The sequence below is a fragment of the Camelus ferus genome, chromosome 6 (assembly GCF_009834535.1).
Source record: "Camelus ferus isolate YT-003-E chromosome 6, BCGSAC_Cfer_1.0, whole genome shotgun sequence".
NCBI classification, from domain to species: Eukaryota; Metazoa; Chordata; class Mammalia; order Artiodactyla; family Camelidae; genus Camelus; species Camelus ferus.
The window spans coordinates 4,355,927-4,416,620 of record NC_045701.1 but is presented as its reverse complement, the minus strand read 5'-3'; the positions used below and the strand labels follow the sequence as shown (position 1 = coordinate 4,416,620).

At 41.9% G+C, this 60,694-nt stretch overlaps 2 protein-coding genes across 3 annotated transcripts; one reads left to right on the top strand and one right to left on the bottom strand.

Annotated features, from left to right (window-relative positions):
• Positions 1-7,947: 7,947 nt before the first annotated feature.
• Positions 7,948-19,724, bottom strand: CIAO2A (cytosolic iron-sulfur assembly component 2A). Its single transcript, XM_006183988.3, has 5 exons — positions 19,406-19,724; positions 15,500-15,664; positions 10,981-11,030; positions 9,102-9,147; positions 7,948-8,395 (listed from the first exon to the last, which is right to left on the bottom strand). The coding sequence occupies exons 1-5, from the start codon at positions 19,527-19,529 to the stop codon at positions 8,298-8,300; spliced, it is 483 nt and encodes a 160-aa protein (XP_006184050.1). The 5' UTR covers positions 19,530-19,724; the 3' UTR covers positions 7,948-8,297.
• Positions 19,725-21,458: 1,734 nt separating this feature from the next.
• Positions 21,459-58,254, top strand: SNX1 (sorting nexin 1). 2 transcript variants are annotated; one of them, XM_032480973.1, is made up of 15 exons: positions 21,459-21,654; positions 32,968-33,079; positions 37,050-37,177; positions 37,709-37,775; positions 41,353-41,396; positions 43,083-43,224; positions 43,816-43,894; positions 44,367-44,442; positions 46,231-46,344; positions 46,545-46,638; positions 47,734-47,939; positions 50,383-50,526; positions 51,118-51,198; positions 51,683-51,754; positions 57,714-58,254. In XM_032480973.1, exons 1-15 carry the CDS (start codon positions 21,496-21,498, stop codon positions 57,939-57,941), a joined length of 1,746 nt encoding a protein of 581 aa, XP_032336864.1. In that variant the 5' UTR covers positions 21,459-21,495; the 3' UTR covers positions 57,942-58,254. The 2 variants fall into 2 exon arrangements, with proteins under 2 accessions (XP_032336864.1, XP_032336865.1); XM_032480974.1 differs by lacking the exon at positions 57,714-58,254 and adding an exon at positions 52,382-52,825 and having other exon boundaries at positions 21,461-21,654.
• The last annotated feature ends 2,440 nt before the right edge of the window (positions 58,255-60,694 follow it).

Here is a 60,694-nt window from a genome sequence, read left to right as displayed (position 1 = left end):
AAGAAAGAAAGAAGAAAACGAAAGAAGAAAGAAAGAAAGAAAGAAAGAAAGAAAGAAAGAAAGAAAGGAAGGAAGGAAGGAAGGAAGGAGGAAGAAGGAAGGAAGGAAGGGAAGGAAGGAAGGAAGGAAGGAAGGAAGGAAGGGAAGGAAAGGTACTTCCTCCATCCTTCCCATTCCTTAGACTTCCCCTCCCTCCCTCCTTCCTCCCCTCTTCCCTCCCCTTCCTTCCTTCCTTCCTTCCTTCCTTCCCTTCCTCCTCCTCCTCCCACTCCCTCCCGCCCTCCCTCTCTCCCTCCCTCCCCTCCCTCCCTTCCCTCCCTCCCTCCCCGCCCTCCCTCGAATCCTTCAACCTTAAGGAAAAAATAACAACTCAACTAATAAGCTTTGCTAAAGGATAATAATCAATTTTAACTCTGCAGGAATTGACGATTTAGCAACTGTGAACCAAACTCAGGATTAATCACTCCTGTGGTTGTTAATGATGTGAATGAAACCCTGGAAGCCCCCCAAAACCAGGATCCCATGTGTCTTCTAGTAGGTGAAAATTTAAAACCAGAAGGTACCTTAGAGATTATCTAACACCTTCATTTACTAGAAGGAGAAAGGAAGCCAAAAGAGGGTAGTGACTTTTACCCAAGTTCACAGTTGTCTGGGGCAGAGGCAGGGTTAAAGTTCAGGCCTCCTGACCTTGGGTCCAGTGGACATCCCTCTTGGTAAATACCAAAGACCGAAGCCCTTGGTAAAGCTGAATCTCCTCATTATGACCTAGCTGAGCCTGAAATAATTCAACAAGAAAACACGATACCCTGCTCTGTGGGGCATAAAGGAAGCATCTAAGAAGATAGGAAATAGAAAACACATTCATGGTAACCAAGGATATGAACAGTGTACTGCAGGACTAGCTCCCAGGAGTTCGGATAAAATCAAAGGAAACTTCCCCAAATACATTTTATTTTATTTATCTCCCAGCTTAAAAAATTTATTTAAAAATGGATTTACAAAGGACACAGATACCGTAAGTTTTTTTTTGCATGTGTGTGTTTTAAATAACTCTTGTTAAGAGTTGTCATAGTATTAAAAAGGAACATCTTCATTGCAAATAAACTTTTTTTAAGGCTTTTTTAAGGCAGAGATAACTACTCTTAAATTTTTAATGTATTTCCCTCTATCCATATTTATATGTAAATACACGCTTTTGTTTTTAATTGGGATCACTTAGCATATATTTGTCTTGTATTTTGCTTTTCTCTCTTAATCTTGAGACTTCTCCTGTGTAATTAAAGAGTCTTGAAAACATTACGATTCCATTAAATGCGTGTAATATAAGTTATTTCACACTTCACATACTGTTAAACATTAAGTTGTACATTTTTCGTTATGAGAAATAACACCGTGATCATAAGGTTCATAAAGTAGGATTTGAAAAAATGGTCATAGATGAGATGGATTATTCAACAAGTTGTGTCAAGACAATAATTAGCCCTTGGATAAAACTGAGTTGGCTCTAGTCCTCACTGGACACCAGCAGAGATTCCAAATGGCTCAGAGATTGAAATGTTAACACATTAAATCGTAAAAATATTAAAGGGAAACATAAGAGAAGTGTGTTAGAGTCTTGGAGAGGTGAAGACTTTTCCAAGTATAACAAAAGAATTCAGGACACATAAAATTAAGGTTTGATAAATGCAATCACATAAAAATAAGAACAAATTTCATGGCAATAAAAAAAAAGAGGAAAGCCAAAAACAAATGACAAACTGGGGGATAAAAAACTTGCAACACACTCACAAAGGGCTATTTTCTCTCTGATACATAGAGATCTACACATCATTAAGAAAAAGACTAGTAAGAAAAATGGACAAATGATATGAACAAATAGTTCACAGAAAAGGAAATACAAATGTCTCTAACTCATATAAAAATGATGCTCACACAACATTGTAAAGTGTACTTCAATAAAAATGTATTAAAGGAAAAAAATGTTCAACCTCACTCATAACAAGAGAAATACTAACTAAAACTCCAGTGAGGTAAATTTTTCACATATCAGTTTAACAAAAACCCGAAAGTTTGATAAGGCTGCAGTGAAATGGGCACTTTGACACATTGATGGTACGAGCATAAATTAGGACAATCTATAGACAGCAGGTGGGCACTATCTAACTAAGTATAAACACACAGGACCTTTACCCAACAACCCCATTTTAAGGGACTTACCCTAGAGATCCACCTGTACATAAGAGGTAAAGATAAGGTTACCCACTGCAGCATTGTTTGTAATAAAAATAATGGCAAAAAACCTAAATGCCCATGAATAGGAGGCTTATTAAATAAAATATGATATATACAATGGAACACTGTGACACTACAAAATAGTGAAAAAGCTCCATGTAGATTATTACGGAAATATCTCAAAATACATTGTTAAGTAAAAAAAATGATAAAGTAAGGCATAGAACAGTGGAATCTGGCATAATATATGGTAAAATTTGTGCAAAAAGGGTATGTGTGTATATATATTACATATATATATATATGCATACATACATATTTGTATTGGATTTTACAGGCATAAAAACTCTCTGGAGCAATAATTAAGAAACTGTCACCCATGAAACTTACTGGGGAAGGGTGAGAACTGGGTGGATAGGGTTGAGAAAGAATATTTTTACTATACATCTTTCTATACTTTTTGATGTTTGAACCACTTGAACGTAATTATTATTCATTCAATAACTGAATTAAATAATCTTTAAATACATCCATGCAACCAAAAAACTGGGAAGCATACTTGCAGTATGTATGACAGAAACTGCTAATATTCATACTGTATAGATTTTTTCTAATGAACATCTTAGAAAAATAAACAAAGGATATAAACAGATGATTTTTTAAAAAATACCAGTAGAAATATTTTTTCAGTGTTTAATCTCAGCAAACAAATGCAAATACAAAATAGACAGCATTTTATTTTTATTTTTATTTTTTAAACACTTTTTTTATTGAGTTATAGTCATTTTACAATGTTGTGTCAAATATAGACAGCATTTTAAAATCGTCCACCTTGAGCAAAGGTTTTTTTAAAATAATAATAATACCCAGTATTAATTAGTGCAGTACAGGGACACAAACCCCCATTCTTGGTGTGATATCAATGGGTTCAATTTCTTCAAAAGGCAGTTCAGTAATCAATATGTGTCAAAAGCCTCAAAATTACTCATTTTTGGTAAAGTAATTCCACATCCAAGAAAGACTTCTGTAATAATCACCCCTGGTCAGAACAAAGGCGCAGACTACAATGCACCCAGTGTGGTGCAGCTGGGTCAGAGAGGTGGTGAGTGTGCCCTGAGGGGGTCCCTAGGCGGGTCCCTGGCTGGTGCTGAGAACACCGGGGCAGCTAACCTCAGGGCTCTTCGTGAAGTCTTGACCAACTGGAGACCTGGAAGCCCATGCTCTGCTGCCATCTAGTGCTTTCCAGGCAACTGCACCCAGCCGGAGAGGAAAGCTGTCACCTCCATCAAGTAACACCAAGGGGCTCTCTCTTCTATTTTTATTTAACAAACATAATAAAGCATTTACCATGTACTAAGCATTGTGCTCAACACAAGCATTCCCTCATAATCCTTATAAAAGTCCTATGAAATGGGTACTTTTATCAGCCTCAGAGAGGTTAGGTAACTTGCCCAAGGTCACACAGCTACTAAATGGCTAAGTTCAGCATTAGAACAAGGTGGCATGCTAGCACCAGGGTCTGTGTTCTGAACCATCGCCTTTGAGGGTCAAAGGTCTGTGTGATACTAATAGTACTCAGAGAGAATCTCACAGCCACACAGCAACGCCACCCTCCCCCTGCCCCTAGCCTTAGCAGGGACTGAGCTCACCTCTGCCCTATAGGACGTCTATCGTGAGTCAAAGACAACCACAGACCCAGGCGAGATCCAGCGGGTTTCTTTTTTTTTAATTTTTCTGTAAAACAGTTCATATATTTAAAAAGATATAAAAGGTAACATAACAGATATTCAGCACCCAACTGCTGCTTAAAAAATTGACGGTTTCCAGTGGTGCTGCATTAGTGATAAGGTTCATCGCTCACAGTTCACTGGCTTGTTTTCTGTCACTGTATTAACACATGAGAGACACCAACAGGGCCATGAATGTGATGCCACTGTTAGAGCAATCCTTTCCCTTCCTAATAGATCGTCCTCCCTCAATTACAGTTCACTGTATCTCACTGGAGACATCTGCAGTTTGGGTCACACAGCAGTTGCTTCACAGTGGAGCCAAGAAAGCTTCTGATTATTTGTTCTTGTCTAAGTAGATAGTGGCTCCCAACCAAGGCTATGAACCTGGAACTCTGGGGAGTCCTTGAAGGAAGGGGGAGCCCAAGGGCTCAGCTAGCATGATTTAGAGACCAGAGTTACTGACTCCTTAGCAGATCCATGAAAGATCTGGAGGTACTTGCCAAGTTTTACATGAGTGCCTTTTCCCATATCTTTTATACGATTTTTAAAGAGGTCTGAAACCTTCCAAAAAATTTAAGAATCATCCCTACAGATGAAGAGTTGGCAAATAATCCACAGGCCAGATCCAGCCCGATGCTTGCTTTTGTACAACCTACCTGCTGAGGATGGTTTTCATATATTTTAAGTGGCTGGAAAAAAATCAAAAGAATAGTATTTCATGACATATGAAAATTATAAGAAATTTAAATTTGGGTCAATAAATAAGATTTTATTGGAACACAGCTATACTCATTCATTTAATAGTGTCACGGCTGCTTTTGTGGCACAAAAGCAGAGTTGAACAATTGCAACAGAGAGGCAATGCCTAAAAATTTACCATCTGGCCCTTTTCTGAAAAAATTTGCTGACCCTGCCAGAGATGGGAGTAGAAAACACATCTTGTGAATTTATGTACCTCTGTTTTTCACTGGTATGTAGGTGCTGTCATGGTTGATAAAGTACAGATTCATTTCAATATTAACACAGTGGACATTAGTCATTGGACTACGTTAGTTCTCTTGATGTGTTTGGGGAATTCCTACCATATGAGTCTTGTTGGGAGAGAGTCAGCCTCCTCAGACAGAAGGCCAGATACTCCTTTCTCCCACCTCCCTGCAGCCAGGGCATGGACACGGGACTTGGAATCAGCCCATTAGAGACCTCATCTAAGATTTTGAAGCTGGAGTGGGTCACACAAAGCTGGCAGTAGCAAAGACAGCAGTTACAACTTCCAAGAGCAGCGGGGCCAGAAGGATGGGAGTGCCTGAAGCAGTGGCCCATTTCTGGTTGGACTTTCGGTGGTCTTCCTCACCAGACAGTCTCTAACGAATGGTTTTGGTTGTCCTGGTTCTGGCCAGGACAAGCTCAGACACTAGATGAGACAGCCTGCATCACTCACTTCCTGCAGGAGAGAGAGGCTAAAGGCAGAGGTTGGTAAGTATGAACTCCAGGATGACAGACAGCGGATGATCCAGCTTTGTATCTTCAGCATCTAAGGCAGAGCCTGGTACTTAAAATGTGCTTACTGTTGGTGAGAGCACCAGTAAGTGCATGAGCTGCTGAGAGCATACACTAGGGATCTCTGACTTCAATTGACGGCAGCTACATGAAATTGTCAATGAGAGCTTCCCACATCAGGGTCTGGTGAGAAGTGTATAGAAAGAGAGCTTTATTCTTTAAGCCCTAGATGAGGCTTCCTGGGTTTCCCATACCATCAAGGCTCCAGTGATGAGAAATGGCCAGAACTTGGGAATCAGTGTGCATTTGACCCTGTTCTGTGAGCCCTAGAGCCCCCCTGATGATGATTGTCATATCTTTTAGAAGCAGACGGCTGGTCAAAGAGCATGTGTGTGTGCATCTATGTGCACTGAGGGGGAGAATATGGAGCAGGGTGTACACCAGGCAGTCTTAGCTCTTGCCCTGGCCCTGGATCGCAGACTTCCATGAAGCGAGAAACTTAGTGTTGGTCCTAAGGACCGTCTCTGGTGGATTTGCAATTTAGAAATTTTTACAAAGATGAGTAAAAATCATCAATATTTTATTACTTCTGGATCTATTTACATATGCTGGATGATGGATTTTTAAAGATCTGGAAAGAGAGGAGCCAATGAGAAGTTTCATAGCAAAAGATCAGGAATCGACAGTGACATTTCCACAAAGCTGGTGAGCCAACGGCACAAAGTCAGTGGTTTCCCTGGCAGAATTTTTAATAATCTCAAGAGGAGGACCACGGGATGAAACTGTGCTGAGACATTCCCACAGTGCAGAGCCTTAGCAAAAGCCAAGATGGTTTTAGCAAGACTTGATCTTAGCCAAAAGGCCAAGAAGCAATTAGCAAGACTTCTATAACCAGTACATTGTGTAAGAACTGGGTTTATTTTTGTCCCCCACTATCCCTTGGAACTTTGTTGAGAAGGTATGATCGTCCTCTGCCCATGGGTGAAGATTTGGGCAGACACAAGATTTTTGTCAGATTAAGTCTTCCTGTCACTTTTATTTATTTTTAAAACATTTAAAAATTTTTATCATGTTTATTTTTAAATTATTTTACTTTTTGCTTAGTTCCTGTCACTTTTAATTATACAGTCTCATTGCACTGAATTATCTAGTCAAATGTGACCCCAGAGCATGGTCCATGAGAAACATTCGTGTATACCTTGCCTCCAGGGCTCTGTCATCAAAGTACCTAGCCTTGCCTTTCTCTCACCCTCCAGACTTTCTGGGCGGGAGTCAGGCCCCAGCCCTCAGCCCATTTCTGCTTGATTTCTCAGACCTGAGTCAGGCACCACTTTTCTGGGTCTCCCAACTGCAGAGAACACATTTCCAAACTCTCTTGAGCTGTCCCCTTGAAATTCCTCTCAGCGATAGCGGTAGCAGGTGTCACTTCCTCACCCTTCTGCCAAAATGGGGGTTGGAACTCAGCATAGTAACAGCTTTATCCAAAGAAATCTCTTCATCAATCTTATTACCAAATCCTCTCTGTTCTCTCAAAACTTATATTCTTGAAGTGGATAAAGGGGTTCAAGAGCCATGGAACAAGTTCTCATAGTTTCCTCTTAGAACCCTCAATTAAATTTGAAACAGAAGAGTTCCACTCTAATAACTTGTGTATTAGTTACCTACTGCTGCATAACAAAATACCGTAAAACTTAGTGGTGTAAACAAGAAACATTTATTATCGTTCACAGCTTCTCTGGGTCAGGAATTCAGGAGTTCTGGCTCGGGGTGTGTGTGGTTCCAGTCAAGATGTCAGCCTGACTGAGGCTGGAGGATGGCTTCCAACATGGTCCACTTATATGGTTTGCAATTGGTGCTCGTTGGCGGTGGAAGGCCTCCATTCCTCTCCATGTGGAAGTCTCCATGGGGCTGCTTGAGTGTTCTCATGACATAGCAGCCGGATTCTCACAGAATGAGCTACTCAAGAGGTCAAGGTGAAAGCAGCAGTATCTTTTATGATCTAGCCTCAGAAGCTACACACTGTCACTTCTAATTCTTTATTAGTCATGGCAACCAGCTCTGGTTCCATATGGATGCAACTATTCAAGGGCATGAATACCAGGAATCAAGGACCGTGGGGGCTGTTTTGGAGGCTTCCTACCACAACCTACTACGCTTCAAATGACCCTTATCCCTAAAACAAACTTGAACAAAGTCCAAGTAAAGAAGGAGACCAGAAATTTAGATTGGTTTAATCAAAATTTCTTTGGTGACTTCTTGATCTTCAAAATTACATATGTCATCTGGCCTCTCCACATTTGTTCCTTATCTATAAATGGGTCCAGGACTCTTCTTGAAGGAAGGTAGGACCTAGGCCTGATCTTAAGGGTTCTTTTTAGTTCTCCTGTCTCTGTTTCTACATAATAATCGGAAAATAAAGCTTTGGAAATATCTTTTAGTACTGACATTTACACTGAAATTTACAATTCAATAAAAACATTTCAAGGTGTGTATAAGAATCATCTCTGTTTTATTTATTTTACAGAGTAATGATTGAAAGTGAACACATTTGGGCACGGTAAATACTTGACATGAAAATTAGTTGTATCAGGATGGGCATCAGAAAAATAGCAACTCATCTTACACATAATAACTAGAAAATATTTTTCTCTCTGATCATTTAAGCGTTACAAATCCTGAGAATGTTATACACTGAACAAACTAGGTACTACCTTGTAATTAAATCTTGCTTGGAAATCATCCTTTAAAAAAAAAATGCTTTGAGGTACAAATCACCTTTACAAAGAGTTTAACCAAATATATCAAATGATTACAGTTCAGTGGCTCTTGAAACAGTGATTAGTCAGGTTCAAGGACACACTGTTCCACGATTTCCCGTAAATTGGGGTTCTCCATTGCAGCTGCCACTCGCTCTTTGTCATTTATCTGCTTGTTGACTGCAAAACACACAGGCAAAAGTTAGCAGAACTGTGTCAATATACAGCAACAGACAGTATTTTTTATCAGCCTGTTAAAACAGAATTTAACTCCTTGAGAACTTAAAGCTGGTTTTCACTAATTATCCATAAGTTCTGAAAGGGAGACTTAAAGAGAAAAAAAAAACCCAATGATTCCACTTTTGCTTTTCCTGAACCCCACCTCTGCTATTTCTAAATGGCTGCTGCCTTATTTCTCCCTGTTGGCCAGAGATCCTTTATACAAAAAGGGTCCTCTTCCCCCATTTTAATACATTAACCCAGAAAGACAACACCTCTGCCAAGATTCCCTAAAGCTTTACTCGCTAGATCTTTGATTTCAATTTCAAGTACACAGCTCTCTGTCCTGCCACCAAAGAAAAGAATCAAGGTCTCTTTAGAGCTTGTAAGTCGAGGCTCCTGGAGCTGGATATTCTTTACAGATGTGTAGCCACTGGCCTAAACCAGTCAGTATCCACAGGGCCTAACTCTAGTTCACCCAGAGCCCCACTGAAAAAATTTCGTCCTTGATATGCCCAGGTTTCCCCACCTCAAGGAAGAACTAATAACTGATTTTGTAACTTTTTTGCAAATGACTCAGTAGATACTCGGCTGGCAGAATGACCTGGCATCCAAGATACAGTACTATCTGAAGCTGTTTTCTAATAATGGTTCAAAATTCACTTACTGTCTTCCTCAGTTGAGTGAGTTCCTTCAGAAATGTAGATTTCCAACTAGGAAAAAGTAAATTGAAAGCAAAACATTCAGAGCATTCTAAGATGATGGGTGAGTAGGAATGAACAACGGACTCAAGAGTCTAAGGACGAAAGCCGAAGTCCTGTTTCCAACATCAAAGACTTTGAGGATCAATCTGTACGTTCCTCTCTAAAACAAGGGATGAAACTAGTAGGATTTTTCATTTTGGTCATCTGGGGAAGGCCTGCAGGGGGGATTCCCATTAATTACTTTTTTATGAATACAAACATACAATTTTACACATGTGAGATCTCATACATGTTTCCTTCATGGATATCTCTCCTCTGTACCTCCTCCTCCCACATCAGTATCTAAACTTCCTCCCTGCCCCACCCCACAAGAAAGCCACATTAATAACCCAGGGTAGTTTCTTCTTTATTTTCCTCTGTACCCACATAATCTAACAGATTTCACACCCACACCCACGCAACCCCCAATGTTGGAAGTTTCTTTTTATTGCTTCCTTTACAAAAATGGGATCACAATATACAGTCTTCAGTATCCTCCTTTTCTCATCTATTATTATCTTGATAAATTTATTCTCTAGTACAATATTGGTTAAGCTATCCCTCCTGGCCCTGCTGCATTAACTCCCTCAAATTAGTGAACCTCCAAGAATAAGAGCTTCTGAGATAAACCCACAAAATTGTTGCAAATCTTGTGGAAAATAAGTCATGCTATAGGTCGACTCTTCAGAGAACACTGGAACATATCCTCTAATTCTCATACACTTCTTTACTACTGAGATAAATGTTCTTCATCAGGGAAAAAAAAAATCACAGCCTATTATGGCTAAAAGAGCCCTTAGAGATCACCCAGTCCTCTCTTCTTTAAAAGACAAAACACCATATGAACTCTCCTTGTGGTGCAATACTACCTCTTATTCTAAGTAACAAAGTAACAGGCGTAAAGTCACTCTATACTCATTTAAAATTATGTATGACTCGTTATTCTGAAAAATGGTCAATAAAGGAGAAAAGTCAAGTATTTACTCTGCTGTTCCTATGCGAACTGTACCTCAGGGACACTAAACAGTTTGGTGCGTGGAAGACTCAAAACCAATGACATGTCACCTCACACACCCTGGGGATGGTTATAATGAAAAAGACAGAGAATCGTAGTAAGAGTTGGCAAAGACGTGGAGAAATCAGAACCCTCACACACTGCTGGTGGGAGAGTAAGAAGGTGAAGTGGTTGTGGAAAACAGATTGGCAGTTCCTTAAAAGATTAAATACAGAGTTACCATAGGATCCAGTAAATCCGCTCAAAGGTAGAAAAGAAATGAAAACATACGCCCACACAAACACTCGCACACAAATGTTTTACAGCAGCATTATTCATAAAAGACAAAAAGTGGAAACAACCCAAATGTCCATCAACTAATAAAACAGGTAAATAAAATGTGATGTAGCCACACAACAGACTAGTATAAGGCAATAAAAAGAATGAAATACTGATACAAGTATGGATGGGTTCTGAAAATATTATTCTAAGTGAAAGAAGTCAGTCTTAAGAGATCACAAGTTATATGATTCCATTTAAACGAAACACCCAGAATAGGCGAATCTAGAGACAAAAGTACATTAGTGGTTGCCTAGGGATGGGAGAGGGTTGGGGAGAAATGGGGGAGTGACTGCTTATTGGTATGGGGTTTTTTACTGGGATGATGAAAATGTTTCAAAACTGGTAGTAGTGATGGCTGTACAATAATGTGAATATACTAAATACCATTAAATTCTACACTTTAAATAGATGGTTGTATGACATGTGAATCAAATCGCAATAAAGCTGTTTTAAAACATCCTCCTTACCTTATGTTTAAACGGTAAACACCGCTGAAGTTTTACTCTTAAGCACAGCCCTGCGGTGGAAAAAGAAAAAAAAAAAAAAAAGCCCCAATTAACTCCTCTTATTGGTTCTTAAAAAAGCATACAGCTGTGTTCTAGGTGTCTCCATACAATATGGTACCTGAAAACAGCTTGGTAGCAACTTTAGATAAATTCACTCATTAAACTTTACTGAATGCCCACAACAGGCCAGGCCATGCAAATCCTTAAAACCAAGTGAGAGCCATTTAAAAAGAACCACAAGCAATCTCTCAAATTTGGAATCCTCTATGCCTGCAAGGTACAAATAGAGTTGTTTTCCTAAAACAAGCTCCTCTGAAGTTCAGTTTATCACCACAATGCTAAGTCACAGTTCAGTAATTTTTTTTCCCAGTTGAGACTTTTGAGAGAAATTAAAAGTCAGTTTAGAACAGAGCCTCAGTGCCCAACGTTCCACTTCTCCCCCACCACAAAATAAGGAATATAACTTTAACTAAATCTGCACCCCCAGACACAAAAGATAAATCCAACTGCGTTTATTATGAAGAGAAAGTGTTTCAGTAATGAGTTTTCGAAAAATAGAGTCAGAGTGAATTTCTAGTTCTCTGGCTTTGCAGGCATTTATCTGGAGCAATTTATTTCCTCTCCCAACTAACACATAAGGGCTTGTTTGCTATAAGAAACATTTTCTTGGTATTTTGGCTTGATTAAAATAAACAATAACAAAATCCCCAAACCATCCCAACACAGCAAAATATAATTGTTATTAGAGTACCTATCTTTGGGGGAGGTATGAAATTAATTTGCTTTTGGTTTTCTAGGTACCATTAGGTTTTCTAACAGAATCATACGAAAAATTTCAGAAAAGGAGAAAGGATTAGATGAGCTACAATGACACTAGGCCCACCTTAGAGTCTAGAACACAGTAATTCCATAATAAATATTAGGGATTGCTAAAGAAAATATGTAATTTCCTTAAGAAGAGTATCTGCCTTAAAGCTTATCTGGAGGGTTCCCCTCCCTCTGCTCCCACATTGTCTCCTTAATTTGTTACTTATGTTCCATCTGAGCATCCTCATGTGTTCTAGTCACTGCTGGGAGGTATTTTACTCATAAAGTAAATAATAACTGTTTTACAATTCACAGAACACTTTCTTGAGTTTCAGTACCCTCAAGATAGGCAGGACAGCGTAACTGAGATAGACACTTTGGGTTCAAAAGTGGCTCCACTACATACTAGCTGTGTGACCCTGGGTGAATTACTCAACCTCTCTGAGCTTCAGTTTCCTCACCTGTAAAACAAGTATTATAATAGGACTACTATAAATAAACTGTTATACAATGTGCTTAAAACAGTGGTGACACACATTAAGTATCCAATAAATGTTAGCTATTACTGTTTTATCATTTTCGTTTTACAGCCAGGAACCAAGATAAGTGATATGTTCAACATCACGTGGCTAACAAGTGGTAGAGCTGGAAGCTAAACCTAGACTCTTCAATCCTAAACCCTACACATCGGACCACACCTGCCTTCAGCCATTCTTGCCTAAGTTAACATAAAAGATTATCAATTCATTTCTCTGCCCTACCCACTCACATGCTTGAGTATTCCTTGATTTCAAATTACTCACCAGGGTCAATGTGGTGACAACCTAAGTAGTCAGGGTGGAACTCTTATTCAGGTGCCTTTCTCTGCTTAGTACTACCTGCTCATAGGAAATGCCTCCTAACACATCAGCCAGAAAGAGGGCTGTCTTCATCAAGTGTTCCATCACATTGATGGAACACGATTGCTATGATACATCACTAACCTACCCTCTAAAAAGCCACAGGTCTTAACTGAAACCTGTATCAAAAGGGCCAAAAAAGTGACAAAATTCCTTTCAAGAAGTGTACAGATCTGAAAATATCAACCATAGTCTAATCCTGGGACCTTTACATACAGTTATTTTTATTTCTTGTGCTCTCTCAATCTTTGTCCACATAAACACAGTTTTTCAGTAACTGCATCAAAATGCAAATTCAACTTATCATTCAAGTATTTTCATACATTTACCAGATACTTTGATTCCTTGAATATATGCATCACTTTGAACAGAAATATGAAATTCCATGATACTGATGTCATTTCCTTATTAACAGATACTACAGTTTCTTCCAGGCTTCATTATTATAAATTTACCATAAATGTTTTGTACATGCTACTATTTTTTTCTACAGAGTTATTTTCTTAACTCCTGGGTCAAAGAGTATAAACTTTTAAATAAGGATTTAAAATAAATAAATAAATAAATAAATAAATAAATAAGGATTTGCTAATATGTACCTAGAGATTTAAAAATATTTATAACATATGACCCAGTAATCCCACTTACAGGAATTTATCCTGAAGTAATAAGCAGAGATAAATAAAAATATTTACATATAAAGCTGTTCATCACAGTATTATTTATAGTTGTGGAAAGCTAGAAGTAATCTAAATTGGTTATTAAAATGATGACATATTAATGTGACTAGCATATAATCTATATGACCATATAATATTTTATTTATTTATGTTTGTATTACTTAATTATTTTTAATTTGGGGAGGAAGGTAACTAGATTTATTTATTTTTAAAGGAGGTGCCGGGGTTTGAACTCAGGACCTCATGCATGCTAAGCATGCGCTCTACCACCTGAGCTATACCCTCCCCCCAGTATATGACCATATAATAAAGAATAATATCTAAGGAGAAATAAAAAACATACCTCATCTATTTCATGCTTTCTATTACTTAATCCTTACAACTCTGCAGTTACTCATATTATCACTATTTTACAGATAAGGAAACAGGCTCAGAAAGATTAAGTAACTTGCCCAAAGCCATAGAGGGACAGAGCTGATAGAGCTGGAATTTTAGCCTAGAGCACATATTCTCTCTTTTTTTTTTTTTAAGAGCACATATTCTTGTGGCAACTCTTTAAAATTTTCTTTACACTTTTGTGGAGTTTCAAAATTACTGCCAGCAAATATTGTTACTTTTATTAATTAAAAAAAGAAAATAAATATTACTTTTTGATAAATCAACTTGCTATAGGCTCTTAAAGACAGGTAATGGTCCTTCTATTTAAGGACTTAAATACCAAAGTATTTTAAGACATGCCCTTCACATCAGGATAGCAGCAGTACTTTCAATATCTGTTGATTCAGAAAATGTCCAATGACAAAAAAATAAATATGCATTCAAAAATGTTTTTTCTAACATTGGAATTTTATAACCATGACAGTATCTATGGATTCACAGACACTCTAGTCCCTCAAGATGTGGCCCATACGCTGGAAACCACTTATGGAAGGATTCCAGGTCCAACAAGTGAGAAGAGAAAGACAGAAATCACAATAGTAGCAGAACAATAATCAAATATTTACCTTTTCAATCTTCTTTATAAACTTGTCTATATTTAAATAGATAGTATTCCCAATGTTCAAAAACTTAAAAATATAAAAAGGTATACAGTAAATTCTCCCTCCCACCTTGTCCCCCATCTGACCAGCTCCCACCATCACTAATGCCCACCCCCTCATTTCTTATGTTTTCTTCATGATATGCCATCAAATATAAATGTATATTTTTGCCTTTCTTTACACAAATATAGCAATATTATTTCTATGTCACAGAAATATTTCCATATTAGTACAAGGAGAGCTTCCTTCATTCTTTTTCATAGCTGCATACTACTCTATTGTTAATATACACTATCATTGATTATTTAATTGATCTCCTACTGATAAACATTTGGCTTGAAATAAACTTTCTGTGTCTTTTTTTTAACAAAGTGTATATTCAAAACATACCTACTGTATATCTTACTGCTAACTAATCCAACATATTGGGAATGCAGCCTCTCAAAAAGAAAACTACCTAAAAACATACCCTCCCACCAGGACTTCTGCCCATGCCAGAGTACCTAAAAGGAGAAGATGATGAGGGCAGAGTGCTAGTGTGACAACACCCATCCCAGTCTCCAGGACTGAGGAGAGGAGCTGGCCTGCACTCAGCCTCCACTGACTGTAAGCATGGACACCTTAAAGAAGCAGCAGGGTGCAACTAAAGGAGACACACACTTAAAGTCAGGAGAGCTGGGCTGGAGCCTTAGCTTCACGATTTCCTGGCTATATGATTCTGAGCAAGTCACTTAAAGTCTCTGAGCCTTAGGTTCCTCATCTATAAAATTAAGATAATATTAACTTTCTCACAAGCTAATCGTGAGAACTACAGAAACTATTAAACCATAAAGTGTGACACATGATGCTAATTGTCATTGTGGGTCAGTATCATCTAGAATAATTTAAAATTAAAAAACAGCACACATGCTTAGCATGCACAAGGTCCTGGGTTCCATCCCCAGTATCTCCATTTAAAAAAAAAAATCATCAAAGATACCCTCCCCAAAGTTAAATAAATAAAATGGTTTTTAAAAATTTTTTAATTATAATATATATGGATATAAAGTCTTACCAATAAGAGTTGCCAAAGAGCAATGAGGTACTGTTGGCGTGAACCTGATAATAACCAAATAGTCATCTTCATTTCTCTCCTGAACCTCCACACAACTTTCCGTCACCACTTCCAGTTCTTCTAAAGTATTGGGCTTCTCTGGGTCCCGGATAGTTCGAATCAAATCTAAAGAATCGTCAGAGACAAGGTTTTATGTTAAAACATGAATATACTGAATACAAATCATTTTGCCAGTCCTAATCCAAACACTGACTTCTATTTGTTTGAGCAAAGAGTACAGCCACTCCCCAGATTTCTGAAGGAAATTTTCATGACTAGTCTCCTTTTAAGAAAACCATTTTCTCAGATTATTATTAGATCATGTCCAGTTTCTTGGATCTAAAATTGCAGAGAAAATACAAGAAAGGGGAAAGTGTCACAGAAGTTCAAGAGGAAGAAATAACTTTCAGTTTGGGAGAATGTAGTATCAGGATTCATGGAAGTGGAATCTGAATCAAGTCTTTAAAAATGGGTAACATTTCAACATTTGACATTTAAGTTGAAGGAAAGTAAAGAACAAGTTTAGTTTACCAGGAACTCAGCCTAAGTGAAGAAGTTATAAAAGTTTGGGCCTGATCATCAAGGGTCTTTTAGGGCCAGCCAGAGGCAATAGGATGTCCTCCAGAGGTTCTGAACAAGTGAGTGACATGGACAGCATGACCCTGTCAGCTGATAACTCATCTACCAGAAGGCAGACTCAGAACAGAGGAGCAGAGCCAAGGATACCAGCTGAAAAACAAGGACATGACTGACCATGATAACAGAGAGGAGGGGACAGATGAAGAAGTAATTTCAGAGGCAGAATCAACAAAATCAAACACCTGTTTGAATACTGAAGACAAGGAAAGGGAGAAAAGGAATGGCTCAGATTTTAAGTTTAAGTGTCTGGGAGAATAAAGATAGAATGGGAAAAAAAAAAGGACAGAAAATAAAAGAAGAAATTTGGGGAGGGGGGAGCTGCAGCAAATGGATTACATTTTATATGTAATAATTCTGAGATGCTTAGGGGACAAACCAATGGGACATTCCAGCAAACACTGAACTGTGGCATGAGGTTTAAGAGAACCAAGGCTAGAGGGGTTGTTGAATTCATGGGATTCACAAAGAACAATAAGAAGACCAGTAGTTTGCAAACTTGGCTGAACAGCAGAATCATTAGAAATGCTTTCAAACAAAAGCAAAAACAGATGTGGGAGTCCTACCCCCAGGAATTCTGATTTAACTGACTCATAGTATGACCTTGTCACTGAGACTTTTAAAAAATTCCTCAGGTTAATCTTATGTGCAGCTTAGTTGGAGAATCACTAATGTAAGGGGGAAAAGACCCAAGGTTTGTGGGAAGTACCTAATTTAGGGATCAGAAGGAGGAAGAAAAGCAAAAAGAAGCAGAGGAGGAAGAGGGGAGTGGTTAACAACATCAAATGCTGCAGAAAAATTCAGGTTAACGAAAGCTAAAGCGGGTCTTTGATCTGTTACTCAGGAGGTCACTTGTAAGAAAGCATTTTCAGTAGTGAGGTGAAGGTGGAAGCCAGCTCCCAAAAGAGTAAGTGAGTAGGACCTGAAAATGTAATCCGAGGGCTCCAGGAGGGAAAGAGGGAAGGGCAAACAAGGGACAGTGGGTTTAGAAAAAGCTAGAACAATGACAGGGATAAGAGGAACTTGAGTATCCTTTATAGCCCAAGGGGAAGGATCAAATAGAGGAAGAGAGACTGAAAATTTATGGGGGGGGGGGTGAAGAGGAGGCCAGTAAAATTAGCAGAAGAGACTGAGACCAAAGATATAGGAGTCTGGGTTGGCCTTGGAGAGGAAAAGATTCCCTTCTTACTCTGAGGTTGTAGAAAAAGATGGAAAACGAGAATGATAAAGAGAAATGGTGAGGTAGAAAGAAGCAGAGGGAGTTCACATAAAATGGGCTTTTTGTTCTCAAACCCGAGGTTTTGTTCTATTATTTATAGAGTACCCCGGTAATCAGAAATGCGGCTGGGAAAAAACAAATCAAACTCTATCCTCTCCCCGGCACCCTCTGGGCTTATCACTCGATTAGAAACAGCATTTGAAAACAGAGGCAGGAAAAAGAGGATAAGGCTCTCACAAGGCTGTGAAACATGGGGTTCAGGGAAAGAGGGTTTTTTGAAAAGGAATTTGCTCCCCCTCATCCTAGGCCTTTCCCTGTAAGACTTATATACACAAGCTGCATTATGTTGTTTATATGCTACTTAATCCTGAAATTAAATCTCACCCCTTATTAAACTTCTCTACTTTTCTAGTGATTTGGATTTATTTCTTAAGAAAGAAAGCAATGTTGCTCTCCTCACATTACTCCCTTGACTAAAATTCTTCTACTGGCTCTGCACTGATAGTAAATTCTTCATTTATATTTAAACTTTCAGTATGCAATTCCAACCTACATAAAACAATTTTTGACCACACCTCCACCGTTAACTGCAAACCCTATCCTGTAGCCCCGCCTACCTGCATTCCCTACACAAGTTATTTTCTCACCTCCGTAATTTTTCTCTAGTGTCCTCACTTAGTGTGCCCTCTACCCTTTATATGTCCAGATCCTCCTAATTTTTCAAGGCCCAACTGTAGTGACTCCTTCTCCTTAAAGTCTTTCCAGATCCTCCAAGAGATTAGTGTCTCTCCTTCCTCTGAATTTCTGTATCTCTCATACAGGTCTATGGCCTTCTACTGCATATAAGTTTTAAGAATTCAATATAAGTTTGAGGACAAGAATTATCTCTCCTCTAAAGTTGCACCTCCAGTGCCCTGCTGCCCCTAGATGCTGGAGATAGAGGCCTAACAGGACAGGAATGTGTCCATCTGCTTTGCAGAGATCATTCCACTCATATTTATCACTTGACTGAGGTTGATTAAGTCTTGCCCCTAACAGGAGGTAAACTGGATTAGCTTCAAAGGTCTTTAACATCCCAGGCTTTTTTCTACAGGTCTATAATCCTTACCTGCATATTTGTATTCTTGCGGTTAGATTTTTACCCTTCGTCAGCAGAAATCTCTGAACATTAGTTAGATCCAGTCTTTTTAGTTTTCAAAAGCAATACTAGTAAGTCCAAAAAAAGGCAAGTCATAAAGCAATTGTGAAGTGATGAAAAGTGCACTAAGTTTGGAATCAAGAAGACAGGGGCTTTGGTTTTTGCCCTCTCCTTGCTGGCAGTGTGGCCTCCAAGTAGTTGTTTAACCACTCTAAACCTTTGTTTCCTCATCTATATGATTAAGATGGTCCCAGGGGTTGAATAATGGAAATATATATATATATATAAAAATATAAATATAAATATATATATTTATATATATAAATAACCGTATGTGAGTATCCCTTTTTTGCACTCCAGGCTTGGGCTTGGCTGTGCTAAGGAATCGTAAGTTCAAGCCAGACTCTCAGGGACCTGTGCCTACTGCCTCTGCAAAAGAGAGTGGCTGTGACCTTGGGCCAGTCCCCAATTTAGCAGTGCCCTCGGCGGTGGCAGGAGGTGGAGTTTGGGTCTAGGGGCTAGGCACAGGAAGAAGACTCAAGTAGTGCAACCAGGCCGGCTTTGCTTCCAAACCAAGCACCCTGGACGCTTGCTCTGCCCAGAAGTCTTGAGATGGCCACTAGAACGTGGGGCAGACAAGAGAAATGAAGCGTCTGAGACCTTCAGGATCGGCTTGCCCCAAGTTTAGCAAGAGCCCAGGTTCTTGAAAGACCCACATGCCCGCGTGACTTAGCACCCCGGAGCAGAAGCTTCCCACGCTCCCGAATGCCATCTGGCAAAACCCCGGGATTCCATTCGCACCCTTCAGGTGAGGCCCTCGTTACCCCCGCCTCCACGTAAACCGCCAAATGCTGCCGTGGGTAAAATTAATTACCATAAACCTCTAGCGCTTTCTCTTCCATGATCCGGGGCTGCCGGGCAGCTCCCCGCTCAAAGAGGCCCGAGAGCCACAGGACTCTGCTCAGCGTCCAGGAGAGCAGTCCCGACACCCGCTCCATCCTCACGCTCCGCCATGCCTGGCGACTGTCCCACCCGAGCCACCGTCTCTCAGCAGCCGAGCCTCGCGATTTATCAACTTCCTGGTCTTCAAATGGGCCAAGACAAGCCTAAAGGTCCAGGAGAGCAGAGAATAGGCGGGACCGGACGGAGCAGCACTGAGAACCCAGGGAAGGGTACCGCAAGGACTACAAGCCCCAGCAAGCTTTGCTTCGTTTCGGCGGGACAGGAAAAAAAAAAATCATCCTAGCGGCACGTGAGGCGCGTTGCATGCTGGGACATATGGGCGTTTTCCTCGGAAGACGGAGAGCTGCATCCTGGGACCTGTAGTCTCCGCTTGGGAAAGGTGGGGCAGGAGGTAACGGCCTGTTACCCACCACTGATTCCCTCGCTTAGCGCCTGGATAAGCTCAAGATGAATCATGAAGAGGTAGGGGAAAGGAGATCTTGATTTCTAGTGCTGGAGGAGCTTGGGCACGGTCTCTTCGTACTGTTATTTCTCCGAGGGGGCCGCTTCCAGCCCAGGTTTTCTTACTTCCTAGTTAGGCCGGAAGTGAGTTTCCGTTGCTGTGAAACCAGTAGTCTTTGGAGCGTAGTAAGATTAGTTAGGCGTGGAAGGAGGGGGCGGTTCCTTTTTGGTTTTCTCGTCTCGTAGGGACTCAGACCAGCACAACTTTCCTACCACCGCTAAAAATTTCTGCCAATCGCCTTCAAAGAAAACTTAGAGAGAGCTTTCCCTGTGTCCAGTGAATCCAATAGTGACATTGGAGATCGCCATCCTAAAAAGAACGTCTTAAGCTGTCTGGAGTTGGTGGCTGTTATGGATGCCAGCAACAAGTTTGATGATGTCAATTTTATCCATCCATCCCTCCAGTCAAATCTCAAACATTTTTTTGGATAATTTGCCAGACTTGGCCTACAAACAAAGGAAACAAAGAGGCCCCTGCCCTCAAGCAGCTCACGGACCTGTAAGGGAGCCAATCCCTGATATTGAGAGATTTGCAGTTACAAGCAAACTAAACGTTTTTGATGCCAAGTTTCATAGCATCTGAATTGAAAGGGAAGTCAGGATTATCTTGCTGAACTACCTCATGACAACATCCCACTTATCGTTAAAGGTAAAGTTTTGTCTAGCTAATTTAGACTTTAGGCCCGCCAGACAACCAGTGAATAGGTTCCAGGAAAATTTTGTTCAGAGTTTAATAATTCCCCTGCCATCTGTTCCACTCCACTTACTCCACAGCAGTTGAGAGGATGATCCTAACTTTCTTGCGACCAAATTTACGACGCTAATGTCTCACCTCTCCCTTGAGGACTCCCGACTTCTCCAAGCAGAACTGATGATCTCTTTCACTGTGTTCCCACAGCACATTATAGCACTGAATATGTTGAATTGTTAATTTACATGCCTGTCTCCTCAAGCGCCTAGCGGACCAGGAGCATTTTTATTTCTCTATCTCAAACGCGTAGCAGGTGCCAGGCACGCAGTAGATGCTCAATATATATTTCTTGAATGAATTAAATGTGAAAAGAATAAATGGCAAAACTTTACTGCATCTGTTCAGAGACTCCAATCAAAAATATTTATTGAATTTCTATGAAGCCACTGTGCTTGGCATGGGTAGGTGGCATGAAGAGGTTTTTAGCCTTCTATATCCATCTCCTTAAGAAGCCTGTTAGATAAAGCTACCCAACGCACAAAGAGCCCTGCGAACCCGAGCGGCCCCTAGCTCCTCCTCTTCTGCCGCTGTGCCTCCTTGGTTAAGAGCGCAGGGTCGCGATTCTGCGCTCGGATTGGCTGGGCAGGAGCCGCGGGCCGGCCCCGCTCCGCCCCCAGCGCCTAGGCCCCGCCCCGCGAGTCCCGGGGGGTAGGTAGCTGCCATCCCCCCCCGCTCGGCTGGAACTGTTTGCTCGCGGCACTATCTCTCTATAAAGTTGTTGTTGCGGCTTCCGCCGGGGGTGGAGGAAGATGGCGTCGGGTGGTGGTGGCTGTAGCGCGTCGGAAAGACTCCCTCCGCCTTTCCCCGGCCTGGAGCCGGAGTCCGAGGGAGCGGCCGGGGGGTCAGAACCCGAGGCCGGGGACAGCGATACCGAGGGGGAGGATATTTTCACCGGCGCCACGGCGGCCGTGAGTTCGCACCCTTCGGGGCAGGCAGACGGGCGCCCCAAAAGGAAAGAAGAGGCTAAGCGAGGGTCGGGGAGGCTGGGCATAGTGGGCCTGGCGAGATCTTACGTTGGTGACAATAGTCGTGGCTTGGGTCCTGGATGACCACCGAGACGTAGGGCCTGGCTTCCCGGCCGCTGAGCGGACGGTGAGGAGTGAGGGGTGTGGTGGCCTTTCCGTGGAGGTTCCCGACAGCAAAGAGCTGCTGAGGCCGGCATTTGTGATGACCCCACGAACCCGCGGGGCTGTTTTGCTGGTGACTTCCTGCCAAGTTGATTTAATAGATCAAGAGGATGGGGTTCGGACTTTCCTTCCCCTCGCCTCGCTGTTACAAGGATGAATAATGTTATCTGGAGTGGCCCAGGTTTGTGACCCGGGCACAAATCCTTTCGTTATCTCAGTTCTTACGGGTAATTACTAAAGGCCCTTTCTGAATCTTAGTTTATAAGAGTTAGGTTGACTCCTTTGATCTCTAGGAAAATTCTGCCAGAGATCGGTTGAAAGAAAAGGCCCTGCCAGATAAATCACTACATAGACCGAAAGCTCTGTCCCTTTTAAAGGGATGTGTTAAAGTGCCTAAGTACCAAAGTGGGAGCAAATCTGTAAATGTGAGGAGGAAATGTTTCCCATAGTAATATCCAGGTTTTTAATAAGAGTTAGGTGTTGGGGAAAACTAATTTTTATGAGTGATATGTGGAAGTCTTATCAGTTCTGGAACCAGTGGAGGTGTTTGGGGCTGTTTTGTAAGTATACTGCCTCATACCACTTGGTAGTTAGTTCAGGCTGAAAATTTCTGCAGTGCTGGGTCCGAATTTAATGTATCATTCTGTCTTGGGTGTGTTTTTCTTCATAGTAGCTACTCAGTATATGAATGACTAAATAAAACAGCTTTAACATTCTTTATGCAAGCATGTGTCTGAAGAATTTTGAGGCTGGTCTGTTTATGTTAGAAAAAGGTTAAGTTTCTTGGCAGTAGCTTCTGTGACATCGATTAGAATTTTCCCTGTACTGTATGTAGGAGTTAAGTCCATGATCCCAGCTCAGAGAGTACTTGCTGATGCTAATATAACAGCTCAAACTGTCCAATGAAGTCTATAATTTTGAGAAATAACTCTTGCTACTAATTTAGTCTTTCTGTATCCCGGTTAAAACAAATCTTTAGTCAGTTACTTTAGTAACTTTCTCATAAGCCTTGGAGAACAGCTATTGTTGATAACTGCTGGGAAGGTAGATATTCAGACTCAGCATCTGAAAATAGAGACTCTCGCTTTGAAAGTGATTGATCACATAGGCAAATGTTGATTTATTTTCCAAAAAGGACTCTGGAAGGTTAAGGAGTTATTTTCTAGACTTCTCTAAATAAGTTCAAGAGATTGTGATTTGATTGACATCACCAGATTACTTCCCAGAGGCCTCAATACTTCTCTCTCTCTCTTACAGAGGCCTCAATACTTCTCTCTCTCTCTTACAAGACAGTGAAAATACTTTGCCCAATTTCAGCTAAAGGGAGGAAGAAGGGGTCACAATAAACTTGTTCTACCCCAGAAAGCCAAATTATTTTTATTTAGATTTTGATCCAGGAAAATTGAGTTGGTGAGAGAACTAAAATATCACCTGTAAACCACTTTTTTTGGCAACCTGTCCTGATGTTCATCTTCAGGAAGCCAAGATCTTAAGATTCCTTACTAATCAGGCTGTGAATTTCTTGTTAAATAGGCATTAATACAAATGATATTCCAATAAATGCTTTAGTTGTAAGCCTGTGTAAGATAAGGGATTGCAGTGCTTCAGTAGCTTAAGGAACAAGATTGAAATATAAAGTAACTAAGAAAGTGGGTTTTGAAGGCTGATTTAAATCTAGACTCTGTTAGGTGCTGGCTTAACCTTGGGCAATGTACTTAATTACTCTGTACAATGTCCTCACCTGTAAAATGTGAATAATAATGGTATTTACCTCCACCATTATTCTGAGGATTAAATTAGAATACCTGTAAAACACTTAGAACTTTTGTAAACTAGAATTACTGTAAGAATCAAGGGATGTGGGAGGGTATAGCTCAGGCGTAGAGCAAGTGCTTAGCATGCAGTAGGTCCTGGGTTCAATTCCCAGTGCCTCCATTAAAAAAAATAAATTAAAAAACAAATCTAATTACCTCCCCCCAAAACTCTAAGGATCAAAAAACCCACAAATCGAATAATAGGTTAGGAAAGTTAATTAACCCTAAAAATGGTTAATATGGTTTATCAAAATCAAACTGATAGTAAGATTGATTTCATTAGATAAAAGCCATCAAAGTAGGCACTTAATGATTTCAATGGCATCTTACTAATTTTAAGTTTATCTTTATACTGTGTTTTGTTGCATATTGGAGGCAAGGAGAGGGGTAGTCAAGAATTGAGAAGCTGAGGCATGTAAGATTTAAAACTCATTTATGGTATGCAAGTAATTTCCTGGACATTGATGTAACAGCTGCTGCTGTTAATCATCCCATCTGCTCTCTTTTAGAGCCCAAGAGGCTTTCTTAATACAGTAATAAAAATATGACTTGATTTATAGTTGAAAGAGCAGCCCATAATATGCATCTTAAAATCTACAAACCAGTTATTTGAATGGGATAGACTGGAGTTAAAAGAATTATTATAACAAGTCTGAAATCATTGCCTTAAAACTGAAAACCAGCTTGTGGAAGTTCTGATTCTTAAGAATACTTAAGACCTTATCTTCTTTCTGCCTCTTATTTTGAGGACTATGAATAAAAAGGTCTAAAATTCTAAATATATTATCTGAATCTTTGATTGGATATAAATCCTGATATATATCTTTTTAGTTAAAATTTACTTAATTCTAGAATAAGATTAATTTTGCCCTCAATAGGAGGAGAGACTAAATTGGAGCCATTCTTTTGGTTCTCCCTAATTCTTGAAAGTGTTATGTTAAAAAGACTAAATAGCATACAAATTTTTATATCTCATTTGATTTCACTGGTCTTATTTGCATATGTCTAAACCTGAATGACAAAATTGAAGCAAGTTCTTTATATGCCTTCCCAGAAGTTTTTATATGCCCATCTCTTTTTAGCAGTATGACAGGACCACCATTAGATTTGTCCTCTGGATAAAAGAGAACTGTGGTGGCTGTTCTTATACTGAGAAGAAGGAGGAAAGCATAGGTACATGATATCCTCAGTTCAGATTTTGGCCAAATCTGGTAACTTCTTTTGATGACATGTTACACCAATTAGATTTTTTTTTTTTCCTTCACTGCTCTTGTTCTTGAATTGAAACCCTCATAAGTAGAGAAATGGTCAGAAAAAAGAAATGGGATAAAGATGGAATAGCAAAGACTTGAAAAGTCATATATTGAAAAAATTGTCTTTGGCTCATCAAGACTTATTTACATATTCCCACTGGTGTTTGGGGCTAAAGAACAATATAACTTGCCTTTATTGGTAGTCAAAAGTCAAGAATAGCAATTGGCTTCTGATTGACAGCATTTTATGGACTACAGAGAATTATATAAGGGTAAGTGATATGTTAACATTTAGACATAAAAGCACATGGTATTTTTAGAATCCAGTCCTATATCTGTAATCAGTATAACATGTATCCTGAGGGAGAAACAAATCAGCTTTTCTTTTTTATTGTGGTATAAAACACACAACAAAATTTACCATCGTAACCATTTTAGATTGTACAGTTCACTAGTGTTAAATATACCCACATTTGTGTGAAACAGATTTCCTGCAGTTCTGAAATTCTAAACCTAGTAAGTAATACCTCCCGTTCTCTCCCTCCCCTCAGCCCCTGGTAAATGCCGTGCTACTTTATGTTTTTGTGAATTTGACTGCTTTAGATAACCTCCTACAAGTGGAATCATACAGTATTTGTCTTTTTGTGACTTGTTTATTTCACTTAGCACAGTATCCTCAAGATTTATCCACGTTGTAGCATGTGTCAAAATTTCCTTCCTTTTTAAGGCTGAATAATATTCAATCATATGTGTATGCCACATTTTGTTTATCCATACATCCGTGAGTGGACATTTGGGTTGCCTCTACCTTTTGGCTCTTGTGAGTAGTGAGGCTGTGAACATGGATGTGCAAACACCTCTTTGAGACCCTTTCAGTTTTGTTTTGTTTTTTTCTTTTTAAAAATTTTTTTTCTTGGTGGGGGAGGTAATTAAGTTTATTTGTTTTGTTATTTAATGAAGGTACTAGGGATTAAACCCAGGACCCTGTGCATGCTAAGCATGCGCTCTACCACTGAGCTATACCCTCCCCTCCCTCAGTTCTTTTGAATATATACCCAGAAGTCAGATTGCTGGATTGTAAGGTAGTTCTATTTTTAAGTTTTTAAGGAACCTCCATACTGTTTTCCATTGCGATTACGCCATTATACAATCTTATCTCAGCTCTTTTTGAGACCAGTTTATTTCCTTTTGCGTACTTGTAGGATAGCTTCTTTAGATCTGGACAGAATTTAGTGATTTTATTAAAAGGCCTAAGGAAATGGATAGTTTAGCTGTTATTTTAATTCTGTGTTCTACAGAATGCATGGTGGCTGTTCCCAAAGGTGTAACGCATCCTCAGTGAGTTTCTTGATACTGTCCCTTCTGTGTTCCTAAATCAGACTTCTGAAAGTTACTCTACACAACAGAATTTAAAAACAAAGATTTATTGCTTAGTTTTTTTAATTAATGGTGTAGTCACTTACAACTAATATCAGTAAATAGTCGTGGGTATGTCTCTAGTGTGGTATTTTCTGTAGGCATATTGTCTCAGAACACTTGTTTTTGGAGCTAACATGACATCAAGTGGTCAGGTCTGATCAAAAGATCAGAAGTGGAGGGAGGGTATAGCTCAGTGGTGGAGTACATGCTTAACATGCCCCAGGTCCCGGGTTCAATCCCTGACGTCTCCACTTAAAAAAAAAAAAAAAAGATCAAAAGATCAGAAGTTGAAATTCCACATTTTTCACCCAGGTCAGATACAAATGTTCTTGAAAAAGTCAGCAGTAGTGTGATGTCTAAAGGTTCATTTTAATGCTCAGCTCAAATTGTAAACAATAGTAAGTTTAGATTTTCCTGAAGTACGTAAACTCATTGGTTTCTTGATCATAGACTCGTACTGGCAGTTAACTGAGCTTTCGAGGTAATGGAAGGAATGTGAGAGAAGACTTTTAAAGGTGACTAATAACCCAACTTAAAATTTTTTGAAAATTAGAGTTTGAGGCGTATGAGAGAGGCAACTAAGGTTGTGATCCGACTTCTATAGGGAGTTGCTGCCCCTTTTCTTACTCACGTGTCAGGGTAGCTCTAGTGACTTCGCCACTTGGAGTCTGGTTGGTTGCGAGGAGAGAGGGGAAAAAGAATACTCTAATTTCTCTCCTTTAGCCCTCAAAGCTTCTTAGCACTCTTGAGTAACTGTTGGCATAAATAAATCATGAGTAATTGATAGTTACTAGAGCAAGTAGCCGTAAGTATCCCATTTCCAGGAAAAGCCTGTTGCTCAACTTTTTCTGGCTTATTCTTTTGCTTAGCCAAATGGACAGCTGGGGCTTCGTTCTGCTTTCAGAGCAGATTTGAACTGGATTTGTTTTGCTTTTTCAGTTTAGAAGATAATGCACTATTCGTACTCTGAGCCTTCTGCGGTTCTGGGCCCTTCTAAGTAATATTAGTTTGAGACCCCCAAAAATTAGTATGGAAATTACACTAGATGATTCAGTAGAATGTCTGTAGCTAAATTTTGGTAACATGGATGGCCTTTCGCTTTGAAGTCTGCAGTGTGCTTGCTCATAGTTTTCCTTAACTAGCTCAGTAGTCAGCATCAGGCTCATTTTTCCTACCCTTCCAGCTCCCCCTTTTCCATTTTCATTAATCCTAGGGATGTAGCTCAGAGGTTCTCTACCTTTTTTTATGTCATGGACCCATTAGTAGTCCAGTGAAACCTGTGGACTCATTCTCAGAATAATGTTTTTAAATATATAAAATACATAAGATTACAAAGGAAACCAGTTATACTGAAATGTAGTTATCAAAACGTTAAAATAATTTTATATTAGTAATGTGCTTAAAAATTTTTTTTTAATATCTAGGGCTAGACCTAATAACTACCATAATTTTTAAATCTAGATTAGCAGAAATGGTATTTTGAGATCTATAACAACTATAAATATAAAAATATCTAACTTGTATTAATCATGTGTCAGTTATGCTACTACTCATGGTTTGTTGCCTATTTTTATAATTAAAGACAATGCTGAATTTCAGAGGTTAGTGAAAATTGAATTTCTTTTTTGCCTTTCTTTTGTTGAGGGAAGAAGGTAATTAGTTTTATTTAGTTAGTTATTTTAATGGAGGTACTAGGGATTGAACCCAAGACCTTGTGCATGCTAAGCATGTACTCTCCCCCCAGAAAATTGAATTAAATTATGATTTTATTCCCATCTAAATTCATAGACCCCTCCTGAATTCTGTGGCTCATGAACCCCAAGATAAGAATCTCTACTTTAACTCTTTAAGTTATGAGAGGGGGCAATATTGTAAAATCATTTGCCTTAGTCAGATATTCACCCCGCAGTTTGTGGATTAGGATGCACCCTATTCCTAAATCCAGTGGACTCTGAATGTGCATTCTCATAAGCACAGAAGCTTTTAGTGCATCTGTGCCAATTTTGAAACATGGTGTGGAAGAGGAGTCACGGCCTGTGGTAGGCAGAATAATTGCTGGTTTTCCAATGTGTCTACATCCTAATGCCAGAACGTGTGAATGTTTTAGGTTACAAAGCAAAGGGTAAGGCTGAAGATGGAATTAAGGTTACTAATTAGCTGACCTGAAGATAGGGAAATTATCCTGGGTTATCTGAGTGGGTCCAATGTAACCACAAGGATCCTTTGAAAACAGAAGAGACAGAGAATGACTACCTTCAGAAGAAAGGCACAGACAGATATAACATTGTTATCTTTGAAGATGGAGGAAGTGGGCCACAGCCAAGGAATTTAGGCAGCTTTTTGAAGCTAAAAAGAGCAAGGAAACAGATTCTCTCCTAGAATCTCCAGAAAGGAACACAGCCCTGATGATACCTTGATTTTAGCCCAGTGAGACCTGTATTGACTTCTGCAGAACTATATGTTAATAAATTTGCATTGTTTAATCTGTTAAATTTGTGATAATTTGTTGCAGCCACGATGGAAAACTAATACACTGCCCCACTTTGCTCATTTCTCCCCAGAAGTAAAGGTGGCAAAAGGAGCAATATTTTACGCCAAGGCCTTCCAGGGTAATTTTTAAAGACTTTATCATCTAGGTGTAGCTTCTGGAGTTGACTTACCCTGAATTGTCCTTTCCTTGTCACACAATTCCGTAGCTCCATTTTGCCTTACTAAATTATACTAATTTTCAGAAAATGTGTATGTATGTTAGTTCTCCAGAAGCACTGTTACCTGAGCTTTTCATTTGGAAAAGTGTGGCTCACTTTTAAAAGTACTACCCTTCTGAGGTCCCTTGAACAAAATGCAAAGGTTCTGCCTGGAGCAAAGAGCAGTTGAGCAACTCGAGGAAGATTCACAACTGGTTAACCTAAGAGGAAGTTACCCAGAATCACAGCAGCACTTTTCAGTATGGAATGGCTGTGTCAGCCCTGGAGAACAGCAAGCCCACATCTGTCCTTCCCTGAGCTAAGAAAAGGCATTAGTAGCCTGAGCCTCATGGTTTGAACCCGGTAATTGGCGAGGAATACCTGTTTGCTCTTACCACAGGTGCCCTCTTGCTGGCAGATCTTTCTAGTGCCTTTCTGAGAATCAGAATTAGGCTGTCTGGATGCTCTGGTAATTATGAACAGATGCAGCTGAACTTTTAAACAGGTTTATCAGTTAAACCACCTGCTAGAATTAACAGCCAAAGGGAGTCAGCAAGCATTGGATATCCTAGCCTAGGGTTGTATCACTAAAAGAAAGAATGCTTCCTTTATTAAGGAAAAGAGGGCGGCCGGCAGGGGGAAGTATACAGGGCCATTCTTTGCCTTTATTAACTCCATCACAAACGTTCTCTTTTCATCACAGAAAATAGATGTATCTGTTGCCTAGAAATTTAGCCCCCTTCAGAGTTTTGTGACTTACTGACTACTAAGAGGTTTTTAAAATACGGATTATAAAGCAAGGCTTATTTTTAGTATTGATTTTGCTACTCAGTGTAGTCAGTGTACCTCCTCCCCGCAAAGTAAGTTCTTCCTAAAATTTAAATTGTTGATTCAAAAATTAGCTTTTTAATGTAAATTATTCCTTAATACTGATGAAAAATTAACCTTTTAACCTGGGGCATAGTATTTGAAATGTGTTATATTTTAATGCCAGGTGGCTCTCAAAATAAATTTTGATAACAAATAAGCTATTATTATAAACTCTAGTCTCGTGGAGGACTTGTTTTCTATTCACAGTCCTGTGTAAATGTGGAATATCACAAGTAAGGGTCCATTCTTATTCTTAAAAATAGTTCAGCTCAATTTCTTTCAAATCTGATATTTAGTAAAACCTGAGAGTATTATACCTGAGAAATAAGCCAATGCCAATCCAAATCAGTCAACTGAAAATAAATTTACTAAGGTCAAAAATAAAACAAATGTGAAAAGAGATAAAATTGGGGAGGAGGATACTGTACAATATGCCAGAGAGAGGGTTAACATACTAATGTAAGAGAAATGTACACCTAAGTAATGCTAACTTAGTTAGCATAGAAAAATGGGCAAAGAGCATCCAAACATGACACAGGAATTCACATGGCCAGTAAACATGTGGAGATAAGACAACTTTTGACCAGTTAACCAAGCAAAAATTTTTTAAAGAAGAGAGAATACTTAATGTTGCTATAGGGCTGGGGGATGGAAGGCTAGGGGTGGATGCAAATTGTGATCTTTCTGGAAGAGAGCTTAATAGAGTGTTTGAAAATTTTGTCAAATAATTCTACTTAAGAATCTATTCCAAGGGAATAATCAGATGTGGACTTATATATAAGGATATATATTAGCATATCATCTATGATGATAAAAACCTGGAAACTGTCTAAAATGTCCATCATTAGGGAGATGACTATGTTGTAGTATATCCTATGATAATATATAGTAAAAGAAGGATTTTTGTACAACCTTAATGACATGAAAAACTGACATGCTCAGATGATAGAAGGGGCAAAAACAGAATACAAAGTTCTGCATACATAAAAGATAAATTTTATAAAAGAACTACAGAGGAAAGATTAGTGTAAATATAGTGATCAATCTAACTATCTTCCACTTTCTTAGAACTCAGCCTTGAGTGGTTTTGGGAATGGAGTCGCAGAGTATATCTAAGAAGCAGTTTTCTATTCTTACAGGTAGTTGTTACCTAGCTTACTCAGGGAGCCCAAGTCTTTGTTTTCGTCACAGTTCTAGTCAAGCAGCCTATAGTTTGGGCTTGAAGGGGGTCTGGTGGAGGAGCAAAGACAGGTAGTCTGGCTTTGGTTGTCACTGCAGTATCCCATCCATCTGGGTCTGTCTCTTCTGATTTAGAGAAAGATATAATGCTATTCCAGCATCACTCCAGAAAATATTCTTAATCTTTAAACTTCCAAGTTCAGATGATAAATCACATGGAAAGCTGGCTTTATTATCTCCATATCACAAGAATGGGTTCTTCTGGTTGTTTTTTAAAATGGATAAATTCTAATCTGTGCCTTTCCTGTTACTGTAGTCTCCCTGGTGAGCTACTGGTAAATTACATTTATATACATACATATATATATATTTTTTTTTTTTTAGAATAGTAAAGGAGTTAATTAGGGTTTGCTGCTATAGGCAACAGTGAGCCACACAGATGAGAGGTGCCTGTGTGAGCTACATATATTCTTAATGTATCTTGAGTTTTAATCTCTTCTAGATCTCCATCTGAAGGTGACTGGTGTCAGTGGGAACTAAGTCAGATGACTTTTACTGTACAAGAGCAGAAGAGCATGTATAGGGAGGAAGTATATATATAGAAAGGTGATTGGCAGTGTAAGAGGCAAAAGGGAACCATGGGTTTTGGTTTTGCCCTATTATTTGTTGTCTGTGTCTCTGCAGTGATTTTGTTGTTTTTTAAGATTGTGTAAGCAGCTAGAAGGTAGGATCACTGTGTCTAACAGAATCAGTAACTTTCAAACATACACAGCTATGAGCTCATTACATTTTATTAGCATAGAGAATTCTAGTAGAAACATTGTTTGCTAGTATAAATCTACAAATTGGTAACAGTTTCGTTCCCTAAGGGTGGCACCAGTCCTGGGATGGAGCTGTTTGCGTGACAAATTCAGAGTACCCAATAGATCTGTCCTTTCACTTTGTTGGGTCAGAAAAGGCCTGTCTCCAAGGCACATACTCCCTCAGATTTGTTAAGGAAATGGTTCATAAAAGATTCCTTAAGTCAGGTCTTTTAACTGATTTGGCCTTGGGGTCTGACTTCAAAACCTTCTAATACAACACCATGGCTTTTGAAGCCAGATCCCAGCTTTCTGTTCATTTTCTACACAATCCGGCTTTGTTCACTCTGGTACCGGTCTGTGGCCTCACCCCACCCTTGTTTGTGGCTGATCACTGAGCTTTTGATAAAGGCCATGGACTGACTGTGTTTTCACCATGTGCCCATAGGCTAAGGATGACTGGTTTTTCTTTTGCTAGCCTGACACGGTTGTGATTGAAAATTCTGTCTCTATAAGTTAAGGATATAAAGATAAGTTATATTTACAAACAGCATTAGATGTAAAGTGTTACAGCTTCTTTTGCCTGTCAGGAGGGTCGTAATATCCACACACCTGGGCTTCAGGGAATGGTTTAGCCAAGACCACAGAGTAAGTCAGGAGCAGAGCTGGAATTCTGGACTCTAGTGTGTTGTCCTGGTCACTAGAATGTGCCACGTCAGCATTGAAAGAATAAAGATCATCAACTGAGGAGAAATGCATTTGGACAGGTTCTTTTGAGAATTATCTGTGTATACACATGCCCACTTTGGTATCATGTGCTTTGGGGTAGGGCATTTCAGCAGGGTTATGATGTTAGAAATTAACTCTAAAATGTATGAGTTTATTTTAGCTCTGTGATCCCTTGGGCCACACCTGCATCACTAATAATGATTTGTTGCTTATTGAACTGGCTGCCTAGTGATCCTGTCTTCCCCTAAACTCCCGGGGGAGCACCTGAGGGATGCCTCAAAAGTCACTTTCTAGGTTTGTTTTTAACAGTGCTGTTTTATTCAGAATATCTCTTTGTTTTCAGAGTAAGCCCCGGTCTCCAAAGAGACTTGCTTCCCTTCTTCCCATCAACAGTGGCTCCAAAGAAAATGGGATCCATGAGGAACAAGACCAAGAGCCACAGGATCTCTTTGCAGGCAAGTGTGGACTCAAAACATAAGCTAGGAATCTTCTAAGTGACTGAGTTAAAGTAAAAAGCGTGCTCTCTCTCTCTCTCTCTGTGTATACACACACACACACACACACACACACACACATATACATACATACATACACACACATATATATGTATATTATATATACATAGAAAAAAATATATATATGAGAAACACGACTCTATGTAAGATGCTATTGTGGAGGATTCCAAAACATGTAAAAAGCAGTGCCTGCTATCAAGATTCTTACAGGTTTAGGGAGTAGGACATAAATATAGTTATTTAAGGATGTGAGTTAGACACATTGTCAAACAGTAATATAAATGTGGCCAGAGGACAGATAGAAGTATTAAGTCATGGGAGCTCACAGGGTTCTGAGATGAGACTAAAGTAGGGGCTTTAGACTTTTATGACCAAGACTCATAGTAAGAAATACAATTTGTGTCATAATCTAAAATATATATGCACTTGTATAAAACTGAAAGTTATATTAAATGATTTGCCCTTAATACTTTCATAACAATCTGAAATTTTGTACTGTTTCTCTCTTTTTTTAAATTGCTATTTGCAACCCATTGAATCACTGTCATAATTCCCCAATGAGTGACAACCTACAATTTGAAAAACACTAATGTACAACAGGGTTTCTCAGTCTTGGCACTGTTAACACTTTGGGCCCAATAATTTTTTGTTGAGAGGGCCTGCCCTGTTGTCAACAGGGGTTGATTTGAACCCCACCCCCACCCCCAAAGCCTTCTGGCAGTGATTAAAGACATTGCTGGCTGTCACGCCTGGGAGTGCTGCTGGTATCTACTCTGTAGAGGCCATGGGTGCGCCTAACACCCTACCGTATGCAGCACAGACCTTCACCAAAAATAATTATCCAGCCCAGAATGTCAGTAGTTCCCTCGTTTAATAAGCTCTGGTCTAGAGTGATCTTGTAAGAATTTTTGGAAGAAGCAAGATTAATGTAGGAAAAAAAGGAGAAAGGATACTAATGGTTGGGCAGGACATACATGGTGTATTTGACAGACAGTCAATAAACTTAGCGGGCTGAAGCAGGCACTTCTTAGAGATGCCAGGAAGATAAGGCTGGAAATGTTTAGGAGGATTTTAGACATCAATAATTATTAGAATTTGAATTTTCATCCTACTGCCAATTAAGAGCCATTGGCAGTTTGGAGTAAGGAAAGTACTATGGGCAAAGTGACGAAAGACTGACCTGGTGGAATTATTATATAAAAAACGGATTACAGTGGACAAAGACTAGAGATGTTAGAATGCAGTCACAAATTAGTTCAAGAATGCAAAGACCAAAGATGAAATAGTGGAAATAGGAAGGGAAAGGTGAAAACGTTTCAAAAGTGAAATCAACAAAATCTCGTGTTGGCAATTGGATATAATGGGTGTCCAAAAATGAGGACTGAAGACAGAGTCAACGGATTCTCAAGTCCAAGGATTGAGAAAAAAATGGTACCGTTTTGAAAACTACATTCTACAGAAGAAACCAGCTTTGAGTTGGCGGGTAGGGGGAGTGAATTCAGGTTTTAGATACTTAAGATTTTAAATGCAAAGGGAAATGCCCGGAAGGTGGTTTGAACTGTAGCACTCTGCCTGGGGAAGGGGGAAGAATTGGAGGTTGGGAATCAGCTTCCTGGAGGTGGTAACTGAAACTGCCATGTGGATGAGACCCTCCAAGTAGAGAAAGATAAGGAAGAGCAGAGACGAGAGGGTAGGCTCTTGGGAGGACTCTCACATTACACATCTGGTTGGAAAATTAAAAGACATGAAAGGGAAGAAGAGGTTAGAAGAAGAAATACTAAGATTTCACAGGTTTTCCACTTCCTTCCTCTCTGAAACTTCAGTGCCCACTGTTCATTCTGGTAATGCTTATATTTTGAATAGTTTCTGTAGGAGAAATGCAGATAATGAATTATCTGGTTATATGGCAGATTGAAAAGGAGGTTTTTCCATCTTTGGGAATGTAACATTTATATGATCTGCCCTTTAAGAAGACCTGAAATCTTTAGCCTGACTGAGTTACCCCTGTGGCTGTGTTTTATGTACATGAACATATAGAAGATCTTTATTAGGGATGTATTTATTTCTAATGAAGGTTCTGATTTACTTCATTCCCTAAGTGTTTTCCTAAGCAGCATTTTTGGTTGTCATATGTATACAAAGGAATGCCTACAATGAGTTTAGGACTCAAGTGGTTTCTCAGATGTTTTAAGATATTGACTATGGAAAATTAGATGTTCTGCTATTTTCCACATGATTAGCGATGATCAGGATCTCTGATAGAGTCCAATGGCTTTTCCATTACTCTTATCAAGAATACAGAGAAAAAAAGCATTTTTAATGTAAGTTTTGGCATATTTGTCACATGACCTTCAATAAAAATTGGACAGCTCTTCTGAACGCTTTTACAAGTACTCTAGTAAGCCAGTGGTGTTAAATGTTTAAATTCCTGTTTCATTTCCAGTCACATTTATTGGATTGGATAACTTAATTATGTGGGGCTTTCATGAAGTTAATATCTTAAACACACTTTAGCAAGTTGCTTGCTTCAAAGAATCCTACTATCCTAATATGTTCATATGCATACTTTTTGTGTGTTTTGTACTCGTACACGAGTCAGATTATATTACCACCTCTCTTCCTGAGAGGGAAAAGAATCCTGTTAGGATTCTAACAGTCTCATAACCCTGTTTATAGACATGATTCACTTTTAATGATTGTAGCTTTGATCTAGGACTAATTTATGCTTTATATATAGACCCCTCTCTCTGGTTTCATTTTAGCTACAGATGAAAGTATAGAAAAGAAAAAGAAATAGCTTTCTTTATGAGTTCTCTAAGGCTAAAATTGAATACCTACTAATCAGGCAAATGGATATTTATATTTTTCTTTATAAAAAAGAAAAAAATCTGTGCTGTTAATTTTATTTTTTTAACAGAGATACATAATGGGGATTGAACCCAGGACCTTGTGAGTGGTAGTAAGCATGTGCTCTCCCACTGAGCTATATTCCCACCCCCCTAAATCTGTGCTGTTTGGGTTTTGAACTTCTAGCTTCATTGCTTCAAGTTGAAAGTGCATACTTATTGTTTGCCTAAAAGTTTTTAATGCCTAAAAATGGCACATAATGCTCTTTAAAAGTCCCCTCTCTAGAACATTTAGAGAATGAGTTGTTCTGTTCAACTGAGATTTTCCGTGATAGACAAAGGCAGCTCTTAAGCACATTTTTTTTAACTATTTTGATTAGAAAGATTTTCAAATATTACATCTCTTTTTATCCCCCTTGGACAGCATATATTAAACATAACAATCTTTTTGCAAGATGATCTAAAACTATAATTGTAAACACTTCCTAAACTGCTGTAAAACAGTCCTCAGATGTGGCAAACTGCCTTTTCCCAAGTGTTCCTTTGTATCTTAGGTCCATCTTTTCTAGCTTACAGTTTTTGACTCTTCTTTTAGGATCTTTTTTGCTGTCAGTATACCTGCCTCTGCTGTCATATTGGCTTGTAAAACAGATAACCAAACTTATTCTTCTTTTGTAATTATAACAAGAGGAAACAGAGTTTATCGTAGAAGATTTTCAAGGCATACTCCTCAGAGTAAAATAAATTGTCACTCATATTTGACTGTGTAGTCTTTTTGTTTGATACCTAGTTCTTGCCTAAATTCTGGGTAGGAGAGAGGAGCCAAGTACTCTTGTATTTGGAAATGAAAGAGATTGCTCTACTAAGCTTGTGCTGAAAGAACACTTCCCTTACCATCCTCCCCTTTTATCCATGTAAAAATTGATTGACTTGTTCTCTTAGTGTGAGAACCTCTGAGTATTGAGAGTGGTTGCTGTTGTTCTTGTCTCTTAATCTATAGAACTGAAATGTAGCCATCAAAGACCCATTTATGACCTTCATTATAAAATATGAACTATTTTTAGATGCCACAGTGGAGCTATCCCTGGACAGCACACAGAATAATCAGAAGAGAGTGCCCACCAAAACGCTCATTTCTCTTCCTCCTCAGGAAGCCACAAATTCTTCTAAGCCCCAACCAAGCTATGAGGAGGTGAGAATCTGTGCTATTGGTCTTGTTTCTTCTGGATGTTTAGGGCTGTGCTTCCTGAAGTTCACTTGAATTTGAACCTTGAGAAAATACTTACAACTCTTGAAGAAGACGTTTTTGGTTAATGAACAGCCAGAATCCAATAAAGGACAGTTTCCTAGGTGGAGTATCTATAACCAGGGGTTAGCACAGAGGCTTTCAATGTCACTAATGATACTTAGTGTCTGACGCTCCCATATTCAAGAGTATAGTCTCTCCTTAGCCTGACAGAGGCAAGTCTTCCAAAACCTAGTCATTATTTATTATGATCATAGTAAGGTTTTAAGAGAATAGAAGTAACAAAGTCCTTTGAGCAGGCTCCAACTTGAAATTGTGGAAGTTGCTTCATTGGGGTTATTGGAAGTGGACAGAGCTGAACACTTATGTGTAGAAGGAAAAATCTTGATGTTATTATATTGGTATAATGTTAATACAGGGTAAAATTAATAGCCTTTTTGGGGGGTATCAACTCATGACTTATCTTCTCTTCAAAAGTTAGAGGAAGAAGAACAGGAAGACCAGTTTGATTTGACAGTCGGTATAACTGATCCTGAGAAGATAGGTGAGTATACTTGGGACTTGTGATAATTAGGCTGTGGCAAGTTAGCATAGTTAGCTAATTTTTTTTTTTTTTTGAGAGAGAGAGGAGGTAATTAGTTGTACGTATGTATGTACATATTTATTTATTTAATGGAAGTACTGGGGATTGAACCCAGGACCTTGTGCATGCCAGGCATGTGCTCTACCTTCCCCACCATGCTTAGTTAATTTCTAAATGATTACCTTCGAGCTGACCTAGCTACTTCATCACTGTCTTCCCTGTGAAACTCTTGCCCCTTGCAATGCTTGCAAGGCCAGAAACAGCAGTTATCAGTACTTACTTTGGCTTTCCTGGCTTTAGGAAGAAAAATCAGAAAATCAAATACTGTTAGTATCCCTTTTTAAAAGCCCAAACATTGCCTTTTCCCACAGAGTTGTTGAGGCCGTTTTATCCCCTTCTGAGATCATAAATTCCATTTAAGCACCCTGAAAACACATGTTCTAAAATTTGGGAAAACTGGATTTATTTTTCACTCAAGAAGTTTGGATTTCTTGTTACATATCATTTATCATGTACCCTTGATACTCAATATAATAATCTAATAAAGTGGGGAAGTCTGCACCTCTCTTTCATTATTAAAGATTAAAGGACCCTAGTTGAATTTTGGTCAAATTGAAATTAGATTTTCAAAAAGCACAATACTTAACTTTGGCCAGAACATGGGTTTTCAGGACAACCTTCCTGTGACCCAAGCTTGTGAGATTTTAGTGAGTGGAGAGCAACAGGCCTGGACTTCCCTTTCCAGGTGTAGTCCCTGGCAGAAGAGGCTACACAAAGCTTTTTCCTCCTATTAAATAGAGGTAATGTTTGTATGGTTAAGAGGGAAAATGTGATTTCCACCCCTTTGTCTATTCTAAACTAGGAACAGGAATTTACAAAATCTAATTAGACTTTATGCCAAAATGGTTTGTCTTTAAACTATCGAGTTTTCCTAGACTGTGCACTGGTGAGATGTCTACAAGCATCTTTATACAGCTCCGTCATCCAACAGATTGAGAACTAGTAAATGAAATGTCACTTCCCTGTCAGATCACACTGTACGGTCCTTGGTAGAGCCTGGATCAGAACTTTGGATTACATGTTTCGGATTCTCTCTTGCTTCTCTAATATTTATGAATATTCTGTAAGCACATTAATTTTAGGCTAGTTATTAGCTGTTTTAAATCCTTGGTAGAATAAAATAAATTAAAAGTAAATAAGGCTAATTGTTTTAACATTTGAAAGTCATGATGTTTGTACCAGGAGTGTGTTAGTTTCCTAGGACTTCTGTAACAAGGTACCACAAACAAGGTGGCTTAAAACAACAGACATTTATTCTCTCAGAGTTCTGGAGACCAGAAGTCTGAAATCATGGTGTTGGCAAGACCATGCCCCCGCTGAAGGCACTAGGGTAGGACTGGTTCATGCCTCTCCTCGAGTTTCTGGAGCCTCAGGCATCCTGCAGCTTATAGTTGCATCACTCCAGTCTCCGCCTCCATTGCCACATGGCATTTCCCCTGGGTGTTTTCACATCATCTTGCCTTTATATAAGTCTGTCTGTCTCTGTGTCCAAAGTTCCCTCTTTCAAGTGGACACTAGTCATATTGAATTACTTTCATCATTTTCACTTGATTATTTCTATAGAAGACCTTGATTTCAAGTAAAGTCACATTCTGAGGTACCAGTGGTTAGGACTTTCAACATACCTTTTTTAGGGGAACACAGTTCAACCCATAATGGTAATTTAAATATCCCATGGATCAGATTTATTTAAACAGAAATCGCTTTTGGTGTTAAACCTTCAACCCCCTTGCACCATAGTCTGTATTCCTACTCATGCAGATGCCGAGAAAACAGCTACTGAAAGCATTTGTATATTCAAGGCCTGCCCTTTATGACAGCAACTTCTGTTTGTGTGGGCTGTTTATTCAACATGTGCTTCTCATTCCCACACACATCCAGATAAGTTGGAATCCTGCTTCTACCAGATACTACTTTTTAGAGCCTTGGCAACTTGCATGTGTCATTTTCAACTTTCTGAAATTAACATAAATTTAAAACTGCTGCATTTCTAGCCCATTGCCATATCTTATGAACTCTGGACATGCAGGTATGTCTCTTTTCTCACATACTGCCTCAATAAAAGCAGCTGATAAGCAGATAAAGTGTCTGAAGAGCCTGCCTTACTACTATGTCTTACGTATGTTTGCACTTAGTCTTCCCTTAATTGCAGGCACTAAATTATGGGATTGGTGTTTTGGACATTTGACCACAACTATCCAACTGTGAATGAAACTTTAAATACTTTTTCTATAAAATAAATTTAGATTTTTTTTTCCTTTTTATCAGTGGTAAGCATCCCTAGTAGTATTAGGCAGTGAAGGTGGTCTGAGTCGTTTAGAAGAGAACTGACGGTGGTAATCAATAGAAAGGTATTTCTGAAGCTCCATGTGTGACTCCTGTTTTATACAGTGCTCTTTTGGTAGGGCTTGGAGAAGTATAGAGAGCAGGCCCTCTCTTCCTGTATGGTCTCCAGCTTCTCTGTGTTCTTCATAACAGCAGTTATTCCCAGCCATCTCAGTGAGACCAGGTTGTAGGATGTGACCCTGCGGATCTGGAACTGTACCTTCTTCCCCTGGGCCCTCACCCCAGGACCGTTAGGGACGCAGGCACCTAGTAATTGTTGACCTAGGTTTTCCTGTTTGGTGTGGGGAAGAATTGGGGTGAGGAGGAGGGAAACGGAACCAGCCCAAAGCACCAGAGCCCAGCACTGGAGCAATGTCTATCTCAAGTCCAATGTGTGTCTTTTCACTGCTTAGGGAGTCAGTGGTGCCTTTATGTCCCTAAGTGGTCGAGGTCAGGACACTACCACAGAGAAGAACAGTTGCCTGAATCCCAAATTATTTAGCAGTCAAAGGCTTTTTCAGAAAAATAATTCCTCTAGGAAAGAGAGATTTGTGTGACATCAGGCAGCCAAAGTGTCTTCCTGCCAGGCCCTTTGCTCTGGGTGAACATGCTAGCTGATAGGGGTCAGTGTACCCCAGCACCAGTTGTGGGTGGGGTGGGGCTGGGACAGTATTTCCAAAGAGCAAAACAAGCCCAGAGCTAGCTTAGGGTAGAACTAAGTGTTTCCTTTTACATCATTTGCTTCCTTCTCCACCTCCTGCTTTATATAGCAAGCAAATTGTTTGGATTTTGACAGATGTGTGTAACCAGCCCAAATATTGGCATGTTAACAACTGATGGATTGTCAGTATCCAGTGCTGCTTTGTGGAGGGTATAAAAGGAGCCTGGCTTTGGAACAGGGGCTGATCTCTCATCTAACTCAAACTGGAGCCCAGCCAGCATCTTCGGGGGCATGATATGCGCCACAGAGGCCCTGAGGCAAAGTAGGAACTGGATTACAGGATAGAATAAAAAGCTTGGAGATGAAACAAGTATCCCTTCTTATACAGGGCTCCTGTGGCTGGCTTATGATGATTCCTGGTTAAATATTAGCAAGATTAGCCCTGCTTTGGTTTACACAATAATCCTCCCCTGCTTTCTTGTTCTCCCACAGGGGATGGCATGAATGCCTATGTGGCCTACAAGGTTACAACACAGGTGAGTCCAGGTGACCCTGCTGATGACCACCTTCATAGACTGGGGTGCTCATACCAAGAAGGTCATCATTCAGATCATTTCTGGGTATTTCTTTAGTTTCTTTGCCAACATCTTCCTTCAAGTTTACTCAAGATGGAACAACTCTGCATCCCTCTGGTAATCTCATCTGAGCCTTTCCACTTTTCTTCCAGAGAGCTAACACTTCAGTGTGAAACTTTGTAAGTTTTATTAAGACATGTGGTGTATCTGATATAATCCCATCCCTCTTAGGAGCTGTGTGGCTTAGAGCTGGTTTGGTGGATTGCCCCAAACTGTACCACCTGTTTAAAAATCATCAGATCTTCTGAAGTTTCCTGTGTGGAGCTTCTTTTAATGCTTTCCCCTAACCTTTTGCCCCTCAGGTTTGGTCTTCCTTTTTTATATAGTATTAGTGCATACAAAACTTACACAATGTTGTATGCAGGTTATGAAGCATAAAAAATGAAGCCCTGAACCTACCACCAGTCTTAAGATGAGTACCATTGAATCCATCTGCGTGTCTCTCCCTGTCCTGTCCCCTACCTTATGCCTTAGAGGCAGCCACTTTTCTGAGTTGTCTCTCATTTCCTTTATAAAAAGCCTTCACAAAAGTATCTCTCAACAATATACTGTTTGGCTTTTTCTTTAGTTTCATAAAGATGGTATCATGCTGAAAATTGCTTTCTTTACTAGCATTGTTCCTCAGACCCGTCCATGTCGTGTGTAGCTGTAGCTAGTCCATTGTGTGATTATGGCATAATTATCTATTTTCCTGTTGTGCTTATTTGGCGTGTTTCCAGTTTTTGTAGTTAAGCGTTCATAAGTATGAACAATCTTGTACATGTGTCTTGATGTACACGTAGACTCTAGGGCTTCTCTTGGGTGTGTAACCAGGAGTAGTTCCCCTGGGTCATAGGTAGTGCAGATGTTGAAGAAAATGAATACAAACTTTTTTAAAGTCTTTGTACCAATATATACTTCCACTGGCAGTATTTAAAAGTTCCCGTTGATACACTTCCTTGCCAGCAATTGGCAAGGCCAACCTCGTTAAATTTTGCCTGTTGATTATTAAATGATCTCTCAATATGATGTAGGCTTAGTCTTCTTTTTTGCTAGAAGTTTCCTTTATATTATCTCTCTTACTACTTGTTGGCCTGCCTCCTGTCTTCTAGGTGGCGTGACATGTTGAAGTGTCTGCAGTGTAGACATTTCATCTGATTGATCCTCTCTCTTAGGAGCACTGTTTGCTGTTTAATTCCAGCAGCTAATACCCTTAAAAGTCAGTGCAGAGTGAATGGGTTATAGATGACCATAGAATTCTAGTTTTAAACTAGACTTCAACATCTCTTTCCTTGGAGCAAGGGTTCTTAACCTGAAAATGAAACCAAATTTGAATTTAATTAGTTGCATTTGTAACCCTACAGTTGTTATTTTATCCATTTAAAATCATTGCTCTGATAAGGGCTCCACAGACTCCCAGAGACCCAGAGGGGAGTATAGCTCAAAAAAAAAGTTTAAGAATCTCAGTCTTGGAGAAGGTAATTACCAGGTGGCTAAAGGACAGAGTTCTGGGCAAAAGATTCCCCTGATGTCAGCTGGATGACTTTCAAGATATTCATTCATCCTCTGTTTGAAATGAAATCACCTTGTGTTTTTTCTTTCCCCAAGACGAGCTTACCCATGTTCAGAAGTAAACAGTTTGCAGTAAAAAGAAGATTTAGTGACTTTCTGGGTCTTTATGAGAAGCTTTCAGAGAAACACTCTCAGAATGGCTTTATTGTCCCTCCTCCACCTGAGAAGAGCCTAATAGGTAAGCCTGTGGTCTTTAATGCTGCTTGGATTTTTTTCTTTGCAGTCTTTCTGCAGTATGCTTTCTACTTAGTATATGGGACTACCCCTAATAACAGTATAGAATCCTGCGGTTAGAAAAGTATTTCCAGCATTTTCCTATAAATCACATGAGATCTAGAGAAATAGCATGTTTTGACAGTGTGTGTGTGTGTCCAGGATTCTTAAATGGTTACTGTTGTCTCCTTGAAATGCATTGAATGAGGGAAAGAGGGTGGGGCAAGGAAGCTTCCCATTACCATCAGCTCACGTCTGTTAATCTATACTCAAGAGTCCCGTGGCCTCCTTTTAGAAAACATATGCTTTGGAAGTCCCAGAATTTAGAGCCTTCAGCACTTTGAGACTAGTTTTAAAAAATGGCTCTCGTGTAAAGAACCTTTTGTTCCTGCCTGCTCATGACATAGGAGTGCCCTCTGGTTGTGTCTTGTAGTGCTGTCCTTACTGCCTTTGCTCCTGTAGGCTTTTATACAGGTTTATCCTTTTGCTGATGATTTATGGGGGGGGGGGTTGTTTGTTTGTTTGTTTGTTTGTTGCTTTTTTTATTCCATTCCAGGAATGACAAAAGTTAAAGTTGGGAAGGAAGATTCTTCTTCTGCAGAATTTCTTGAAAAACGGAGGGCTGCTCTAGAAAGGTAAGTACCAGACAGCTGTTCTCTTGAATGCCACAGGAACAAGTGAGAAGCTGAAACTAAGACTTAGTTATCATGAGACTTTAGCGAGAGTTAGTAGTGGGGAAACTTGAGTGAATTACAGATTCCCACCTCCGTGTTGTGTCTAACCTTTCCTAAGTCTCTTACCTTCCCCTTTAGGAACAGAACGTCTGCTTTTTTTTTCCCATCCTGAGTGGGCACACAGTCGTATTCTCCTTCGTCGACAATCAAATGTCGACAATCAAATGTCGGAGGTCTCTTTCTGAGCACTTATTCTTCTTCCCTTTTTGGAAATGTGAAGAACATGAGCTTAAATGTGCTTACAGTCATACCTGAGTACCTTATCTGAGGACATTTTAAAGCAATGAAAGACATTGTAACCCTGCCAGCACTGTATGATGCTTGAAACCTTGTGAGGCCAGGTCCACTAACCAGTTACCTGCTTACCATGTAGGTACCTTCAGAGGATTGTGAATCATCCTACCATGTTACAGGACCCTGATGTCAGGGAGTTCCTAGAAAAAGAAGAGGTTAGTATTGTACAGACTGAATTTCATACTTCTTATCTGCCCCTGTGAAGTGAAACTAGTTCATTCAACACGTATTTGAGCACCCACATACAGCCTAGTCTGAGACTGTATCCTGGCTTGTAAGCCCTCAGATGTGACAAGTATTTTTCAGCCTTTGAACTAGAAGAAGCTCTACCTGCAGTCAGAAGTACCTGGTTGTAGAGGTCAAACTGCAGCCTAGTTTTGTCTTACTGAGCCAATGCAGTGACCTGTTTGGGAAGTCCTTGGCATTGTCTTTCATAGGTTACTGCTTGGCTCAAATTAAGTGCTTATTTTGTGCCAGGAGCTGAGAGGTGTTAGTTCATAACCAGTTACCACAGACCACAGAACTGCCATGTAGCAAAAGTGTTGATTCAAGCAGACAGTCTTTTTAGGCAATGGTAGTCAATAAAACTGGAGACGGCCCAGTTGCTAACAATTGAAGAATTAAGTAAAATATATCAATACAGCAAATGCTTAATTCTCATCATAAACAGAAAGTATACAGAAATTCATTGGAAGCATATATTAAAAGAATTTTTAAAAGTTAAACTTGCAATAGCATATAAATACAGCTGTAGAAACACGTTAATTGTTAAGGGTCAGAAGAAATTAACGCTGGAATAAAACAATGTTGTAGGAAAGGAAACTAGAAGGAAATGAGTGACAGGGTAGGGCTATTGTTTGGTAGTTATTTTTTCATTTTGTTTTTATTTTTAAATTTTTCTTTACGTTGCATATTGTATGTATTACTCTAATGAGGAAAATGGTGCTGAGTATATGCGGTACCCCCCCCACAAAATGAAATTTTTTAATTAAAAATTCTCCAATGCTCTAAATCTTCTCATTTGTTCTCTGGGATCCCTAAATCCATTCTTCCTTTTCATGTCCTCATCCTCACTTGGTACCCCTAGAACAGGGTGTGCCGACAATGGCACTGCTGACCCTTTGGGCTGGATCATTCTTTGTTGTAGGAGCTGTCCTGTGCATTGTAGGTTTAGCAGCATCCCTGACCTCTGTCCAGAAACCCCCCCTCCATTTTAATAACCAGAACTATCTCCAGACATGGCCAGAGGGGACAGAATGGCCCTTAGTTGCAAACCACTGCCCCAAGAGTCCTGGGCACTAAACTCTTTAACTGTTCAGTGTGGTATACTGTATACACTATGGACATCAGCATCCCTTCCGGGCCTTAGGAAAAGAATGGCAAGACCGAACCAGTCAAATTTTTCCAAGTATTTCGCATGCTTGGCTTAACTAGTAGCTAGAAAAGTAGCCTCAGTCTGAATAAATTGTGCTCCTGTCCTTGGACCTTTGTTCACTGAGGAAAGTCAGAATGGAATCACAGCATAACTTCAAAGTGTCTCAAGATTTTAAGTCCAGCTGTGTGCAGAGTATGCTAATCCAAAAGAACTTTTGACTTACAACAGAAGCATGCTTGGTATTTAAGTGGTTCATGCCTGGGTGGGCAGATGGTTTCAACGTGAGGTCACTTGGCCACATAACACTCACACTCTGCTCCCTTTCTGCACACAGTATCAAAAGCTGAAAATTTTTGTTGATTCTATTTAATGTGGTCCTTTGATTTTTTTTTTTCCCCTCAGTACATGCTAGTTAGGGATTTGTCTAACTGCCTTTGAAAATAACAAACTACAGTTCAAATAATTTGTTTGGCAAGTTTTGGGCATGCTGTCTGATGGATACTAATTCTTCTGAACCTAAAATAGGGGCAGCAGATAACTTGCCACCCCCGCCTTCTTGGTCTTGTAGCTGCCACGCGCTGTGGGTACCCAGACTTTGAGTGGCGCTGGTCTCCTCAAGATGTTCAACAAAGCCACAGATGCCGTCAGCAAAATGACCATCAAGATGAATGAATCAGACATTGTGAGTAGCCCTGTGCCTCTCCAGCTTCCCGTACCCCGTCTTAGGGGGCAGAAGCCTCGGGGAGTCCTGAAATTTGAGACTTTCTTTTTAAGATAATTCAGTCCCTTTAAAAAAAGGTAAAATAACAAACTGCTAAGGAAGGACTGTGCTCCACTCCTGCATGAGTAGCCTCCATTAAGCTCTGGGCCTGTGTGTTTCAGTGGTTTGAGGAGAAGCTCCAGGAGGTAGAGTGTGAGGAGCAGCGCTTACGGAAACTGCACGCCGTTGTAGAAATGCTAGTCAACCACAGGAAAGGTAACCGCCTCGGAAATGCACTTGGAGCTGGGGAAAATTGTTGTCTCCAGTGAGCTGGAGATGGGAGGGCATGCTGTTCCCAGCCTCTCAGCCATTCAAGTTGAAATTCTCAGCCCCCCTGCTCCCTGAGGTTCCGATCAGAAAGATACACCCTGCGTCTCCTGACAGGAAACACGACCCCGCCACTGAAGGCGTTGCACTCTTTAGTGGGAGGGGTGCGGGGAAGGCGCCCCAGCTACAGCTTGACCTGGGACGTGGGCTTCTGTTGCTGTGATTTGAGTTGATGGCTTCTATCCAAAATGATGTCACAGGCTTTAGCTACATGGTCCAACAAGCAATATGTAAATACTGGAAAACCTTATGTGTCTCCTAACCCTTCTTCACCTTTCCCTGCTGAGATTCACTTAAGAGCTAGTGAAATTGCCCGGATTTGAATGCTTTCCTTCTCTGCCTTAAGCTTGCTGATAATCAGAAATCTGCACAAACAGAAAACCATTAGAATGAGGTCAGTGTTAGGGTTGGCAAAATATGACCCCGCCCATGGGCCAGATCTGGCCCTGGGCCTTATTGCTGTGAGCTGGGAATGGTTTTTACATTATTAAAGAGATGAGTTGTAGGTGGGTGGGGAGAGGAGAGAGAGACTATGAGACCACGTGTGGCCTGCAAAGCTTAAATACCTGGCTTTTCCCAGAGAAAGCTGTCCTGCTCTAGAGCTTGCCGGACTGCGCAGTGTGCACACTCACTCTCTCGTGCAGACGGGCCTCTTAACATGGGCTCTAATGTGAAAATCAGTCGTTCCTTTGGCCTGTTTATATTAACTGGCCCCTGGTTCTCCAGGAATGTCAGAGCTGCTGCTTCCAAGTAGATTTAACCTAGAGGAACCTAGGACCACAGGAACCTGTGCCTGCTCATGTGACCAGCTGCATTCCTCTCACTTTCTGAATGCAGTTGGCTGTGGTGTAAGTGACTAGGTTGCAGAGCCCACAGTTGCCAGGCATGGAGGGGCCAGCATTACTAAGACATGCCACACAGTGTCAGCTGACTTGTCCCTTTTCCTTGGGGGATCAGAGGCCTCTGCTGTCTTCCTCCTTCCAGAGCTAGCGCTGAACACAGCCCAGTTTGCAAAGAGTCTCGCCATGCTCGGGAGCTCTGAGGACAACACGGCATTGTCACGGGCACTCTCCCAGCTGGCTGAGGTGGAAGAAAAAATCGAGCAGCTCCACCAGGAACAGGCCAACAGTGACTTCTTCCTCCTTGCCGAGCTCCTGAGTGACTACATTCGCCTCCTGGCCATAGTCCGCGTAAGCTTCTCTTTCCTTCCTTCTTTCTCCTCCCCTTGATATAATTTGTCTTTCCTTTGCTCTTTGCCTTCCCAAGACAGTTTCATCCATTACAGCTCAAAATAGGTGTAATTTTTTCTGCTCTCAAAAGAGAAGGTATCCCATGAATCAAAAAAGTCCATTAAACTCTTAGTTATCACTGAGTCATTTTGAGGCCCCAGTTTTTAAAATGAGTTTGGAGAAAAAGACCGGTGTTGAATTTCCAAGTAGGCCCCTCCTTATTGTTGAAGCTGGACAGCTCTGTGCTCGTTTCTTCAACAAGGCTTATTACAGACCTGCTGTCTTGGCCCCCTGGAGCAGTGACTTCCTCAGTCCTTTGGTCTTTGCCTCCTTAACAGTAAGCAGCGGCTTTGCCTTGGTAAGAGCTCTTGCTGGCTTCCACTTGTCCCTCCAATGTGTGCAGTCAGGTAACTACACGGAACTGGCTTGGCGTTGCATGGAGGAGTGTGGCCAGGGGGCTGAGAGAGCTTGTCACCGGGGTCCTCTTTGTGCTGTGCTGGCCACACTGGTAACTACACCACAGCCTGTCCCTCAGGTCAAGCACCTTACCTTCTCACTTGGTGACCAGGGCACTCTGGTTTTCCATGACCTTTCAGCGTGGCCAAGGAAGCGCCACTGGGCAGTGGTATTAGCTCTCGCATGGCCTCCCTGAGACAGGAAAGAGCCGAGAGAGAGCCTGGCGCCTGCCCTAAAAGGGCCTGAGTCTGCCCGATCCAGTTTGGGGCCAGGATGTATGATCCTCTGAGTTGGAACAGAGCCACCCTGCTCCCTATCCCCAACCTCTGTCCTGCCAGAGAGCCCCTGTATTGTCAAGAGCTGAGCTGCTCCCAGGGCTCCCATTTCCTCTGTGGTAGAGTTGCTTAATATAGCCTGTGAGATTGCTCATTGTCCTCTCCCTTTGCTATTTGGTTTGCTGCTAACTCCAGAGTGATAAGAGGCTGGAAGAATAACCTGCTTTGGAATTCTTAGAACTGGTCAGGCTACTTTGGCTGGAGAGCCCTCCTGGGGAGGGGTTCTCTGGGGAAGCTTTCAGAGAAGAGCATTGTTTGGGGTCTCTGGAGAGCTCAGCTCTTGGATATGACCCCCAGGCTGGGTGAGCCGGTACAGACTGGGGTGAGAGAGGCCGAGCTGGGGCAGCAGGCGTTAAGAGTGCAGAACTGCAGGCTGGTCTGGTCTCAGAGACCCCTCACCTCAGAGACCCTCCTCGTGGTCATGAGCTGGCGATGGGATCGGAGAGATGAGCAGATGCTTCTTTTCTGCTGTTCCCTGAACCTGCAGCTGGGCCACAGTTAGCCCAGGGGCTTAGGCTTGAGTCTTAACTTGGATACGAGGTCACCCTTTACCTAATCCTTTGATGTTGAGCTATTAAGAAATTGCAGGCGAGCAGCAGTGACAATTCAGAGGAAGGTAAATTTGGTGTCATTTTACCCCCTACAGTTCAAGTGTTGGCAAAGGCCTGCACTAAGGCGGCCTAGGAGACATCCAGGGAACTTTTGTAGGGAAGAGGAGCAAAGGGAACAGGGCTGGGAGACTGCCTCAGGCCAGGTCTGTCATCCAGGCCACCTCTTGAATCCTGCAAAGCTCGTGGGTGGCAGGGGAGATGGTTTGGTTAGGTCAAACAATTATCCTCTGGAAATGACTGTGGTCAAGGGACTGGAAACAGGAAAAACCAGCAAGTGGACTTTAGAGAGCTTCCTGGGGGCTGTGATAGCCTAGAGCAGTTGAATGTGGATGCGGTGAAAGCCGTGGGTCCCATGGTGGCTTTAAGTGTTTATTTAAAGATCTGTTAAGCTAACCCTGTATGTTGTTCGGGCGTCAGTTTAAAGGTCGCTTCCTTAGGTTGGCCTTCCCTGATAAAACTCCCAGGCTAAGCTAGGTCCCCAGTTTTATTAGAGTACCCTGCTTGTTTTCTCTGAACTCTGCATACTTCCAGTCACTTACTGGCAATTATTAATACATTGTCAACTTTTCTATTAGATCATAAGCTCCATGAGAACAGGACCATTTGTTTCACTCCCCACTGTATTCTTAGTTCCGGGCACACAGCAGGCACTCAGGGAAGTGTGGATGGAGACTCCTGGGCTGACTGACCTGAGGGAGGCAGTTCAAAAGCTATAGCGCTGGGCGCTGGCATCGGGCCGCCGACTGTGCTCCCCGCCATCCGGCCTTGCGGGTAGCATGAAGCAGCATGGCGTTGGCCCGCTGGAGACGTGGAGAGGAGTCTTATCCAGGCTTGTGCTTCTCAGCATTAAACTTCCAGCTGGGCACTAACACGTGGCTGCAGGGCCCACCCTCGCTCTGTCCCACCCGGCACAGCTGCAGACAGAGCCCCCCGAGGCCGATGCGGAGCCACCTAAGCTCCTGAAGGGCCGCTCCTGCTCTCCCCCAACCCCCGCCCCCACAGGCCGCCTTCGACCAGCGCATGAAGACCTGGCAGCGCTGGCAGGATGCTCAGGCTACACTGCAGAAGAAGCGGGAGGCTGAGGCTCGGCTCCTGTGGGCCAACAAGCCTGACAAGCTGCAGCAGGCCAAGGACGAGATCGTGGAGGTGAGGCCCCCGAGGCAGCCCAGCAGGGGTGTTGTGCCGGCTCCTACCTGAGCCCAGGTCCCAGCCCCTCCGGATGCTCAGAACCCCACAGCAGGCGAGAGAACTGATTGAGTCTAAAGGACGGTGGCTGCTGGAGAGGCCTCAAGTCCAGGCTTGCCCTGAGACCTGGCCCTTTCCTGTTCCAGGCAGATTTGCCAAATCAGAGTCTCTGCAGGAGGGGTCCTGGCTGGGTGTTTGAAAAGCTCCAAGATAATTCAGATATGCCTCCCTGGTGAGAACTAAATTCAGTTCTCTGGGGCTCTCAGCCTTGCTGGTGAACACCTAAACCACAGCCTCTGTGTACCGGAGCTTTCTTAGGGACCAGGCTTGGCCTGGGGCACATGGCTTCTCTTTCTCAGCCAGCCCCCGGGGGTGCCCTTCTGCTTATGTGGACTCTGGCTTATGTGTGGAGTCCCCATAGCGAATCTCACCCACAGGGAAGACAGACAGATGACCCATTGAGGTCCCAGATATAGAATTGCTGTTCAAAGGTAAAGACTTAATAGTGATATCGTAATATTAAGTGATCGTTTCTTTCCTCTTTCTTTCCAGTGGGAGTCTCGGGTGACTCAGTACGAAAGGGACTTTGAAAGGATTTCAACTGTGGTACGAAAAGAAGTGATACGGTTTGAGGTGAGATAGAAGATCCTGCTCCTCACCGGTGTGCAGTGCCTTGTTTAGTAGTGTTGTTGGATTTGCCCAAGTGTATTGAGGAGGGAGACAGATGGTGATGCCAGTGACTTGGAAGTTATCATGAACCATTGTGGCCTTTGTGTGTGTGTGTGTGTGTGTGTGTTCATGTTCATGTTCATATGTTTGTTCCTGAGGCAAGTGGCTGTCCTGCACTTGCAGCTAGACACAAAGCAAAGCTTGCAGCTGTCACAGACCCTCTGGTCCCCTGTCCTTTCTCCTCCCATCCCCACTCCCACCCCCCCCCATCATGCAGGAGAGCCTTGAAAGGCCTTGGCAGAGGCTATTTGGCTGGAAATTGTAGCTATTCCAGTCTCTACTTTCTGAGGCTGTGTTCAGCTTTGGTCAGCAAGAAGCATCGCCATCCTATCAAGAGGGGAAGGAGCAACTATCTGGATGGTCAGTGGAGAACCCTGTTTTTCTTTAGAAAGAGAAATCCAAGGACTTCAAAAACCACGTGATCAAGTACCTTGAGACACTCCTGTACTCACAGCAGCAGGTATGTAACTTATGCACGGCATTCTGCCTCTCCTGCCTGCTCTGAAGGCCGGCTGCCTACTCGTGGCTTTGGTGACTGGGCAGTCTGGCCCTGCTTCAGAGGGCCTGGTCCCTGCTTAATCGATAATTGAAAGTAGGCCCTGTTGCTCTAACTTGGAGCGTCCATTAGGGTGTTTTGCTAATAAGCAGGACTGCCTTAGTCCTATGATGAGTTCGTTTTTAAGGACAAACCCCAACTCTCCTCTCCCTGTAACCCCATGTTACCTCCCAGTCCTCTTGAGGCTGTGGCCTCGGTCAGTGTGTGGGACAGTGGCCCCTGCTGTGAGGGGCTAACTGAGCCGGGCCAAGCTGTGGCCCCTCCTCTGGGGCAGAGCCAGGACTGTCTTCAGAGATTGCCCTTGCACTTGCTGCTTCCTTCAGTCTAGAGAGGTAAGGAATGAGGGCAGTGTGGCCGGCTGGCCAGTCTGTCCCAGGGTCACTCCCAGCCTAGCCATCTCCTCAGCTCGGCCTCAGCTCAGCCCTCCCTTTGGGGAGTGGGGAGTGCCGTGGCGCTGTGCTTGCTCGCCTGCCAGGCTCAGGCTCTGCCATTCGATGGGGGCACTTGCTCACTGTCCCCACTTCTTTGCAGCTGGCAAAGTACTGGGAAGCCTTCCTTCCTGAGGCAAAGGCCATCTCCTAATGGACCAAGGACACCAGAGCCCACCTGCCTGACGCTGTCTTTTTAATACACTGTCCTCTTCCACCTCTGCTGGACCCCAGTGATGCCTCCTGCCTAGCTTGGACTTCACCCCTTCCTCCCTGCCCTCAAGACCAAACTGTCCCCAGTCACTCTAACCATTACTTCATTTAGCTTCCATATATATTTTCTTACTGGAGAGAATAGTTTCTTGCTTTAAGCAAAAGACCTATAATAGGTGGTGGAATTATTGGCTAGGGGTGGAGTATTGATATAAATATATAAATACAAATGTATATTTTTCAGGATGTGGTTAGGAACTGGGAATAACGTTTTCTGTTACTCCTGATGGTGCCATGAAAAGATTATGTAATAAAATACTTTAAAATCAGGTCACCTGACTCAGAATGGTGGTGCTTTTTGCTTTAGGGTACAGAGCAGGTGGGAAGCAGGTCTGGAACGCTCCTGACAGAGAAGCCGCCCAGGAATACTAAGTCTCTCTCCACAAGAGTTCACAGGCTTGTGCTGCTGCTTCCCTGTGGCACTGGAGTTTCTTTTTCTCTGTCTACCTCAGCCACCTGTTCTGGGGTCTCTTAATCTATTTAATCCTTATTCCTGTTTCTTTAGGGAAGGAGTTTTTAAGATGTCTTTTATAATAAGAGGAGCAAAACCACTTCTCCTGCAAAGGAGGCAGACTTTCTCTTTTATTCCTGCCCTGTTTCCCTCAGCTGCCCAGGGCTCTGTGAGTCTTGCCTTCTGATAGCAAAGCCTTGTGTTCTGAACTTCTTTTTGCCACCCATCAAAACGCATACTCAGTAGACTGGTTCGCGTTAAAAAATATCAAGGACTGATAAGGATTTAACATTTTATCTCCATAGATGACAGAACCAGGCACTCTGCCTCTAGATAAAGTCATCCAAGGGTCCCTAAACCTTTTCAGTTCCAAGAAGCTTTGCTGTCTGTGCCCAGGAGGGAGCATGCCAGCAAGAGGCCCCAGCCAAGGGCGCTCAAAGGGGTCTCTGTGCCAGCCCGGCCAGGGAGGCCCGATCTCCGATGTGCTGCCACTGGGCTTCCCCTCAGCTGTGTCCACAGCTGCTCCAGCTCACTGGTCAGAGCAGCCTGCGGAGCTGCCCTGTGGGGCGGGGCTGGCAGACTGCCTGCCCGGGAACCTTGCCGCTCCCGGCCCCAGCACCCCCAGAGATGCCCCTGGCTGCGAGCACTCCACGTCTGCTCTGTCAGTTCTCTTTGAGGGGGGCAGGGGCTGGTAAGGTTTGGGTAGGGGCAGCCTGAGGCAAAAGAAGGCAGTAAACAGCAATGATCTCCAGGGTACCAGCCTGACAGAGGAGTGCCTCTGCTGCAAGTATTTTTTTTAAACACATTGATTTTTCTTTTAAGAAAAAGGCACTCAGTCTCTCCCATATATCCCCTAATATCCTTATTACCACCTTTGATTTTATCCTTCCCGTCTTCTTGTATTTTTGCTTTGCATAGTTGTAATAATATACACATAAAATACTTTGTATCCTGCTTTTATCACTCAACACTGTATGTTATAAGCATTTTTTCCTGCTTTGTTATGTATCTTCACAGACTTTATTTGTAAGGCTATGCAATTTTAAGGCTTCCATAGAGTGACTGTACCATAATTCTGACTCATCCCTTGTTGTTGGATTCCTGGTTTGTTTGGTAACTTTTAAAATTTTAGTATGATTTTAAACTTACAGAAAAGTTACAGGAATATCACAAAAAACTCCCATATATCCTTTTATTCACATTTCCCGGGTGTTTACATTTTAATCTTTTTGCTTTATGATTTATGATTTGCTTTATCTATATTTACGTGTTGTATTTTCCAGGTCATTTGAGAATAAGTTGCAGACATTATATGTCCCCCTTTACCCCCAAATTTCAGTATGCATTCCCTTAAGAACAAGGACGTTCTGTCATAATTTACAACCATAAGTATGCTTATCAAAATCAGGAAGCATACCACTGATACGATACTGATAAAGTTTAACCCCTGCTCTCAGTTTAAATTGTGTCAGTCGTCTGAGTCACGTCCTTTATTCCCTTTTTCCTGGTGCAGGATCATGTGCTACATTTAGTGGTGACACAGGGTTACATGTATCTCTTTTTAATCTGGAAGAGTTCCCGAGCCTCTCCTTGCCTTCCATTACCTTGGCAGTTTGGGGGAATACAGCCAGGGGTTTTGTAGGATGTTCCTCAGTTTGGTTTCATGGTCCCACACAGTCCCACACGGTTAGATGAGGGTTTTGCGTGCTGGGCAGGAGCATCACAGTAGAGGTGTGTCCTCAGCGCATCTTAAGTGTGATGTGGTGTCGGTTGGTCCCATTAATGCTGACATTAACTCTGATCTTTTGGTTAAGTTGATGACTGCCAGGTTTCCCCATTTTAAATTTACTCCTTCTCCTTTGTAATTAAGCAGTTTTCTGTGGGGAGATACTTTTATATCAAGTAAATATTTTGTTCTTCATCCAGTGTGATTTTCTAACTCCATAGTTTCTTCTACATTTATTGGTTAGCATTCTTCTCAAGAAAAACATCTTTCCTCCCTATTTATTAATCTACTTGTTTATCAATATGGACGAATGGATTCCTGTTTTACTCAAAATGGCAAGCCATTGCTTCGATTTGTTTTGATTGTCAGACTGTCCCAGGTATTAACACGCCCCCTTCGTTTTTTCAACACTTTCTTTCTTTCTGGCTTAACAAGATGTTCCAGGTTTATCTTGTATCTTCCCTGCACCAGCCCTGGAATCAGACATTTCTCTAAGGAATCTTGATTCCTTTTACTGGAGAATGATATTTAGAAGTCAAGGTCTGGGTGCTGATCTTGCTACTGGAGTATCATGACTTCTAGGCTCTTGGCAGACACACCAAGGAAACATGGTTATATGGACATACCAAAAGAGGTGAAGATAAATGGCATAAATAAATAAAGAATCAGGTACTAAAAATCATGCATTCACACCGCTATTTCCTGTCTAGCTCCATAGGGTTTATTCTCATCTCCTTTTTGCATATTTGGAACTCTTCTCCAAAGAAACTTAATTTTTAAAACTTCCTGCTCACTTTGTTATATTCCATCCAGTGATCATCTTGATAGAAGTCTGTTTTTGTTATTTCCTTGGGATGGACTCTCCTCTGGTTTCAGAACTTCCTCCTCAGCCTCCTGCATCCCGAGGCAGACAGGGCCGGCTGTCCAGGGCCCGTGCATTTCTGTGCAGAGCTGGCAGACATGGAAGTTAAGAAGGCCAATAGCAGGGTAAGTGCACTGAGCCAGAGGCCGGTGCAGGGGGCTCCACAAAGGAGTCCTTTTACCTGGGGACTCAGGAGGAAGAAATTGGAGAAGGGGATGCTTAAACTGTGTCTCAGAGGCAAAGAGGTGTTTGTTCCTTCTGCTGGGTCCATTCTGCCTCCCTGTGTCGTGGCAGTGGGAGGTGCGCACAACCAGGAAAATGCAGTGGCTCAGTGTGGCCAGAGTCTAGTCAGTGGACGGCCCGCAGAAAGCGGTGAGCAGGAGCTGGATCACACAGTGCCTGTGACGTGTGGGGAGCTCCTGAAGGGACTTGAGCAGAGAATAGCTTGGTCACATTTGTGATGTAGACATATCAGGTGTGAGGTTGGAGGCAAGGAGAGCCAGCCAGAGTGCCAAGGAGCAGAGTAGTAATGGGGCTGGAGCTCGGGAAGAGGTACAGGAGGTGGAGAAGAGCCACTGGGGTCTGGTCACTGATTGGATGAGAGGCCTGAGGGAGGGGGTGGTAGTTAACATGACCTGCAAGCTTCTGGCTTGGATTTCGGGGTAGACAGTGCAGCCCGCCATGACGCAGGTAACACAGGAGGCCAGATGGGTTTGGAGCAGGTGGGCAGGGAAGCAGTGGGGACAGTAGGTGCTGACCGTGTCATATAAGAGGCTTCTCTGCCTGGGAAGGGAGGACTCTGCTGAGAGGTGGGAGAGATACAGAGTGAAGTCAGGCTTTGTTTTATTGAAAGGTGGATCAGACCTAGCATGTTAATAAACTTAGGAGGAGAGAAAGGGACAAGCCATCAGCCATGTCTGGGAGCACAAAGTGCACAGAGCAAGGGGCCTCTCAGCTGGGGCTGGGGGCCAGAGAGTGATGGTCTCCTGCCTGGTAATTAAAATGTCCTCAGACAGGAATGTCTTGTTCACCTATTTTGAGTTAAGTGGTTTAGAGAAGAGGTGTGGAGATGAGTCTGCATTCCCCTACTTCCCCTGAGGTTATGTCCCGTGTGAATCCCTGGGCTCTGGGGTCCTGAAGATGAGGGCTTAGAGCTGGAGGGACCCCAACATTCGATATGAGTATTCAGTGACAGAATAATGGGAGAAGTAGAAATGATCAGAAGTGTCCACATAGAAATTTGTAACATTGAGCTCTTTCCAGAAGATTTCATTCTGAATGCACCTGTAGCTGAGAACTCTTTAAAAAATAAAGAAAGAAAGAATGCCTGTGCAGCTCAAATTTTAAAAAGGTAGAAGATAATGGAAATACTAAGCATGGGGCCAGGAACTGGTTGAGGAGGGAACATGGTGATGGAAGCAGCGTCCTTTGCTGAACATAGGGCCTATATGGGATTGAAGACCATGGATTTTGAGGGGCACCAGCCCCTCACGTGGTGGGATTTTCCCCACCATTCCCGGCAGCCTGGGGGCAGGGGGTGGGGAAGGGGGGTCCCTCCTGGAATAAGGAAGGACATACTTTGCTGCTGGTTGGCACGTGGCCTGATCCCAACATTCTGTTCAGAGTCACTGGCTAAGATTCTCAGCTCCTCGGTGGGGAAGTGTCAGGACTGAGCTCACAGTTAGAAATGGACTAGAACAACTCATCCCTGTCTCCTGGCCCCAGGGTTGGTGCGACATGATCTGCCATGTCTTGTGATGCCACTTGAGTGGTTTAATGTCGGCTCTCCCCGCCCACCAGTCCACTCTCCACAGTGGAACGTCTGTATAACCCCGTGGCCCCCTGAAAAGATCTGGGCTTAAAATAGGTGCCAAATAGATAACAGTTGAATGGTCTCCAGTTGCAGGCTCTGCCACCTGGCCTTCACAGCCTTCTGGGAGAGGACCCCAGCTCACCTTTCCCCATTTATCTCCTAGTGCTTCACAACAGTGCGCATGCCTCCTGGAAACTGATTCCACATACTCTCTTTCCTTCCTCACTTCTGTGTGGCCTCAGAAGCCTTTATTAATGGGGGACTTTGTACCTGAAGCTCCCTGTCTCAGCCCCCATCCCTCTCTTCTCAGAATGACACCTGCCTGAAACCGTCAGCCTTCACTGTTGTGGATGAGAGTGTAAGTAAACAGAGACGGAGGGCATTGGTGAATGTGTCAGAACACTCACTGGGGATTCCCGTAGACGCTTCTAGAAGCCAAGTCCATGAAGAAGACTATGCCAAGAGGCCCATCATAGCATTGTTTACAGTTGTACAATTTGAAATCAGTCTTCATGTACAGCAGGAAGGGATTAAATGAATTATGGTACATAATACAATTAGATATTATACAGCCATTGAAGGTGGTATATAGCTCTGTTCACTGACAAGAAAAACTCATATTTTTGAGTGAAAAAAAGTAGGTTATAGAATTACATGTATGATATGGTCTGCATTTATATACAATTATATATATGGGAAGGATGCTGATCGAATTGTAAACTATGGTTGCCTCTAGGGATGGAATTTTGCATTTTTTTAAATTTTTATACCATTTTATGTTGCCTGGAATGTCTATGTATTTTTATAATCATAACCATTAAATAAAGCTATTTTCATTATGGGAAAACAAACCAATGCATCCTTTGAGGCCTACTTTATATGTGCATTCTCTGGGAAGCTTTCTGTGACCCATTGTCCATCCCACCCCCAAACTGGGCTGGGAGCCCTGCCTCCTTTTTAGTTATTTGCTTGGCACTATCTTTGTCAACCTTTTAAACATCTGGTCTTTCTCACCCTTGCTTGTAATGTTATGGCGAAGAAGATGATCTCAGTCGCCTCCCTGGCTCTGAACTCAAGATCGTGGACTGTGTTGTTCCTGCTCATCTCAGTGCCCTCCTCCACTTCCAAAGGCAGCTGAAGGAGGGCAGTGGCTGCCCTTCAGCTCTGGTGATTCTTGCATTACGAGCCTGTCGGCCCACATCTTGGGATTTTTCAAGAGATCCAGAAATCAGGCCTGATTCAGGGTTCAGTAGGCCTTGCTGTGGTTGGCAGGTGCTCAGTGCCCCAGGTGGGGCCTGCAGGCTGGGAGGTGATAGCCACCTGCCCCTGAAGGGCCACCTCCCCTTTGCCTTTGTCTGTTGTGGACATGCCCTTCTGGCTCTGATGCCCAGACCTCTGGGGCAGTAACCCCCTCACTCCCACCAGGGCTGCTCAGAGGAAACTCAGCCTCCACAGGATGCACTGTGTCTGGGTCCAGAAAAAACCCAAAGAAAAACCCTGTCCAATCTGAGATAGGACCTTTCCCTAAAGTGATGTGACGATAGTTTCCAAATGACTGCCCCCTCGTAGCTTCAGAGCTCTCAGCTTCCTCTTCCATTATGAGTGACAGCAGTGATGACCACAGGGGCCCCGTAGTCGGCCTCCTCTTGGGAACATCAGCAACCTCACCAGAAAAAACGGTGAGGCACCTGGCCAGCCGGGAACATGTGCAGGGGTGGGTCCAGGCTGCCTCTGATAGTGCCTTCCCACCCTGGGGGTCATAACAAGAGCTGCCGTGCGGTAATCACCCACCCACCTACCCTGTGCCAGTGTGCTCAGGGCTTTGAAACTCATCAGTACCCTGGCCTTGCCAGGTGGGCGTCATTATCTACATTAAAAGACAGGCCTCGAGGCCTCAAAGAGCTTGCCCAAGGTCACACCCCGGAGCAAAGAATTGAACCCAGTCTGCTCGACTCAGCCCCCCTGCCTCACCATATCCCACACGACCCAGTCGGGGATGGACAAGAAGGACCTAAACTCTAACCTACTAAGTTGTTTTCTTAAAGACCTGAAAAAACCCACAGAAATCCAAGGAAAAGTTACCTTCCTGACCTCATAGGCATCTGCCGCTCTCACCCTCTGAGGCTCTCTCCACAGACCTGCTCAGTGTGTGGCCCAGTCTGGGAGCAGGAACAGAAGCTGGAAGACAGAGAAGCACTTGGGTGAGTAGCTGGGGACCAGTAAAGGCAGAGACTAGAAACTGCTTGCTGGGAAACCCTAGACAGCACCCAGGGCTAGAGTGAGAGTAGGGGGCACCTCCATTCTGGACCTCGAGGCCTAGGGCTGGGGTATCCCCACCTCCACCCCACCCCCCCCCGCCTTTGGCTTTCCTGTCGTCCTTAGTTCTTGGTCCCACAGCTCTTATCACAATAAACCCCTGTGACTTGAGGGTACCTGAGCCTGTCTTTGCTCCTTGCACCCTGGCGCTGACACACCAGCAGGGCGATTGGTTGGCCCACTGACATATCACTCTAAGGGGTGCTAGGAGTTGGAGCACCAGAAAAATCTCCCCGGGCAGCTGTGCTGGGTGGATGCCGGGTTGCTGGGGTGGCCTCTGCAGCTCCCCCTGCTCCAGCCCTGGGTTACGTCGTCTGAGGCAGCTGAGTGCCTCCGTCTTCTGGGCAAGGGCCAGGTGGCTCCTAGGAGTGACACTGCTGGCTGGAGCCTACCTGTCCCCTCAGAAGCAGGGCACCAGCCCAACCTGGAGCCATACTTTGTTCTCAGGGCTCAGGCAGGACATGCTTGTCAGTAATGCCTTCCTAACAGCCCTCTCCACGGCCCACTTCTCCTTCCTCACACCTGTTTCCTCATTTATAAAATGATGCGTTTAGCTCAATAATTTAAAATGTTTTAGCAGTAGAACTATTTTTTTAGACATCTACACCAAAATTCAATACTCATAACGTAAATTTTTAAATTTTATTACTATATTATTGCAAATGTATAAGATGTAGTTATTAAAAAGGCAGTTAGTAAGGACTCTGAGGCTGCCAGGATGAACAGGATACTTGCTGATTTACACCAACGTCTGCTTCCAATTCATTTTCTTTACCTTTTTTTGGTTGCACAATATTAAGAAAATCAGGAAAAGCCTGATCACAGAGTTAGTAGTTGGGATAATTACTGGCTTTTTGATTTAAATTTTTTTATTTCGTTTATTTTAGTGGGGTTCTGGGGACTGAGTCCAGGACCTCGTGCATGCTAAGCCTGCAGTCTACCACTGAGCTATTACCCGTCCTCCTTTTTGGTTTT

Coding starts and splice junctions, on each gene's coding strand:
- SNX1 (XM_032480973.1), top strand. CDS start 21,496: ATGGCGTCGGGTGGTGGTGGCTGTAGCGCGTCGGAAAGACTCCCTCCG. Junction 44,443..46,230: donor AGTTCCTAGAAAAAGAAGAG/GTTAGTATTGTA, acceptor TTGGTCTTGTAG/CTGCCACGCGCTGTGGGTAC. Junction 51,199..51,682: donor AAGAAGTGATACGGTTTGAG/GTGAGATAGAAG, acceptor GTTTTTCTTTAG/AAAGAGAAATCCAAGGACTT.
- CIAO2A (XM_006183988.3), bottom strand. CDS start 19,529: ATGGAGCGGGTGTCGGGACTGCTCTCCTGGACGCTGAGCAGAGTCCTG. Junction 11,031..15,499: donor CTCTTTGGCAACTCTTATTG/GTAAGACTTTAT, acceptor TTTCCACCGCAG/GGCTGTGCTTAAGAGTAAAA. Junction 9,148..10,980: donor GTTTACCGTTTAAACATAAG/GTAAGGAGGATG, acceptor ACTTTTTCCTAG/TTGGAAATCTACATTTCTGA.